We start from the raw sequence: 72089 nt of genomic DNA on the forward strand, positions 1-72089 counted from the left end.
AATGGATAACTGCCAGTATTGATATGAATGGATAACTGCCAGTATTGATATGAATGGATAACTGCCAGTATTGATATGAATGGATAACTGCCAGTATTGATATGGATGGATAACTGCCAGTATTGAGATGAATGGATAACTGCCCGTATTGATATGAATGGATAACTGCCAGTATTGATATGAATGGATAACTGCCAGTATTGATATGGATGGATAACTGCTAGTATTGATATGAATGGATAACTGCTAGTATTGATATGAATGGATAACTGCCAGTATTGATATGAATGGATAACTGCCAGTATTGATATGAATGGATAACTGCCAGTATTGATATGAATGGATATCTGCCAGTATTGATATGAATGGATAACTACCAGTATTGATATGAATGGATAACTGCTACTATTGAGATGAATGGATAACTGCTAGTATTGATATGAATGGATAACTGCCAGTATTGATATGGATGGATAACTGCCAGTATTGATATGAATGGATAACTGCCCGTATTGATATGAATGGATAACTGCCAGTATTGATATGAATGGATAACTGCTAGTATTGATATGAATGGATAACTGCTAGTATTTGCAGGCATTGCAGTGTTTCTATGTCTCTTCTCTAAACACTGACCACCAAAGCATAGAACAGCATGAACCACTAGCAGGATCTATTTTGACAAAATACGGCAACAACACAACTCGCTTCTCCCATAAAGTTCACGATCCTAGTCCCCCCCCCCCCCCACACACACACACACAAATATAAATGTTTATGTGGCCAATAGAACTGCCTTGGCTCCAGGGGCTCTCAGAGGCAGGATTGTCCTGTTTACCAGGTGTGAATCGTCACCTGATACTCAAGCAGAGAAAGCAACAAACCAACGGAGAGATAACGAACGGGTAAAGGTGGATAAAATCAGACTTGTTCACAAACTGGAGACTAAACTTACAATGATTAAAAACCTTTAACAGATTTATATTTAGAATTCTAAAACTTATTTAATTCCTTTAATATCCCTTATCACACAGCCACAGAAGGATCTGTTTGATATAGTTTGATATGATGGATCAGCATCATGTTGATATAGTTTGATATCACAGGAGAAAACCTTTCTTCTCCCTTGTTGTTCTACCTCACTTGAGTAGCTAGCTACACTGTATGTGAATAAGTAAGGTCTTGCTGTGAAGCAACATGATTGACTTCAGTCCTTCATCTATTCTGAGTAAAGTCAATCATATCAGGTATGTCTGTGTGAAATCAAGAAACTGTGAATCAGCTGAAACGTAAAAGCAGAACCTCAACCCAACTCTAAGGTCCAGACTCAAAAACATCACGAGCAGAACCTCAGCCCATCTCTAAGGTCCAGTCTCAAAAACATCACGAGCAGAACCTCAGCCCATCTCTAAGGTCCAGACTCAAAAACATCACGAGCAGAACCTCAGCCCATCTCTAAGGTCCAGACTCAAAAACATCACTAGCAGAACCTCAGCCCATCTCTAAGATCCAGTCTCAAAAACATCACGAGCAGAACCTCAGCCCATCTCTAAGGTCCAGACTCAAAAACATCACGAGCAGAACCTCAGCCCATCTCTAAGGTCCAGACTCAAAAACATCACTAACAGAACCTCAGCCCATCTCTAAGGTCCAGACTCAAAAACATCACGAGCAGAACCTCAGCCCATCTCTAAGGGTCCAGACTCAAAACATCACTAGCAGAACCTCAACCCATCTCTAAGGTCCAGACTAAAAAACATCACTAGCAGAACCTCAACCCATCTCTAAGGTCCAGACTCAAAAACTTCACTAGCAGAACCTCGGCCCATCTCTAAGGTCCAGACTGCATGGCAAGAAGAACTCCACCCTTGGCAGGCTATCACATGGGTTGCTTCCCAAATGGCACCCTATTTCCTATACTTTTGACCGGATACACAGGGCTCTGGTCAAAAGAAGTGCACTGTATAGGGAGTAGTGGTGTGGGACTGGGAGACGGAGCTATTGAAGGGGCTTAAGGAGCTATTGAAGGGGCTTAAGGAATGTCAATGTGGATTTCTGAGGTTGATTAGCAGCTAGGTCATTGTTTTGTTTTCTCTAAGGCTTACTTGAGGTGGGAACATTTCCCAGCCTGATTCTTCCTTAAGGTGGGAACATTTCCCAGCCTGATTCTTCCTTAAGGTGGGAACATTTCCCAGCCTGATTCTTCCTTAAGGTGGGAACATTTCCCAGCCTGATTCTTCCTTAAGGTGGGAACATTTCCCAGCCTGATTCTTACTTAAGGTGGGAACATTTCCCAGCCTGATTCTTCCTTAATTAAAGGTGGGAACATTTCCCAGCCTGATTCTTACTTAAGGTGGGAACATTTCACAGCCTGATTCTTCCTTAATTAAGGTGGGAACATTTCCCAGCCTGATTCTTACTTAAGGTGGGAACATTTCACAGCCTGATTCTTCCTTAATTAAGGTGGGAACATTTCCCAGCCTGATTCTTACTTAAGGTGGGAACATTTCCCAGCCTGATTCTTCCTTAAGGTGGGAACATTTCCCAGCCTGATTCTTCCTTAAGGTGGGAACATTTCCCAGCCTGATTCTTCCTTAAAGTGGGAACATTTCCCAGCCTGATTCTTCCTTAAGGTGGGAACATTTCCCAGCCTGATTCTTCCTTAAGGTGGGAACATTTCCCAGCCTGATTCTTACTTAAGGTGGGAACATTTCCCAGCCTGATTCTTACTTAAGGTGGGAACATTTCACAGCCTGATTCTTCCTTAATTAAGGTGGGAACATTTCCCAGCCTGATTCTTACTTAAGGTGGGAACATTTCACAGCCTGATTCTTCCTTAATTAAGGTGGGAACATTTCCCAGCCTGATTCTTACTTAAGGTGGGAACATTTCCCAGCCTGATTCTTCCTTAAGGTGGGAACATTTCCCAGCCTGATTCTTCCTTAAGGTGGGAACATTTCCCAGCCTGATTCTTCCTTAAAGTGGGAACATTTCCCAGCCTGATTCTCCCTTAAGGTGGGAACATTTCCCAGCCTGATTCTTCCTTAAGGTGGGAACATTTCCCAGCCTGATTCTTCCTTAAGGTGGGAACATTTCCCAACCTGATTCTTCCTTAATTAAGGTGGGAACATTTCCCAGCCTGATTCTTACTTACGGTGGGAACATTTCCCAGCCTGATTCTTCCTTAAGGTGGGAACATTTCCCAGCCTGATTCTTCCTTGAGGTGGGAACATTTCCCAGCCTGATTCTTCCTTAAAGTGGGAACATATCCCAGCCTGATTCTTCCTTAAGGTGGGAACATTTCCCAGCCTGATTCTTCCTTAATTAAGGTGGGAACATTTCCCAGCCTGATTCTTCCTTAAGGTGGGAACATTTCCCAGCCTGATTCTTCCTTCCTTAAGGTGGGAACATTTCCCAGCCTGATTCTTCCTTCCTTAAGGTGGGAACATTTCCCAGCCTGATTCTTCCTTAATTAAGGTGGGAACATTTCCCAGCCTGATTTTTCCTTAAGGTGGGAACATTTCCCAGCCTGATTATTCCTTAAGGTGGGAACATTTCCCAGCCTGATTCTTCCTTAAGGTGGGAACATTTCCCAGCCTGATTCTTCCTTGAGGTGGGAACATTTCCCAGCCTGATTCGTTTCATGACTAGAGGTCAAGGTCCCTCTGTCCAGATCAAGTGTGGGGGGTTTGAACTTGCAACCTTCCGATTACTAGTCCAACACTCTAACCACTAGGCTACCCTGCCGCCCCGGTCATGGGCCCCGGTCAGATGTAGTGCACTACATAGGGAATAGGGCCCTGGTCAGATGGAGTGCACTACATAGGGAATAGGACCCTGGTCAGATGGAGTGCACTACATAAAGAATAGGGCCCTGGTCAGATGGAGTGCACTACATAGGGAATAGGGCCCTGGTCAGATGGAGTGCACTACATAAAGAATAGGGCCCTGGTCAGATGGAGTACACTACATAGGGAATAGGGCCCTGGCCAGATGGAGTGAACTACATAGGGAATAGGGCCCTGGTCAGATGGAGTGCACTACATAGGGAATAGGGCCCTGGTCAGATGGAGTGCACTACATAGGGAATAGGGCCCTGGTCAGATGGAGTACACTACATAGGGAATAGGGCCCTGGTCAGATGGAGTACACTACATAGGGAATAGGGCCCTGGTCAGATGGAGTGCACTACATAGGGAATAGGGCCCTGGTCAGATGGAGTGCACTACATAAGGAATAGGGTCCTGGTCAGATGGAGTACACTACATAGGGAATAGGGCCCTGGTCAGATGGAGTGCACTACATAGGGAATAGGGCCCTGGTCAGATGGAGTGCACTACATAGGGAATAGGGCCCTGGTCTAAAGTAGTGCACTACATAGGGAATAATGCAGATTGATTGATTCAAGTCAAGCGAAGGTGCATATATGTTCCCTTCATACAGCCTTAGATGTTCCCTTCATACTGCCTTAGATGTTCCCTTCATACAGCCTTAGATGTTCCCTTCATACTGCCTTAGATGTTCCCTTCATACTGCCTTAGATGTTCCCTTCATACTGCCTTAGATGTTCCCTTCATACAGCCTTACATGTTCCCTTCACACATCATTACATGATCCCTTCATACTGCCTTAGATGTTCCCTTCACACAGCCTTAGATGTTCCCTTCACACAGCCTTAGATGTTCCCTTCACACAGCCTTAGATGTTCCCTTCACACAGCCTTAGATGTTCCCTTCATACTGCCTTAGATGTTCCCTTTGTACAGCCTTAGATGTTCCCTTCATACAGCCTTACATGTTCCCTTCATAATGCCTTACATGTTCCCTTCACACAGCATTAGATGTTCCCTTCATACTGCCTTAGATGTTCCCTTCACACAGCCTTAGATGTTCCCTTCATACTGCCTTAGATGTTCCCTTCACACAGCATTAGATGTTCCCTTCACACAGCCTTAGATGTTCCCTTCACACAGCCTTATATGTTCCCTTCATACTGCCTTAGATGTTCCCTTCATACAGCCTTAGATGTTCCCTTCATACTGCCTTAGATGTTCCCTTCATACTGCCTTAGATGTTCCCTTCACACAGCCTTAGATGTTCCCTTCATACTGCCTTAGATGTTCCCTTCATACAGCCTTAGATGTTCCCTTCATACTGCCTTAGATGTTCCCTTCATACTGCCTTAGATGTTCCCTTCACACAGCATTAGATGTTCCCTTCATACTGCCTTAGATGTTCCCTTCATACTGCCTTAGATGTTCCCTTCACACAGCCTTAGATGTTCCCTTCATACTGCCTTAGATGTTCCCTTCACACAGCCTTAGATGTTCCCTTCATACAGCCTTTGATTTTCCCTTCATACTGCCTTAGATGTTCCCTTCACACAGCCTTAGATGTTCCCTTCATACTGCCTTGTTGTATTTGGCAGAGAAACACAGAGACAGTCTCTGAATGGTGTATTAGTCTCGGAGCAGCTGGACAGAGCGTGAATCAGGCCCTTCCTTCTTTAACAGTCTTTACAGAGGGTATCTTTGTTGAGTTTTAGGGGTCACCTTTTGTAGTCTGACAGCTGAAAAGATGGCAGTGATTAATGACCAAGGAACCTCAATACCAGGACCTCCACAACTACCACCATTCACACACACACACACACACCACACACACACACACACACACACACACACACACACGCACACGCACACAGACACACACACATTCTGAAGTTTGAAGAGACGTTCTGTGAGTCTGTAATGTTTTATTTCCAAAGGGCTAGTTGGTTTCAATGGGCTGGTTGGTGGTTTCAATGGGCTGGTTGGTGGTTTCAATGGGCTGGTTGGTGGGTTCAATGGGCTGGTTGGTGGTTTCAATGGGCTGGTTGGTGGGTTCAATGGGCTGGTTGGTGGGTTCAATGGGATGGTTGGTGGTTTCAATAGGCTGGTTGGTTTCAATGGGCTGGTTGGTTTCAATGGGCTTGTTGGTTTCAAAGGGCTGGTTGGTTTCAAAGGGCTGGTTGGTATCAATGGGCTGGTTGGTTTCAATGGGCTGGTTGGTTTCAATGGGCTTGTTGGTTTCAAAGGGCTGGTTGGTTTCAATGGGCTGGTTGGTATCAATGGGCTGGTTGGTTTCAATGGGCTGGTTGGTTTCAATGGGCTGGTTGGTTTCAAAGGGCTGGTTGGTTTCAATGGGCTGGTTGGTTTCAATGGGCTGGTTAGTTTCAAAGGGCTGCTTGACCCAGCCACGTTGACCCTGCAGCCATCACGTCTCTTTTGCATATTCTGTTCCTGTTCATTCTGAATGGGCTGGTACGCTGTGAGGTGCACCATGGGAGAGACAAGGCTCCCTTTCACTGGAGCAGGAGGCCATATAACCACTATGAGCACGTCCCAAACAGCACCCTATTCCCCTACATAGTGCACTACTAACCTATGGGCCTTGCTCAAAAGTAGTGTCCTGTGTAGGGAATAGGGTGCCATTTTGGGACATATTCAATAGGTCTTGGAGGGAACATGGCCAGATCAAATACAGCTGCCTGAACTGCAGTTAAAAATCATAATACTGTTTTTCCCTTTTCTTTTTGCATGATCTATATTCACAGTCAGAGATAGTTTTGTTCTCTCTCTTCCTGTCTAACTCCCCATAGAGGACAACCCCCCCAAAAAAACAAAGAGCAGTAGCGTTGTTGTGTTATTTGACCGGTGAAGGACCTGCAGGACACAGAGATGACATAACATCTTATGTATGATCCACATGGCACCCTATTCCCTATACAGAGCCCTATGGGCATGGGTCAAAAGTAGTGCACTACGTAGGGAATAGGGTGCCATTTGGGACGTAGTCCCTTCATTTCTCTGCCACCGTACTATAAGGAGATCACAGTCAGTCAGAGGCAGGTGGCTTTGACTTCCACCTAGAAACAGGATTGAATTATATTTGGTATTAGAGGATTTGTCAAAAAACATTGGCAGGTTTCTAACCCTGAAACTCCAGAACCAAGAAAAAGGTAATTCTCCAATGTCATATTAGCCCATAGAAACTCATAGAGTTGGTAACTCATATTAGCCCATAGAAACTCATAGAGTTGGTAACTCATATTAGCCCATAGAAACTCATAGAGTTGGTAACTCATATTAGCCCATAGAAACTCATAGAGTTGGTAACTCATATTAGCCCATAGAAACTCATAGAGTTGGTAACTCATATTAGCCCATAGAAACTCATAGAGTTGGTAACTCATATTAGCCCATAGAAACTCATAGAGTTGGTAACTCATATTAGCCCATAGAAACTCATAGAGTTGGTAACTTATATTAGCCCATAGAAACTCATAGAGTTGGTAACTCATACATCACAATCAAGACCTTTGATAGAGAATTGTGTTATTGATCTAAAAGACATTTATGAAAATAACTTGACTTTCTACTCTAAGCCAATGGAGGGACTATGCCATGGGGAACCATAAGGACTGAGGAACGGGTTGAAAAGGTTGAACACATCAAGACTCCATTAGAACTGCTCTTTACAAAGGGAGATGAGAAATGACTATCGATGGTCTGAAAATCTAAAGAATAAAGATATGAATCGCTTGCTATTGTTTCACAAAGACAAAGCTTCAAGCTGCAGAGCTGTGAATTCAGCTGTTGCTGAGCTCTGCACACAAAGGGCCAGAGAGAGATAGAGAGAGACAGAGAGAGAGAAAAAGAAAGATAAAGAGAGACAAAGAAAGAGAGAGGATAGAAAGGTGGAGAGAGAGAAGAGAGAGAGAGGAGAGAGAGAGAGAGAGGAGAGAGAGAGAGAGAAGAGAGAAGAGAGAAGAGAGAACGAAAAAGAGAGACAAAGAGAGAGCGAGAAATAGAGAGAGAGAGAAACAGAGAGAAAGACAGAGAGAATAAAGCCCTTAAATTGAATTGAGAGAGAGGGAGAGAGAGAGAGAGCGAGAGAGAGCAGTACAGAGAAAGAGATCCAGAGAGAGATCCAGAGAGAGAAGCTAACGGCATACTCTATCTAGCAATGATACAAAATCGATTGAAGTTTCAATAGACAAAAGACCATCAACGATTGGTCTGTTCTATTTTCTACTTTCAACACATTTGTGAAGACTATATCCCCCCAGAAAGAGAAAGATCAGTTAAATACTGGTTCTCACTGGGCACCAATAAGAGTTAACAAAACAACAGTCTGAATGTATTAGACAGCACAGCTAGTTATTAAAGGACCCCCCTGGAAAACAGAGGCAACGTGTTACTGAATGGACTATCCCTGGCGAAATAAATACACTGACATCAAAGGAAAGCTGTAGGGTTCCTGTTTTTTATTTTTATTTTTTTTATTTCACCTTTATTTAACCAGGTAGGCAAGTTGAGAACAAGTTCTCATTTACAATTGCGACCTGGCCAAGATAAAGCAAAGCAGTTCGACACATACAACGACACAGAGTTACACATGGAGTAAAACAAACATACAGTCAATAATACAGTAAAGAAAAACAAGTCTATATACAATGTGAGCAAATTAGGTGAGAAGGGAGGTAAAGGCAAAAAAGGCCATGGTGGCAAAGTAAATACAATATAGCAAGTAAAACACTGGAATGGTAGTATTGCAATGGAAGAATGTGCAAAGTAGAAATAAAAATAATGGGGTGCAAAGGAGCAAAATAAATAAATAAATTAAATACAGTTGGGAAAGAGGTAGTTGTTTGGGCTAAATTATAGGTGGGCTATGTACAGGTGCAGTAATCTGTAAGATGCTCTGACAGTTGTAGTAGCTACATGTAGTAGCTACATGTCTGCCCTTTGAACAGAGCAGGTTGTAGTAGTCTATAGTGAGGTTGAACGGAGCAGGTTGTAGTGGTAGTCTACAGTGAGGTTGAACGGAGCAGGTTGTAGTGGTCTATAGTGAGGTTGAACGGAGCAGGTTGTAGTGGTCTATAGTGAGGTTGAACGGAGCAGGTTGTAGTGGTCTATAGTGAGGTTGAACAGAGCAGGTTGTAGTGGTCTATAGTGAGGTTGAACAGAGCAGGTTGTAGTGGTAGTCTATAGTGAGGTTGAACGGAGCAGGTTGTAGTGGTCTATAGTGAGGTTGAACAGAGCAGGTTGTAGTGGTCTATAGTGAGGTTGAACAGAGCAGGTTGTAGTGGTCTATAGTGAGGTTGAACGGAGCAGGTTGTAGTGGTCTATAGTGAGGTTGAACAGAGCAGGTTGTAGTGGTCTATAGTGAGGTTGAACGGAGCAGGTTGTAGTGGTCTATAGTGAGGTTGAACAGAGCAGGTTGTAGTGGTCTATAGTGAGGTTGAACAGAGCAGGTTGTAGTGGTAGTCTATAATGAGGTTGAACGGAGCAGGTTATAGTGGTTGTACTAGTATATAGTGAGGTTGAACGGAGCAGGTTGTAGTGGTAGTCTATAGTGAGGTTGAACGGAGCAGGTTGTAGTGGTCTATAGTGAGGTTGAACAGAGCAGGTTGTAGTGGTCTATAGTGAGGTTGAACAGAGCAGGTTGTAGTGGTCTATAGTGAGGTTGAACGGAGCAGGTTGTAGTGGTCTATAGTGAGGTTGAACAGAGCAGGTTGTAGTGGTCTATAGTGAGGTTGAACGGAGCAGGTTGTAGTGGTCTATAGTGAGGTTGAACAGAGCAGGTTGTAGTGGTCTATAGTGAGGTTGAACAGAGCAGGTTGTAGTGGTAGTCTATAATGAGGTTGAACGGAGCAGGTTATAGTGGTTGTACTAGTATATAGTGAGGTTGAACGGAGCAGGTTGTAGTGGTAGTCTATAGTGAGGTTGAACAGAGCAGGTTGTAGTGGTCTATAGTGAGGTTGAACAGAGCAGGTTGTAGTGGTCTATAGTGAGGTTGAACAGAGCAGGTTGTAGTGGTCTATAGTGAGGTTGAATGGAGCAGGTTGTAGTGGTCTATAGTGAGGTTGAACAGAGCAGGTTGTAGTGGTCTATAGTGAGGTTGAACGGAGCAGGTTGTAGTGGTCTATAGTGAGGTTGAACAGAGCAGGTTGTAGTGGTCTATAGTGAGGTTGAACAGAGCAGGTTGTAGTGGTAGTCTATAATGAGGTTGAACGGAGCAGGTTATAGTGGTTGTACTAGTATATAGTGAGGTTGAACGGAGCAGGTTGTAGTGGTAGTCTATAGTGAGGTTGAACGGAGCAGGTTGTAGTGGTAGTAGTAGTATATAGTGAGGTTGAACAGAGCAGGTTGTAGTGGTCTATAGTGAGGTTGAACAGAGCAGGTTGTAGTGGTAGTAGTATCCTGGGAGGATATTGACCTCATCCAGTCAGTAGAGGATGCCTGGTTGTTCTTTAAAAGTAATTTCCTCACCATCTTAAATAAGCATGCCCCTTTCAAAAAATGTAGAACTAAAAACAGATATAGCCCTTGGTTCACTCCAGACCTGACTGCCCTCGGGCAGCACAACAACATCCTGTGGTGTACTGCACTAGCATTGAATAGTCCCTGTGATATGCAACTGTTCAGGGAAGTCAGGAACCAATAGACACAGTCAGTTAGGAAAGCAAAAGGCTAGCTTTTTCAAACAGAAATTTGCTTCCTGTAGCTCTAACTCCAAAAAGTTTTGGGACACTGTAAAGTTTATGGAGAATAAGAGCACCTCCTCCCAGCTGCCCACTGCACTGAGACTAGGAAACACTGTCACCACCGATAAATCCACGATAATCTAGAATTTCAATAAGCATTTCTCTACGGCTGGCCATGCTTTCCTCCTGTCTACCACAACCCCGGCTAACAGATCCACACCCCCCGCAGCTACTTGCCCAAGCCTCCCCAGCTTCTCCTTCACCCAAATCCAGATAGCAGATGTTCTGAAAGAGCTGCAAAACTTGGACCCCTACAAATCAGCTGGGCTAGACAATCTGGACCCTCTCTTTCTAAAAATGATTAGCCGAAATTGTTGCAACCCCTATTACTAGCCTGTTCAACCTCTTTCGTAGCGTCCGAGACTACTAAAGATTGGAAAGATGCCGCGGTCACCCCCCTCTTCAAAGGGGGTGACACTCTAGACCCAAATATCTGTTACAGATATATATATATATATATATATATCCATCCTGCCCTGCCTTTCTAAAGTCTTCGAAAGCCAAGTGGACAAACAGATCACTGACCATTTCGAATCCCACCGTACCTTCTCCGCTGTGCAATCCGGTTTCCGAGCTGGTCACGGGTGCACCTCAGCCACGCTCAAGGTACTAAACGATATCATAACCTCCATCGATAAAAGACAGTACTGTGCAGCCGTCTTCATCGACCTGGCCAAGGCTTTCGACTCTGTCAATCACCACATTCTTATCGGCAGACTCAACAGCCTTGGTTTCTCAAATGATTGCCTCGCCTGGTTCACCAACTACTTCTCAGAGTTCAGTGTGTCAAATCGGAGGGCCTGTTGTCCGGACCTCTGGCAGTCTCTATGGGGATACCACAGGGTTTGATTCTCGGGCCGACTCTTTTCTCTGTATATATCAATGATGTCACTCCTAATGCTGGTGATTCCTTGATCGCCCCTCTACACCATTCTGTATACTTCTGGCCCTTCTTTGGACACTGTGTTAACAAACCTCCAAACGAGCTTCAATGCCATACAACACTCCTTCCGTGAACTCCAACTGCTCTTAAACGCCTGTAAAACTAAATGCATGCTCTTTAACCGATTGCTGCCCGCTCCTGCCCGCCCGACTAGCATCACTACTCTGGACGGTTCTGACCTAGAATATGTGGACAACTACAAATACCTAGGTGTCTGGTTAAACTGTAAACTCTTCTTCCAGACTCACATTAAGCATCTCCAATCATAAATTAAATCTAGAATCGGCATCATATTTCACAACAAAGGCCCTTTCACTCACGCTGCCAAACATACCCTCATAAAACTGACTATCCTACCGATCCTCGACTTCGGTGATGTCATTTACAAAATAGGCTCCAACACTCAACTCAGCTAATTGGATGTAGTCTATCACGGTGCCATCCGTTTTGTCACCATAGCCTCATATACTACCCACCACTGCGACCTGTATGCTCTCGTTGGCTGGCCCTCGCTTCATATTCTTCTCCAAACCCACTGGCTCCAGGTCATCTATAAGTCTTTGCTAGGTAAAGCTCCGCCTTGTCTCAGCTCACTGGTCACCATAGCAACACCCACCCACTCCAGCAGGTATATCTCACTGGTCATCCCCAAAGCCAACACCTCGTTCTCTGCTGCCAATGACTGGAACGAAATGCAAAAATCACTGAAGCTGGAGACTTATATCTCCCTCACTAACTTTAAACATCATCTATCTGAGCAGCTTAAACATCATCTATCTGTAAATAGTATATAATAAATCCTCACTCCCATATTGTTTTAATTTACTTCTTTTTTTCTCTTTTGAACACCAGTATATCAAATCAAATCAAATCAAATGTATTTATATAGCCCTTCGTACATCAGCTGATATCTCAAAGTGCTGTACAGAAACCCAGCCTAAAACCCCAAACAGCAAGCAATGCAGGTGTAGAAGCACGGTGGCTAGGAAAAACTCCCTAGAAAGGCCAAAAACCTAGGAAGAAACCTAGAGAGGAACCAGGCTATGTGGGGTGGCCTGTCCTCTTCTGGCTGTGCCGGGTGGAGATTATAACAGAACATGGCCAAGATGTTCAAATGTTCATAAAATACCAGCATGGTCGTATAATAATAAGGCAGAACAGTTGAAACTGGAGCATCTCTACTTGCACATCATCATCTGCACATCACTCCAGTGTTAATTTGCTAAATTGTAATTACTTTGCTACTATGGCCTATTTATTGCCTTACCTCCTCACGCCATTTGCTCACACTGTATATAGACCTTCTTTTCTGTTGTGTTATTGACTGTATGTTTGTTTATTACATGTGTAACTCTGTTGTTGTTGTTTGTCGAGCTGCTTTGCTTTATCAGGTCACAGTTGTAAATGAGAACTTGTTCTAGTTGTAGTCTATAGCGAGGTGGTTTAGACACGTTTACTGAACAAAAATATAATCCAACAATTTGACTTGAGACATCTGTGGCATTGTGTTGTGTGACAAAACTGCACATGTTAGAGTGGCCTTCTGTTGTCCCCAGCACAAGGTGCACCTGTGTGATGATCACGCTGTTTAATCAGCTTCTTGATACGCCACACCTGTCAGGTGGATGGTTTATCTTGACAAAGGATAAATGCTCACTAACAGGACTGTAAAAAAAAAATTTACGTACAAAATTTGAAAGAAATAAGCTTTTTGTGCGTCTGGAAAATGTCTGTGATCTTTTATTTCATCTCATGACCAAAGCTCATGACAAAAACCAAAACATTGTATTTATATTTTTGTTCAGCATAGTAACATAGCTACTGGAGCAACTGGGGGGCAGGTTACCTAGCAGTTAGAGCGTTGGGCCAGTAACCAAAAGGTTGCTAGTTCGAATCCCTGAGCTGAAAAAGTGAAAAATCCATCGATGTGCCCTTGAGCAAGGCGCTTAACCCTAATTGCTCCAGGGTCGCAGTTTATGTGCTCCCACTCTCCGTTGATAATGGTGACCCTGGCCGTGACCCCACTCTCCGTTGATAATGGTGACCCTGGCTCTGACCCCACTCTCCGTTGATAATGGTGACCCTGGCTCTGACCCCACTCTCCGTTGATAATGGTGACCCTGGCTGTGACCCCACTCTCCGTTGATAATGGTGACCCTGGCCGTGACCCCACTCTCTGTTGATAATGGTGACCCTGGCCGTGACCCCACTCTCCGTTGATAATGGTGACCCTGGCCGTGACCCCACTCTCCGTTGATAATGGTGACCCTGGCCGTGACCCCACTCTCCCTTGATAATGGTGACCCTGGCTCTGACCCCACTCTCCGTTGATAATGGTGACCCTGGCGCTGACCCCACTCTCCGTTGATAATGGTGACCCTGGCTCTGACCCCACTCTCCGTTTATAATGGTGACCCTGGCCGTGACCCCACTCTCCCTTGATAATGGTGACCCTGGCTCTGACCCCACACTCCGTTGATAATGGTGACCCTGGCTCTGACCCCACTCTCCATTTATAATGGTGACCCTGGCTCTGACCCCACTCTCCGTTGATAATGGTGACCCTGGCCGTGACCCCACTCTCTGTTGATAATGGTGACCCTGGCCGTGACCCCACTCTCCGTTGATAATGGTGACCCTGGCCGTGACCCCACTCTCCGTTGATAATGGTGACCCTGGCCGTGACCCCACTCTCCCTTGATAATGGTGACCCTGGCTCTGACCCCACTCTCCGTTGATAATGGTGACCCTGGCGCTGACCCCACTCTCCGTTGATAATGGTGACCCTGGCTCTGACCCCACTCTCCGTTTATAATGGTGACCCTGGCCGTGACCCCACTCTCCCTTGATAATGGTGACCCTGGCTCTGACCCCACACTCCGTTGATAATGGTGACCCTGGCTCTGACCCCACTCTCCATTTATAATGGTGACCCTGGCTCTGACCCCACTCTCCGTTGATAATGGTGACCCTGGCCGTGACCCCACTCTCCCTTAATAATGGTGACCCTGGCTCTGACCCCACTCTCCGTTGATAATGGTGACCCTGGCCGTGACCCCACTCTCCGTTGATAATGGTGACCCTGGCTCTGACCCCACTCTCCGTTTATAATGGTGACCCTGGCCGTGACCCCACTCTCCGTTGATAATGGTGACCCTGGCTCTGACCCCACTCTCCATTTATAATGGTGACCCTGGCTCTGACCCCACTCTCCGTTGATAATGGTGACCCTGGCTCTGACCCCACTCTCCGTTGATAATGGTGACCCTGGCCGTGACCCCACTCTCCCTTAATAATGGTGACCCTGGCTCTGACCCCACTCTCCGTTGATAATGGTGACCCTGGCGCTGACCCCACTCTCCGTTGATAATGGTGACCCTGCCTGTGACCCCACTCTCCGTTGATAATGGTGACCCTGGCTCTGACCCCACTCTCCGTTTTATAATGGTGACCCTGGCTCTGACCCCACTCTCCGTTGATAATGGTGACCCTGGCTGTGACCCCACTCTCCGTTGATAATGGTGACCCTGTCTCTGACCCCACTCTCCGTTTTATAATGGTGACCCTGGCTCTGACCCCACTCTCCGTTGATAATGGTGACCCTGGCTGTGACCCCACTCTCCGTTGATAATGGTGACCCTGGCCGTGACCCCACTCTCCCTTGATAATGGTGACCCTGGCTCTGACCCCACTCTCCGTTGATAATGGTGACCCTGGCTGTGACCCTACTCTCCGTTGATAATGGCGACCCTGGCCGTGACCCCACTCTCCGTTGATAATGGTGACCCTGGCTCTGACACCACTCTCCGTTGATAATGGTGACCCTGGCTCTGACCCCACTCTCCGTTGATAATGGTGACCCTGGCGCTGACCCCACTCTCCGTTGATAATGGTGACCCTGGCTCTGACCCCACTCTCCGTTTATAATGGTGACCCTGGCCGTGACCCCACTCTCCGTTGATAATGGTGACCCTGGCTCTGACACCACTCTCCGTTGATAATGGTGACCCTGGCTCTGACCCCACTCTCCGTTGATAATGGTGACCCTGGCCGTGACCCCACTCTCCGTTGATAATGGTGACCCTGGCTCTGACCCCACTCTCCGTTGATAATGGTGACCCTGGCTGTGACCCTACTCTCCGTTGATAATGGCGACCCTGGCCGTGACCCCACTCTCCGTTGATAATGGTGACCCCGGCTGTGACCAACCTCTCGGGGGGAGTCGGGATACGCAAAAAACACATTTGACATGTGTAAAATAGGACAAATATGAGAACGACCACATTACAATGACATATCTGGGAGGAGGTAGAGAGAGGTGCCTGGGAGGAGGTAGAGAGAGGTGCCTGGGAGGAGAGATGTGTAATATATATGCTAATCATCTGCTATTTTCTTCAAACAATTAGCAGTGCTGGTGTTGAGTGTTGCTATTCAAGACCATAGCACATCAATTTACCCAGCGAAGTCTGCAACAACGCCCACCCAATCCCCCACCCATTCCTACAGCCATTCAACAGATTCAACAGAAAGGTGTGTTTTCAATAGAGGAGAAAAGAGTAGGAGGGAAGAAGAGAGGAGGAGGAGGAGGATAAATGGCCTGGCTTACCACCAGATCCACATTCAGCTGTCTTAATGCAGGATGCGTGTGTTTGTGTGTGTGTGCGTGTGTGTGTGTGTTGGGGGGAAAGGTGTGGGGGGGGGGGGGGGGCTTAAAATGCATAAAAGCCTTAACGTAAACAAAAGTAGCCTGGAACCAGTGGACTGGCCAGCCTTCCCCCTGCCCCCTGCCCCCTTTCTCTCTCTCTCACTTAAATTTCAGTTCAAGGGCTTTATTGTCATGGGGGAAACATATGTTAACGTTGCCAAAGCAAGTGAAATAGATAATAAACAAAAGTGAAATAAACAATACAAATTAACAGTAAACATTACACTCACTGAAGTCTCACAAGAATAAAGACAATTCAAATGTCATATTATGTCTATATACAATGTTGTAACGATGTACAAATAGTTAAAGTACAAAAGGGAAAATAAACAAACATAAATATGGGTTGTATTTACAACGGTGTTCGTTCTTCACTGGTTGCTCTTTTCTTGCTGCTGTGATGTCACACTGTGGTATTTCACCCAGTAGATATGGGAGTTTATCAAAATCTGCTTTGTTTTCTAATTCTTTGTGGATCTGTGTAATCTGAGGGAAATATGTGTCTCTAATATGGTCATAGATTTGGCAGGAGGTTAGGAAGTGCAGCTCAGTTTCCACCTCATTTTGTGGGCAGTGAGCACATAGCCTGTTTTCTCTTGAGAGCCATGTCTGCCTACGGCGGCCTTTCTCAATAGCAAGGCTATGCTCACTGAGTCTGTACATAGTCAAAGCTTTCCTTAAGTTTGGGTCAGTCACAGTGGTCAGGTATTCTGCCACTGTGTACTCTCTGTTTAGGGTCAAAGAGCATTCTAGTTTACTCTGTGTTTTTGTTAATTCTTTCCAATGTGTCAAGTAATTATCTTTTTGTTTTCTCATGATTTGGTTGGGTCTAATTGTGCTGCTGCTCTGTGGGGTGTGTTTGTGTTTGTGAACAGAGCCCCAGGACCAGCTTGCTTCGATGGCTCTTCTCCAGGTTCATCTCTCTGTAGGTGATGGCTTTTGTTATGGAAGGTTTGGGAATCGCTTCCTTTTAGGTGGTTGTAGAATTTAAAGGCTCTTTTCTGGATTTTGATCAATAGCAGGAATTGGCCTAATTCTACTCTGTTTTACATTGTACACAGAGGATATTTTCAATTTGGTGTTTGTCCCATTTTGTGAATTCTTGGTTGGTGAGCAGACCCCAGACCTCGTACACCCAATGCTGTCGGGGTACACCTAATGCTGTCGGGGTACACCTAATGCTGTCGGGGTACACCTAATGCTGTCGGGGGTACACCTAATGCTGTCGGGGTACACCTAATGCTGTCGGGGTACACCTAATGCTGTCGGGGTACACCTAATACTGTCGGGGTACACCTAATGCTGTCGAGGGTACACCTAATGCTGTCGGGGTACACCTAATGCTGTCGGGGGTACACCTAATGCTGTCGGGGGTACACCTAATGCTGTCGGGGTACACCTAATGCTGTCGGGGTACACCTAATACTGTCGGGGTACACCTAATGCTGTCGAGGGTACACCTAATGCTGTCGGGGTACACCTAATGCTGTCGGGGGTACACCTAATGCTGTCGGGGGTACACCTAATGCTGTCGGGGTACACCTAATGCTGTCGGGGTACACCTAATGCTGTCGGGGGTACACCTAATGCTGTCGGGGGTACACCTAATGCTGTCGAGGGAACGCCCAATAAAAATGTGATTCACATTTTCAAACAGTCCATTTAGATTTTATACATTTGGGTGATGTGTTTTTCTCTCGCCTGAGTAGCCTTGTTTCCAAAAAATACAATTCAACCATCTAGTGTTCAGAAAAATAAAATGAAACCATCTAGTGATCAGCGAAATAACAACACAATGTCAAATACAGGTAGCCTAGTCAAATAATGAACATCCAATCACATGAACCAGGTAGCCTAGTCAAATAATGAACATCCAATCACATTAACCAGGTATCCTAGTCAAATAATGAACATCCAATCACATTAACCAGGTAGCCTAGTCAAATAATGAACATCCAATCACATGAACCAGGTAGCCTAGTCAAATAATGAACATCCAATCACATGAACCAGGTAGCCTAGTCAAATAATGAACATCCAATCACATGAACCAGGTAGCCTAGTCAAATAATGAACATCCAATCACATTAACCAGGTAGCCTAGTCAAATAATGAACATCCAATCACATTAACCAGGTAGCCTAGTCAAATAATGAACATCCAATCACATTAACCAGGTAGCCTAGTCAAATAATGAACATCCAATCACATTAACCAGGTAGCCTAGTCAAATAATGAACATCCAATCACATTAACCAGGTAGCCTAGTCAAATAATGAACATCCAATCACATGAACCAGGTAGCCTAGTCAAATAATGAACATCCAATCACATGAACCAGGTAGCCTAGTCAAATAATGAACATCCAGTCACATGAACCAGGTAGCCTAGTCAAATAATGAACATCCAATCACATTAACCAGGTAGCCTAGTCAAATAATGAACATCCAATCACATTAACCAGGTAGCCTAGTCAAATAATGAACATCCAATCACATTAACCAGGTAGCCTAGTCAAATAATGAACATCCAATCACATGAACCAGGTAGCTTAGTCAAATAATGAACATCCAATCACATGAACCAGGTAGCCTAGTCAAATAATGAACATCCAATCACATGAACCAGGTAGCCTAGTCAAATAATGAACATCCAATCACATGAACCAGGTAGCCTAGTCAAATAATGAACATCCAATCACATGAACCAGGTAGCTTAGTCAAATAATGAACATCCAATCACATTAACCAGGTAGCCTAGTCAAATAATGAACATCCAATCACATTAACCGTTACTCTTCACTGTTGTGCAGACATTTAGAAACTAAACATGACCATTTGAAAAATAAGCCACAGGAGTTTTTTTGAGCGAGAATAAAGAGGACTTTTGAGTAGTAAGACATGTATAAAAGCAACAGACACCATAAATAAGAAGGGACTAGAAGAGTCTTATATGGTGAGCTACCGAGTGGCTGGGACAGGGAATCCCCATACTATTGTGGAGGACTTCATTCTTCCTGCTGTCGCAGATATGGCTGCCCAGCATTGAATTAAGGCCCCAAAAACTATACAGACAAATAACACTGTTTCACGACACATCAGTGACATGGCAGGAGATGTTTTGAAACAATTAGTGCTTCGCAATACAAGCCAGTGAATTATATGCGTTACAGATGAGTCAACAGACGTGGCGGGCCTGGTACAGCTCCTGGTATATGTCCGTTACGTTTACGGGGGGGTCAATTAAGGAAGACATCCTCTTCTGCAAACGACTGGAAACCAGGACAACGTGAATGATCTGAATCTAGGATTACAGGGACTCTTCACAACTATATTCAATGTGCGGGACAAAATTGAGGCTATGATTAAGAAGTGTGAGCTCTTCTCTGTCTGCATTAACAAGGACAACACACAGGTTGGAGCTCTACTCTGTCTGCATTAACAAGGACAACACACAGGTTGGAGCTCTACTCTGTCTGCATTAACAAGGACAACACACAGGTTGGAGCTCTTCTCTGTCTGCATTAACAAGGACGACGCACAGGTTGGAGCTCTTCTCTGTCTACATTAACAAGGACAACACACAGGTTGGAGCTCTTCTCTGTCTGCATTAACAAGGACAACACACAGGTTGGAGCTCTTCTCTGTCTGCATTAACAAGGACAACACACAGGTTGGAGCTCTTCTCTGTCTGCATTAACAAGGACAACACACAGGTTGGAGCTCTTCTCTCTGCATTAACAAGGACAACACACAGGTTGGAGCACACAGGTTGGAGCTCTTCTCTGTCTGCATTAACAAGGACAACACACAGGTTGGAGCTCTTCTCTGTCTGCATTAACAAGGACAACACACAGGTTGGAGCTCTTCTCTGTCTGCATTAACAAGGACAACAAGGACAAACACAGGTTGGAGCTCTTCTCTGTCTGCATTAACAAGGACAACACACAGGTTGGAGCTCTTCTCTCATTAACAAGGACTCAGGTTGGAGCTCTTCTCTGCATTAACAAGGACAACACACAGGTTGGAGCTCTTCTCTGTCTCATTAACAAGGACTCAGGTTGTCTGTCTGCATTAACAAGGACAACACACAGGTTGGAGCTCTTCTCTGTCTGCTTCACAGGTTGGAGCTCTTCTGTCTGCATTAACAAGGACAACACACAGGTTGGAGCTCTTCTCTGTCTGCATTAACAAGGACAACACACAGGTTGGAGCTCTTCTCTGTCTGCATTAACAAGGACAACACACAGGTTGGAGCTCTTCTCTGTCTGCATTAACAAGGACAACACACAGGTTGGAGCTCTTCTCTGTCTGCATTAACAAGGACAACACACAGGTTGGAGCTCTTCTCTGTCTGCATTAACAAGGACAACACACAGGTTGGAGCTCTTCTCTGTCTGCATTAACAAGGACAACACACAGGTTGGAGCTCTTCTCTGTCTGCATTGCACAGGTTGGAGCTCTTCTCTGTCTGCATTAACAAGGACGACACACAAGCTCTTCTCTGTCTGCATTAACAAGGACAACACACAGGTTGGAGCTCTTCTCTGTCTGCATTAACAAGGACAACACACAGGTTGGAGCTCTTCTCTGTCTGCATTAACAAGGACAACACACAGGTTGGAGCTCTTCTCTGTCTGCATTAACAAGGACAACACACAGGTTGGAGCTCTTCTCTGTCTGCATTAACAAGGACAACACACAGGTTGGAGCTCTTCTCTGTCTGCATTAACAAGGACGACGCACAGGTTGGAGCTCTTCTCTGTCTGCATTAACAAGGACAACACACAGGTCTCTCCATCATTGTATGACTTCTGTGTGCAAATTAAGGACAATGTCAAATGTGATATAGGGAATCACCTGAGTGAGTTGGGTGCGCAATTACCCAGTTACTTTCCCGAAACGGACGACACAAACAACTGGATTCGTTATCCCTTTCATGCCCTGCCTCCAGTCCACTTACTGATATCTGAACAAGAGAGACTCATTGAAATTGCAACAAGCTGTTCTGTGAAAATATAATTGAATCAGAATCCAGATTTCTGGATAGGGCTGCGCTCAGAGTATCCTGCCTTGGTAAATCGCACTGTTAAAACACTGATGCCCTCTGCAACCAGTACCTATGTGAGAGTGGATTCTCGGGGTACAGCTGACCCTGGTGCTATAGAGGGGGTACAGCTGACCCTGGTGCTATAGAGGGGGTACAGCTGACCCTGGTGCTATAGAGGGGGTACAGCTGACCCTGGTGCTATAGAGGGGGTACAGCTGACCCTGGTGCTAGAGGGGGTACAGCTGACCCTGGTGCTAGAGGGGGTACAGCTGACCCTGGTGCTAGAGGGGGTACAGCTGACCCTGGTGCTAGAGGGGGTACAGATGACCCTGGTGCTAGAGGGGGTACAGCTGACCCTGATGCTAGAGGGGGTACAGCTGACCCTGGTGCTAGAGGGGGTACAGCTGACCCTGGTGCTAGAGGGGGTACAGTTGACCCTGGTGCTAGATGGGGTACAGCTGGAGGTTGAATGTTTGAAGGGGTACGGGACTATAAAAAGTTTGGGAACCACTGACCTAGGTCAACAGTGTCTTCATGGAATTTGTATTTGTTGTCCTGGCAACTGGACTTTTTTTGGAACATCATTATTTTAGTCTTACTGAGATTTACTGTCAGGGCCCAGGTCTGTCAGGGCCCAGGTCTGTCAGGGCCCAGGTCTGACAGGGCCCAGGTCTGACAGGGCCCAGGTCTGTCAGGGCCCAGGTCTGTCAGGGCCCAGGTCTGTCGGGGCCCAGGTCTGACAGAATCTGTGCAGAAGATCTAGGTGCTGCTGTAGGCCCTCCTTGGTTGGGGACAGAAGCACCAAATCATCAGCAAACAGTAGACATTTGACTTCAGATTCTAGTAGGGTGAGGCCGGGTGCTGCAGACTGTTCTAGTGCCTGCGCCAATTCGTTGATATATATGTTGAAGAGGGTGGGACTTAAGCTGCATCCCTGTCTCACCCCACGGCTCTGTGGAAATAAATGTGTGTTGTTTGTAACCACACACTTGTTGTTTGTGTACATGTATTTTATAATGTCGTATGTTTTTCCCCCAACATTGCTTTCCATAAATTTCAATCTCCCTCCTCTCTCTTGTCGCTCCCTCTTTGTCTGTATCCATTCTACCTCTCCACTCTCTATCTCCACTCTCTCTCTCTCTCTCTCTCTCTCTCCACTCTCTCTCTCTCTCCCCCTCCGCCCCCTCGTCACTCTCCACTCTCCAGCTCTCTGTCTGTATCCAATCTACCTCTCCCTCCTCTCCCTTGTCAAACTCCACTCTCTCTCTCTTTCTCTATATCTACTCTACCTCCCTCTCTCCTCTACTTTTCCTCCTGCGATACCTGCTGCTCTCTTTCTCCACTCTCCCTTCCTGCTACTAACCCCCATCTCATTTCTCCTCTCTCCACTCTCCCTTCCTGCTACTAACCACCATCTCATTTCTCCTCTCTCCACTCTCCCTTCCTGCTACTAACCACCATCTCATTTCTCCTCTCTCCACTCTCCCTTCCTGCTACTAACCACCATCTCATTTCTCCTCTCTCCACTCTCCCTTCCTGCTACTAACCACCATCTCATTTCTCCTCTCTCCACTCTCTGTCCTGTAACTAACCACCATCTCATTTCTCCTCTCTCCACTCTCCTGTAACTAACCACCATCTCCTCTCTCCACTCTCCTGTAACTAACCACCGTCTCCTCTCTCCACTCTCCTGTAACTAACCACCGTCTCCTCTCTCCACTCTCCTGTAACTAACCACCATCTCCTCTCTCCTCTCTCCACTCTCCTGTAACTAACCACCGTCTCTCCTCTCTCCACTCTCCTGTAACTAACCACCGTCTCCTCTCTCCACTCTCCTGTAACTAACCACCGTCTCCTCTCTCCACTCTCTGTAACTAACCACCATCTCCTCTCTCCTCTCTCCACTCTCCTGTAACTAACCACCATCTCCTCTCTCCTCTCTCCACTCTCCTGTAACTAACCACCGTCTCCTCTCTCCTCTCTCCACTCTCTGTCCTGTAACTAACCACCGTCTCCTCTCTCCACTCTCTGTCCTGTAACTAACCACCCTCTCCTCTCTCCACTCTCCTGTAACTAACCACCGTCTCCTCTCTCCACTCTCCTGTAACTAACCACCATCTCCTCTCTCCACTCTCCTGTAACTAACCACCGTCTCCTCGTTCCACTCTCTGTCCTGTAACTAACCACCGTCTCCTCGTTCCACTCTCTGTCCTGTAACTAACCACCATCTCCTCTCTCCTCTCTCCACTCTCTGTCCTGTAACTAACCACCGTCTCCTCTCTCCACTCTCTGTCCTGTAACTAACCACCATCTCCTCTCTCCACTCTCTGTCCTGTAACTAACCACCGTCTCCTCGTTCCACTCTCTGTCCTGTAACTAACCACCATCTCCTCTCTCCTCTCTCCACTCTCTGTCCTGTAACTAACCACCGTCTCCTCTCTCCACTCTCTGTCCTGTAACTAACCACCGTCTCCTCTCTCCACTCTCCTGTAACTAACCACCGTCTCCTCTCTCCACTCTCCTGTAACTAACCACCGTCTCCTCTCTCCACTCTCTGTCCTGTAACTAACCACCATCTCCTCTCTCCACTCTCCACTCTCTGTCCTGTAACTAACCACCATCTAATTTCTCCTCTCTCCACTCTCTGTCCTGTAACTAACCACCGTCTCCTCTCTCCACTCTCTGTCCTGTAACTAACCACCGTCTCCTCTCTCCTCTCTCCACTCTCTGTCCTGTAACTAACCACCGTCTCCTCTCTCCACTCTCTGTCCTGTAACTAACCACCGTCTCCTCTCTCCTCTCTCCACTCTCTGTCCTGTAACTAACCACCGTCTCCTCTCTCCTCTCTCCACACTCCTGTAACTAACCACCATCTCCTCTCTCCTCTCTCCTCTCTCCACTCTCCTGTAACTAACCACCGTCTCCTCTCTCCACTCTCCTGTAACTAACCACCATCTCCTCTCTCCACACTCTGTAACTAACCACCGTCTCCTCTCTCCACTCTCCTGTAACTAACCACCGTCTCTCCTCTCTCCACTCTCTGTCCTGTAACTAACCACCGTCTCTCCTCTCTCCACTCTCCTGCAACTAACCACCATCTCCTCTCTCCTCTCTCCACTCTCCTGTAACTAACCACCATCTCCTCTCTCCACTCTCTGTCCTGTAACTAACCACCGTCTCTCCTCTCTCCACTCTCCTGTAACTAACCACCATCTCCTCTCTCCTCTCTCCTGTAACTAACCACCGTCTCCTCTCTCCACTCTCCTGTAACTAACCACCATCTCCTCTCTCCTCTCTCCACTCTCCTGTAACTAACCACCGTCTCTCCTCTCTCCACTCTCCTGTAACTAACCACCGTCTCCTCTCTCCACTCTCCTGTAACTAACCACCATCTCCTCTCTCCTCTCTCCACTCTCCTGTAACTAACCACCATCTCCTCTCTCCTCTCTCCACTCTCCTGTAACTAACCACCGTCTCTCCTCTCTCCACTCTCCTGTAACTAACCACCGTCTCCTCTCTCCTCTCTCCTGTAACTAACCACCGTCTCCTCTCTCCACTCTCCTGTAACTAACCACCATCTCCTCTCTCCTCTCTCCACTCTCCTGTAACTAACCACCATCTCCTCTCTCCTCTCTCCACTCTCCTGTAACTAACCACCGTCTCTCCTCTCTCCACTCTCCTGTAACTAACCACCATCTCCTCTCTCCTCTCTCCACTCTCCTGTAACTAACCACCATCTCCTCTCTCCTCTCTCCACTCTCCTGTAACTAACCACCATCTCCTCTCTCCACTCTCTGTCCTGTAACTAACCACCGTCTCCTCTCTCCTCTCTCCACTCTCCTGTAACTAACCACCATCTCCTCTCTCCTCTAACTAACCACCGTCTCCTCTTTCCACTCTCCTGTAACTAACCACCATCTCCTCTCTCCTCTCTCCACTCTCCTGTAACTAACCACCATCTCCTCTCTCCTCTCTCCACTCTCCTGTAACTAACCACCGTCTCTCCTCTCTCCACTCTCCTGTAACTAACCACCGTCTCCTCTCTCCACTCTCCTGTAACTAACCACCGTCTCCTCTCTCCTCTCTCCTGTAACTAACCACCGTCTCTCCTCTCTCCACTCTCCTGTAACTAACCACCGTCTCCTCTCTCCTCTCTCCAATCTCCTGTAACTAACCACCGTCTCCTCTCTCCTCTCTCCACTCTCCTGTAACTAACCACCATCTCCTCTCTCCACTCTCCTGTAACTAACCACCGTCTCCTCTCTCTCCACTCTCCTGTAACTAACCACCGTCTCCTCTCTCCACTCTCCTGTAACTAACCACCATCTCCTCTCTCCACTCTCCTGTAACTAACCACCGTCTCCTCTCTCCTCTCTCCACTCTCCTGTAACTAACCACCATCTCCTCTCTCCTCTCTCCACTCTCCTGTAACTAACCACCATCTCCTCTCTCCTCTCTCCACTCTCCTGTAACTAACCACCGTCTCTCCTCTCTCCACTCTCCTGTAACTAACCATCGTCTCCTCTCTCCTCTCTCCTGTAACTAACCACCGTCTCCTCTCTCCACTCTCCTGTAACTAACCACCATCTCCTCTCTCCTCTCTCCACTCTCCTGTAACTAACCACCATCTCCTCTCTCTCTCTCCACTCTCCTGTAACTAACCACCGTCTCTCCTCTCTCCACTCTCCTGTAACTAACCACCGTCTCCTCTCTCCACTCTCCTGTAACTAACCACCATCTCCTCTCTCCTCTCTCCACTCTCCTGTAACTAACCACCATCTCCTCTCTCCACTCTCATGTAACTAACCACCGTCTCCTCTCTCCACTCTCCTGTAACTAACCACCATCTCCTCTCTCCTCTCTCCACTCTCCTGTAACTAACCACCATCTCCTCTCTCCACTCTCCTGTAACTAACCACCATCTCCTCTCTCCTCTCTCCACTCTCCTGTAACTAACCACCATCTCCTCTCTCCACTCTCCTGTAACTAACCACCATCTCCTCTCTCCACTCTCCTGTAACTAACCACCGTCTCCTCTCTCCTCTCTCCACTCTCCTGTAACTAACCACCATCTCCTCTCTCCACTCTCTGTAACTACCCACCATCTCCTCTCTCCACTCTCTGTAACTACCCACCATCTCCTCTCTCCACTCTCTGTAACTAACCACCGTCTCCTCTCTCCACTCTCCTGTAACTAACCACCGTCTCCTCTCTCCACTCTCCTGTAACTAACCACCGTCTCTCCTCTCTCCACTCTCCTGTAACTAACCACCATCTCCTCTCTCCTCTCTCCTGTAACTAACCACCGTCTCCTCTCTCCACTCTCCTGTAACTAACCACCATCTCCTCTCCTCTCTCCACTCTCCTGTAACTAACCACCGTCTCTCCTCTCTCCACTCTCCTGTAACTAACCACCGTCTCCTCTCTCCACTCTCCTGTAACTAACCACCATCTCCTCTCTCCTCTCTCCACTCTCCTGTAACTAACCACCATCTCCTCTCTCTCTCTCTCCACTCTCCTGTAACTAACCACCGTCTCTCCTCTCTCCACTCTCCTGTAACTAACCACCGTCTCCTCTCTCCTCTCTCCTGTAACTAACCACCGTCTCCTCTCTCCACTCTCCTGTAACTAACCACCATCTCCTCTCTCCTCTCTCCACTCTCCTGTAACTAACCACCATCTCCTCTCTCCTCTCTCCACTCTCCTGTAACTAACCACCGTCTCTCCTCTCTCCACTCTCCTGTAACTAACCACCATCTCCTCTCTCTCCTCTCTCCACTCTCCTGTAACTAACCACCATCTCCTCTCTCCTCTCTCCACTCTCCTGTAACTAACCACCATCTCCTCTCTCCACTCTCTGTCCTGTAACTAACCACCGTCTCCTCTCTCCTCTCTCCACTCTCCTGTAACTAACCACCATCTCCTCTCTCCTCTAACTAACCACCGTCTCCTCTTTCCACTCTCCTGTAACTAACCACCATCTCCTCTCTCCTCTCTCCACTCTCCTGTAACTAACCACCATCTCCTCTCTCCTCTCTCCACTCTCCTGTAACTAACCACCGTCTCTCCTCTCTCCACTCTCCTGTAACTAACCACCGTCTCCTCTCTCCACTCTCCTGTAACTAACCACCGTCTCCTCTCTCCTCTCTCCTGTAACTAACCACCGTCTCTCCTCTCTCCACTCTCCTGTAACTAACCACCGTCTCCTCTCTCCTCTCTCCAATCTCCTGTAACTAACCACCGTCTCCTCTCTCCTCTCTCCACTCTCCTGTAACTAACCACCATCTCCTCTCTCCACTCTCCTGTAACTAACCACCGTCTCCTCTCTCCACTCTCCTGTAACTAACCACCGTCTCCTCTCTCCACTCTCCTGTAACTAACCACCATCTCCTCTCTCCACTCTCCTGTAACTAACCACCGTCTCCTCTCTCCTCTCTCCACTCTCCTGTAACTAACCACCATCTCCTCTCTCCTCTCTCCACTCTCCTGTAACTAACCACCATCTCCTCTCTCCTCTCTCCACTCTCCTGTAACTAACCACCGTCTCTCCTCTCTCCACTCTCCTGTAACTAACCATCGTCTCCTCTCTCCTCTCTCCTGTAACTAACCACCGTCTCCTCTCTCCACTCTCCTGTAACTAACCACCATCTCCTCTCTCCTCTCTCCACTCTCCTGTAACTAACCACCATCTCCTCTCTCCTCTCTCCACTCTCCTGTAACTAACCACCGTCTCTCCTCTCTCCACTCTCCTGTAACTAACCACCGTCTCCTCTCTCCACTCTCCTGTAACTAACCACCATCTCCTCTCTCCTCTCTCCACTCTCCTGTAACTAACCACCATCTCCTCTCTCCACTCTCATGTAACTAACCACCGTCTCCTCTCTCCACTCTCCTGTAACTAACCACCATCTCCTCTCTCCTCTCTCCACTCTCCTGTAACTAACCACCATCTCCTCTCTCCACTCTCCTGTAACTAACCACCATCTCCTCTCTCCTCTCTCCACTCTCCTGTAACTAACCACCATCTCCTCTCTCCACTCTCCTGTAACTAACCACCATCTCCTCTCTCCACTCTCCTGTAACTAACCACCGTCTCCTCTCTCCTCTCTCCACTCTCCTGTAACTAACCACCATCTCCTCTCTCCACTCTCTGTAACTACCCACCATCTCCTCTCTCCACTCTCTGTAACTACCCACCATCTCCTCTCTCCACTCTCTGTAACTAACCACCGTCTCCTCTCTCCACTCTCCTGTAACTAACCACCGTCTCCTCTCTCCACTCTCCTGTAACTAACCACCATCTCCTCTCTCCACTCTCCTGTAACTAACCACCATCTCCTCTCTCCACTCTCCTGTAACTAACCACCGTCTCCTCTCTCCTCTCTCCACTCTCCTGTAACTAACCACCATCTCCTCTCTCCACTCTCTGTAACTACCCACCATCTCCTCTCTCCACTCTCTGTAACTACCCACCATCTCCTCTCTCCACTCTCCTGTAACTAACCACCGTCTCCTCTCTCCACTCTCCTGTAACTAACCACCGTCTCCTCTCTCCACTCTCCTGTAACTAACCAGCATCTCCTCTCTCCACTCTCCTGTAACTAACCACCGTCTCCTCTCTCCTCTCTCCACTCTCCTGTAACTAACCACCATCTCCTCTCTCCTCTCTCCACTCTCCTGTAACTAACCACCATCTCCTCTCTCCTCTCTCCACTCTCCTGTAACTAACCACCGTCTCTCCTCTCTCCACTCTCCTGTAACTAACCACCGTCTCCTCTCTCCTCTCTCCTGTAACTAACCACCGTCTCCCCTCTCCACTCTCCTGTAACTAACCACCGTCTCCTCTCTCCACTCTCCACTCTCCTGTAACTAACCACCGTCTCCTCTCTCCACTCTCCTGTAACTAACCACCGTCTCCTCTCTCCACTCCTGTAACTAACCACCGTCTCCCCTCTCCTCTCTCCACTCTCTCTCCTGTAACTAACCACCGTCTCCTCTCTCCACTCTCCTGTAACTAACCACCGTCTCTCCTCTCTCCACTCTCCTGTAACTAACCACCGTCTCCTCTCTCCACTCTCTCTCCTGTAACTAACCACCGTCTCCTCTCTCCACTCTCTCTCCTGTAACTAACCACCGTCTCCTCTCTCCACTCCTGTAACTAACCACCGTCTCCCCTCTCCACTCTCCTGTAACTAACCACCGTCTCCTCTCTCCACTCTCCACTCTCCTGTAACTAACCACCGTCTCCTCTCTCCACTCTCCTGTAACTAACCACCGTCTCCTCTCTCCACTCCTGTAACTAACCACCGTCTCCCCTCTCCTCTCTCCACTCTCTCTCCTGTAACTAACCACCGTCTCCTCTCTCCACTCTCCTGTAACTAACCACCGTCTCTCCTCTCTCCACTCTCCTGTAACTAACCACCGTCTCCTCTCTCCACTCTCCTGTAACTAACCACCCTCTCCTCTCTCCACTCTCCTGTAACTAACCACCGTCTCCTCTCTCCACTCTCCTGTAACTAACCACCATCTCCTCTCTCCACTCTCCTGTAACTAACCACCGTCTCCTCTCTCCTCTCTCCACTCTCCTGTAACTAACCACCATCTCCTCTCTCCTCTCTCCACTCTCCTGTAACTAACCACCGTCTCCTCTCTCCACTCTCTGTCCTGTAACTAACCACCGTCTCCTCTCTCCACTCTATCTCCTGTAACTAACCACCGTCTCCTCTCTCCACTCTCCTGTAACTAACCACCGTCTCCTCTCTCCTCTCTCCACTCTCCTGTAACTAACCACCATCTCCTCTCTCCTCTCTCCACTCTCCTGTAACTAACCACCATCTCCTCTCTCCTCTCTCCACTCTCCTGTAACTAACCACCGTCTCCTCTCTCCTCTCTCCACTCTCTGTCCTGTAACTAACCACCGTCTCCTCTCTCCACTCTCTCTCCTGTAACTAACCACCGTCTCCTCTCTCCACTCTCCTGTAACTAACCACCGTCTCCTCTCTCCTCTCTCCACTCTCCTGTAACTAACCACCGTCTCCTCTCTCCTCTCTCCACTCTCCTGTAACTAACCACCATCTCCTCTCTCCTCTCTCCACTCTCCTGTAACTAACCACCGTCTCCTCTCTCCTCTCTCCACTCTCTGTCCTGTAACTAACCACCGTCTCCTCTCTCCTCTCTCCACTCTCCTGTAACTAACCACCGTCTCCTCTCTCCTCTCTCCACTCTCTGTCCTGTAACTAACCACCGTCTCCTCTCTCCACTCTCCTGTAACTAACCACCGTCTCCTCTCTCCACTCTCCTGTAACTAACCACCGTCTCCTCTCTCCACTCTCTCTCCTGTAACTAACCACCGTCTCCTCTCTCCACTCTCTCTCCTGTAACTAACCACCGTCTCCTCTCTCCACTCCTGTAACTAACCACCGTCTCCCCTCTCCACTCTCCTGTAACTAACCACCGTCTCCTCTCTCCACTCTCCTGTAACTAACCACCGTCTCCTCTCTCCACTCTCTCTCCTGTAACTAACCACCGTCTCCTCTCTCCACTCTCTCTCCTGTAACTAACCACCGTCTCCTCTCTCCACTCCTGTAACTAACCACCGTCTCCCCTCTCCTCTCTCCACTCTCTCTCCTGTAACTAACCACCGTCTCCTCTCTCCACTCTCCTGTAACTAACCACCGTCTCTCCTCTCTCCACTCTCCTGTAACTAACCACCGTCTCCTCTCTCCACTCTCCTGTAACTAACCACCCTCTCCTCTCTCCACTCTCCTGTAACTAACCACCGTCTCCTCTCTCCACTCTCCTGTAACTAACCACCATCTCCTCTCTCCACTCTCCTGTAACTAACCACCGTCTCCTCTCTCCACTCTCTCTCCTGTAACTAACCACCGTCTCCTCTCTCCACTCTCTCTCCTGTAACTAACCACCGTCTCCTCTCTCCACTCTCTCTCCTGTAACTAACCACCGTCTCCTCTCTCCACTCCTGTAACTAACCACCGTCTCCTCTCTCCACTCCTGTAACTAACCACCGTCTCCCCTCTCCACTCTCCTGTAACTAACCACCGTCTCCTCTCTCCACTCTCCACTCTCCTGTAACTAACCACCGTCTCCTCTCTCCACTCTCTCTCCTGTAACTAACCACCGTCTCCTCTCTCCACTCTCTCTCCTGTAACTAACCACCGTCTCCTCTCTCCACTCCTGTAACTAACCACCGTCTCCCCTCTCCTCTCTCCACTCTCTCTCCTGTAACTAACCACCGTCTCCTCTCTCCACTCTCCTGTAACTAACCACCGTCTCTCCTCTCTCCACTCTCCTGTAACTAACCACCGTCTCCTCTCTCCACTCTCCTGTAACTAACCACCCTCTCCTCTCTCCACTCTCCTGTAACTAACCACCGTCTCCTCTCTCCACTCTCCTGTAACTAACCACCATCTCCTCTCTCCACTCTCCTGTAACTAACCACCGTCTCCTCTCTCCTCTCTCCACTCTCCTGTAACTAACCACCATCTCCTCTCTCCTCTCTCCACTCTCCTGTAACTAACCACCGTCTCCTCTCTCCACTCTCTGTCCTGTAACTAACCACCGTCTCCTCTCTCCACTCTCTCTCCTGTAACTAACCACCGTCTCCTCTCTCCACTCTCCTGTAACTAACCACCGTCTCCTCTCTCCTCTCTCCACTCTCCTGTAACTAACCACCATCTCCTCTCTCCTCTCTCCACTCTCCTGTAACTAACCACCGTCTCCTCTCTCCTCTCTCCACTCTCTGTCCTGTAACTAACCACCGTCTCCTCTCTCCACTCTCTCTCCTGTAACTAACCACCGTCTCCTCTCTCCACTCTCCTGTAACTAACCACCGTCTCCTCTCTCCTCTCTCCTGTAACTAACCACCGTCTCCTCTCTCCTCTCTCCACTCTCCTGTAACTAACCACCATCTCCTCTCTCCTCTCTCCACTCTCCTGTAACTAACCACCGTCTCCTCTCTCCTCTCTCCACTCTCTGTCCTGTAACTAACCACCGTCTCCTCTCTCCTCTCTCCACTCTCCTGTAACTAACCACCGTCTCCTCTCTCCTCTCTCCACTCTCTGTCCTGTAACTAACCACCGTCTCTCCTCTCTCCACTCTCCTGTAACTAACCACCGTCTCCTCTCTCCACTCTCCTGTAACTAACCACCGTCTCCTCTCTCCACTCTCCTGTAACTAACCACCGTCTCCTCTCTCCACTCTCTCTCCTGTAACTAACCACTGTCTCCTCTCTCCACTCTCTCTCTCCTGTAACTAACCACCGTCTCCTCTCTCCTCTCTCTCCTGTAACTAACCACCGTCTCCTCTCTCCACTCCTGTAACTAACCACCGTCTCCCCTCTCCACTCTCCTGTAACTAACCACCGTCTCCTCTCTCCACTCTCCACTCTCCTGTAACTAACCACCGTCTCCTCTCTCCACTCTCCTGTAACTAACCACCGTCTCCTCTCTCCACTCCTGTAACTAACCACCGTCTCCCTCTCCTCTCTCCACTCTCTCTCCTGTAACTAACCACCGTCTCCTCTCTCCACTCTCCTGTAACTAACCACCGTCTCTCCTCTCTCCACTCTCCTGTAACTAACCACCGTCTCCTCTCTCCACTCTCTCCTGTAACTAACCACCGTCTCCTCTCTCCACTCTCTCCTGTAACTAACCACCGTCTCCTCTCTCCACTCCTGTAACTAACCACCGTCTCCTCTCTCCACTCTCCTGTAACTAACCACCGTCTCCTCTCTCCACTCTCCTGTAACTAACCACCGTCTCCTCTCTCCACTCTCCACTCTCCTGTAACTAACCACCGTCTCCTCTCTCCACTCTCCTGTAACTAACCACCGTCTCCTCTCTCCACTCTCCTGTAACTAACCACCGTCTCTCCTCTCTCCACTCTCCTGTAACTAACCACCGTCTCCTCTCTCCACTCTCATGTAACTAACCACCATCTCCTCTCTCCACTCTCCTGTAACTAACCACCGTCTCCTCTCTCCTCTCTCCACTCTCCTGTAACTAACCACCATCTCCTCTCTCCACTCTCTGTAACTACCCACCATCTCCTCTCTCCACTCTCTGTAACTACCCACCATCTCCTCTCTCCACTCTCCTGTAACTAACCACCGTCTCCTCTCTCCACTCTCCTGTAACTAACCACCGTCTCTCCTCTCTCCACTCTCCTGTAACTAACCACCGTCTCCTCTCTCCACTCTCTCTCCTGTAACTAACCACCGTCTCCTCTCTCCACTCCTGTAACTAACCACCGTCTCCCCTCTCCACTCTCCTGTAACTAACCACCGTCTCCTCTCTCCACTCTCCACTCTCCTGTAACTAACCACCGTCTCCTCTCTCCACTCTCCTGTAACTAACCACCGTCTCCTCTCTCCACTCCTGTAACTAACCACCGTCTCCCCTCTCCTCTCTCCACTCTCTCTCCTGTAACTAACCACTGTCTCCTCTCTCCACTCTCCTGTAACTAACCACCGTCTCTCCTCTCTCCACTCTCCTGTAACTAACCACCGTCTCCTCTCTCCACTCTCCTGTAACTAACCACCCTCTCCTCTCTCCACTCTCCTGTAACTAACCACCGTCTCCTCTCTCCACTCTCCTGTAACTAACCACCATCTCCTCTCTCCACTCTCCTGTAACTAACCACCGTCTCCTCTCTCCTCTCTCCACTCTCCTGTAACTAACCACCATCTCCTCTCTCCTCTCTCCACTCTCCTGTAACTAACCACCGTCTCCTCTCTCCACTCTCTGTCCTGTAACTAACCACCGTCTCCTCTCTCCACTCTCTCTCCTGTAACTAACCACCGTCTCCTCTCTCCACTCTCCTGTAACTAACCACCGTCTCCTCTCTCCTCTCTCCACTCTCCTGTAACTAACCACCATCTCCTCTCTCCTCTCTCCACTCTCCTGTAACTAACCACCATCTCCTCTTCTCCTCTCTCCACTCTCCTGTAACTAACCACCGTCTCCTCTCTCCACTCTCTGTCCTGTAACTAACCACCGTCTCCTCTCTCCACTCTCTCTCCTGTAACTAACCACCGTCTCCTCTCTCCACTCTCCTGTAACTAACCACCGTCTCCTCTCTCCACTCTCCTGTAACTAACCACCGTCTCCTCTCTCCTCTCTCCACTCTCCTGTAACTAACCACCATCTCCTCTCTCCTCTCTCCACTCTCCTGTAACTAACCACCGTCTCCTCTCTCCTCTCTCCACTCTCTGTCCTGTAACTAACCACCGTCTCCTCTCTCCTCTCTCCACTCTCCTGTAACTAACCACCGTCTCCTCTCTCCTCTCTCCACTCTCTGTCCTGTAACTAACCACCGTCTCCTCTCTCCACTCTCCTGTAACTAACCACCGTCTCCTCTCTCCACTCTCCTGTAACTAACCACCGTCTCCTCTCTCCACTCTCTCTCCTGTAACTAACCACCGTCTCCTCTCTCCACTCTCTCTCCTGTAACTAACCACCGTCTCCTCTCTCCACTCTCTCTCCTGTAACTAACCACCGTCTCCTCTCTCCACTCCTGTAACTAACCACCGTCTCCCCTCTCCACTCTCCTGTAACTAATCACCGTCTCCTCTCTCCAATCTCCACTCTCCTGTAACTAACCACCGTCTCCTCTCTCCACTCTCTCTCCTGTAACTAACCACCGTCTCCTCTCTCCACTCTCTCTCCTGTAACTAACCACCGTCTCCTCTCTCCACTCCTGTAACTAACCACCGTCTCCCCTCTCCTCTCTCCACTCTCTCTCCTGTAACTAACCACCGTCTCCTCTCTCCACTCTCCTGTAACTAACCACCGTCTCTCCTCTCTCCACTCTCCTGTAACTAACCACCGTCTCCTCTCTCCACTCTCCTGTAACTAACCACCCTCTCCTCTCTCCACTCTCCTGTAACTAACCACCGTCTCCTCTCTCCACTCTCCTGTAACTAACCACCATCTCCTCTCTCCACTCTCCTGTAACTAACCACCGTCTCCTCTCTCCTCTCTCCACTCTCCTGTAACTAACCACCATCTCCTCTCTCCACTCTCCTGTAACTAACCACCGTCTCCTCTCTCCACTCTCTGTCCTGTAACTAACCACCGTCTCCTCTCTCCACTCTCTCTCCTGTAACTAACCACCGTCTCCTCTCTCCACTCTCCTGTAACTAACCACCGTCTCTCCTCTCTCCACTCTCCTGTAACTAACCACCGTCTCCTCTCTCCACTCTCTCTCCTGTAACTAACCACCGTCTCCTCTCTCCACTCTCTCTCCTGTAACTAACCACCGTCTCCTCTCTCCACCCCTCTAACTAACCACCGTCTCCCCTCTCCACTCTCCTGTAACTAACCACCGTCTCCTCTCTCCACTCTCCACTCTCCTGTAACTAACCACCGTCTCCTCTCTCCACTCTCCTGTAACTAACCACCGTCTCCTCTCTCCACTCCTGTAACTAACCACCGTCTCCCCTCTCCTCTCTCCACTCTCTCTCCTGTAACTAACCACCGTCTCCTCTCTCCACTCTCCTGTAACTAACCACCGTCTCTCCTCTCTCCACTCTCCTGTAACTAACCACCGTCTCCTCTCTCCACTCTCTCTCCTGTAACTAACCACCGTCTCCTCTCTCCACTCTCTCTCCTGTAACTAACCACCGTCTCCTCTCTCCACTCCTGTAACTAACCACCGTCTCCTCTCTCCACTCTCCACTCTCCTGTAACTAACCACCGTCTCCTCTCTCCACTCTCCTGTAACTAACCACCGTCTCCTCTCTCCACTCTCCTGTAACTAACCACCGTCTCTCCTCTCTCCACTCTCCTGTAACTAACCACCGTCTCCTCTCTCCACTCTCCTGTAACTAACCACCGTTTCCTCTCTCCACTCTCCTGTAACTAACCACCGTCTCCTCTCTCCACTCTCCTGTAACTAACCACCGTCTCCTCTCTCCACTCTCCTGTAACTAACCACCATCTCCTCTCTCCACTCTCCTGTAACTAACCACCATCTCCTCTCTCCACTCTCCTGTAACTAACCACCGTCTCCTCTCTCCACTCTCCTGTAACTAACCACCATCTCCTCTCTCCACTCTCCTGTAACTAACCACCATCTCCTCTCTCCACTCTCCTGTAACTAACCACCGTCTCCTCTCTCCACTCTCCTGTAACTAACCACCGTCTCCTCTCTCCACTCTCCTGTAACTAACCACCATCTCCTCTCTCCACTCTCCTGTAACTAACCACCGTCTCCTCTCTCCACTCTCCTGTAACTAACCACCATCTCCTCTCTCCACTCTCCTGTAACTAACTACCGTCTCCTCTCTCCACTCTCCACTCTCCTGTAACTAACCACCGTCTCCTCTCTCCACTCTCCTGTAACTAACCACCATCTCCTCTCTCCACTCTCCTGTAACTAACCACCATCTCCTCTCTCCACTCTCCTGTAACTAACCACCATCTCCTCTCTCCACTCTCCTGTAACTAACCACCGTCTCCTCTCTCCACTCTCCTGTAACTAACCACCATCTCCTCTCTCCACTCTCCTGTAACTAACCACCATCTCCTCTCTCCACTCTCCTGTAACTAACCACCGTCTCCTCTCTCCACTCTCCTGTAACTAACCACCGTCTCCTCTCTCCTCTTTCTGTAACTGTGAGCAGGGAAGGAGAAGGGAGTAATCCATTCAGTAAATAACAGACAAGTCAGAGCATTTATTCACTTTCTGCTACATTGATGTACGTTCCCGACCTTGACCGAGTCCGCATCCCAAATGGATCCCTATTCCCTATATAGTACACTACTAATGTCCAGCCCTATGGAACCCTATTCCCTATATAGTGCACTACTTTAGACCAGGACCCTATGGCACCCTATTCCATATATAGTGCACTACTTTAGACCAGAGCCCTATGGAACCCTATTCCCTATATAGTGCACTACTTTAGACCAGAGCCCTATGGAACCCTATTCCCTATATAGTGCACTACTTATGACCAGCCCTATGGGCCCTGGTCTAAAGTAGTGCACTAAATAGGGAACCTGGTGTCATTTGAGATGCAGTCCAAGCCTCTGTTAACAGTGCCATGGCAGGGTGATCTCCGATATGTTCACTTATCCCTTAACAACATGGCAACAGAAGATACATCCTGAGGGGGGTTTGCCTGCCTGAATGCCGACCACTGGAGAGCAGTAACACCAGTGGGAGAGAGGGGTGAACAGCGGGATGGAGGGAGGGATGTTCTGAGGGATGTTCACAACTATATATCACCTCTTCAACCGAAGGAAAAACAGAATCCAGATAGACTCCTAGGGAGCGTATGAGAAGACCTAAACAGCCTCCACTCTTCTGGGAATTGGACCCCCTTTGCTGCTATAACAGCCTCTACTCTTCTGGGAAGGCTTTCCACTAGATGTTGGAACATTGCTGCTATAACAGCCTCCACTCTTCTGGGAAGGCTTTCCACTAGATGTTGGAACATTGCTGCTATAACAGCCTCCACTCTTCTGGGAAGGCTTTCCACTAGATGTTGGAACATTGCTGCTATAACAGCCTCCACTCTTCTGGGAAGGCTTTCCACTAGATGTTGGAACATTGCTGATATAACAGCCCCCACTCTTCTGGGAAGGCTTTCCACTAGATGTTGGAACATTGCTGCGGGGACTTGCTTCCATTCAGCCACAAGATCATTAGTGAGGTCGGGCACTGATGTTTGGCTTTCCAATTCATCCCAAAGGAATTTGTGCATGTTCTTCCACAGCGTTCTCGACAAACCATTTCTGTATGGACCTCCTTTGTGCACAGGGGCATTGTCATGCTGAAACAGGAAAGGGCCTTCCCCAAACTGTTGCCACAAAGCACATAATTGTCTAGAATGTCATTGTATGCTGAAGCGTTAAGATTTCCCTTCACTGGAACTAAGGGGCCTATCCCAAACCATGAAACACAGTCCCAGACCATTATTCCTCATCCACCAAACTTTACAGTTGGCACAATGCATTGGGGAAGGTAGAGTTCGCATGGCATCAGCCAAACCCAGATTAGTCCGTCAGACTGCCAGATGGTGAAGTGTGATTCATCACTCCAGAGAACACGTTTCCACAGCTCCAGAGTCCAATGGCGGTGAGCTTTACACCACTCCAGCCAACGCTTGGCATTGGACATGGTGATCTTTGGCTTGTGTGCAGCAGCTCGGCCACGGAAACCCATTTCATGAAACGCCAGACGAACAGTTCTTGTGCTGACGTTGCTTCCAGAGGCAGTTTGGAACTCGGTAGTGAGTGATGCAACTGAGGACAGGCGATTTTTTTTATGTGCTTCAGCACTCAGTGGTCCCGTTCTGTGAGCTTGTGTGGCCTACCACTTCACGGCTGAGCCGTTGTTGCTCCTAGATGTTTCTACTTCACAATAACAGCACTTACAGTTGATCGGGGCAGCTCTAGCAGGGCAGAAATTTGACAAACTGACTTGTTGGAAAGATGGCACCCTATGACGGTGCCACGTTGAAAGTCACTGAGCTCTTCAGTAAGGCCATTCTACTGCCAATGTTTGTCTATAGAGATTGCATGGCTGGGCGCTCAATTTTATACACCTGTCAGCAATGTGGCTGAATTAGCAGAATCCACTCATTTGAAGGGTTATCCACAGACTTTTGTATATACAGTTCGGAAAGTATTCAGACACCTTGTTTTTTTCCACATTTTGTTTGGTACAGCCTTAAAACTATGTTTTTAAATGTCCCTCATCAATCTACTCACAATATCACATAATGGCAAAGCGAAAACTAGGTTTTTAGAAATGTTTGCAAATATATTTAAAAAACAGACATACCTTATTTACATAAGTATTCAGATCCTTTGCTATGAGACTCGATAATTGATCTCGGGTGCATCCTGTTTCCATTGATCATTGTTGAGATGTTTCTACAACTTGATTGGAGTCCACCTGTAAATTCATTTGATTGGACAGGCACACACCTGTCTATATAAGGTCCCACTGTTTACAGTGCATGTCGCTCTCTCTGTCTCTCTCTCTCTCTCTCATCTACATTTGTGAATATGGAATAAAAAAAGGTACTGCACCTCTCTTGAAGAATCACACTCCTGTACAATGTGTCCTCTCTCAAGCAGAAGAGAAGAATAACATGGTAGGAGGTGCTAATTCACACTCCATGTATTAGTTAGACAGCGGGAGAACACCTAACACACCTCCTTCCTTTAACACACCTCGCACACCTTTTCGAAACACAGCATCCTGCAACCCAGAATGCTTATTCCCTTCCTTCTTCCTCTCTCTCTCTCTGTCTCTCTCTCTCTCTTGCTCCCTCTCTCTCTCTCTCTCTCTCTCTTACTCTCTCTCTCGCTCCCTCTCTCTCTCTCTTACTCTCTCTCTCTCTCTCTCTCTCTCTCCCTCTCTCTCTCTCTCTCTCTTACTCTCTCTCTCGCTCCCTCTCTCTCTCTCTTACTCTCTCTCTCTCCTCTCTCTCTCTCTCTCTCTCTCTCTCTCTCTCTCTCAATCTGCTCCTCTCTCTCTCTCTTACTCTCTCTCTCTCTCTCTCTCTCTCCTCTCTCTCTCTCTCTCTCTCTCTCTCTCTCTCTCTCTCTCTCTCAATCTGTGTATAGCCGTAGAAGAGGCATTAAAACACATGATGTCATACGGTGTTAATGTCTCTTCTCCATGCAGTATGGCATTGTGTTTTATCTAAAGCTGTTATTTCCACTGCTCATAAATGTTTTCATTTTATTACTCTCCAATTGTTAAAGTCATGCCCTCCTCCGTCCTCGACTTTCACTTAAAATCAGCCTATATAACACACCGTGCTTCTACACCTGCATTGCTTGCTGTTTGGGGTTTTAGGCTGGGTTTCTGTACAGCACTTTGAGATATCAGCTGATGTACGAAGGGCTATATAGATACATTTGATTTGATTTGACTGTCATTGTTAGAATCTTAAAATCAGCCTATATAACACACTGTCATTGTTAGAATCTTAAAAATCACAAACAAAACTGGAGTCAGAACCAGTTGTAGGAGGGCATGTCATTATTTGAATGCCCCCCCCACCTACTGTAGGGAGAATGAGGGGCAACGGGGGGGGGGGGGTTGGTGACCAAGGAGACGCGAACTACGCATAGTTAATTATCCCCCGTTGTGAATAGATAACATATTCTAATTATGATCTCTGTACCCTATAATCAGTCCACCACAATCCAAGCAGTTTTATCAGGCTACATGGAGTAATTTACAATGGCAAGACCAAGACGAATGGAAGCATATTTTTGACAGGGAAGACATTGAGACCCAGGTCTCTTTTCCAACTGCTCCTGTATAAAATACACATATACATACGCATACAGTTGAACTCACTTGTTTACATACACTTAGGTTGGAGTCATTAAAACTAGTTTACATACACTTAGGTTGGAGTCATTAAAACTAGTTTACATCCACTTAGGTTGGAGTCATTAAAACTAGTTTACATCCACTTAGGTTGGAGTCATTAAAACTAGTTTACATACACTTAGGTTGGAGTCATTAAAACTAGTTTACATACACTTAGGTTGGGAGTCATTAAAACTAGTTTACATACACTTAGGTTGGAGTCATTAAAACTAGTTTACATACACTTAGGTTGGAGTCATTAAAACTAGTTTACATACACTTAGGTTGGAGTCATTAAAACTAGTTTACATACACTTAGGTTGGGAGTCATTAAAACTAGTTTACATACACTTAGGTTAGGAGTCATTAAAACTAGTTTACATACACTTAGGTTGGAGTCATTAAAACTAGTTTACATACACTTAGGTTGGAGTCATTAAAACTAGTTTACATACACTTAGGTTGGGAGTCATTAAAACTAGTTTACATACACTTAGGTTGGAGTCATTAAAACTCGTTTTCTGCCACTCCACACATTTCTAATTCACTGTGTCACAATTCCAGTGGGTCAGAAGTTTACATACACACTAAGTTGACTGTGCCTTTAAACCGCTTGAAAAATTCCAGAAAATGATGTCATGGCTTTAGAAGCTTCTGATAGGCTAATTGACATCATTTGAATCAATTAGAGGTGAACCTGTGGATGTATTTCAAGGCCTACCTTCAAAATCAGTGCCTCTTCCCTTGACGTCATGGGAAAATCAAAAGAAATCAGCCAAGTCCTCAGAAAACAAACGCCAAACGCCTGAAGGTACCATGTTCACCTGTACAAACAATAGTACGCAAGTATAAACACCATGAGACCATGCAGTCGTCATACCTCTCAGGAAGGAGACGCGTTCTGTCTCCTAGAGATGAACATACTTTGGTGCGAAAAGTGCAAATCGATCCCAGAACAACAGCAAAGGACCTTGTGAAGATGCTGGAGGAAACAGTTACAAAAGTATCTATATACACAGTAAAACGAGTCCTATATCGACAAAACCTGAAAGGCCGCTCAGCAATGAAGAAGCCACTGCTCTGGAGAAATGTCCTCTGGTCTGATGAAACAAAACTGGAACTGTTTGGCCATAATGACCATCGTTATGTTTGGAGGAAAAAGGGGGAGGCTTGCAAGCCGAGGAACACCACCTTAACCATGAAGCAGGGGGTGGCAGCATCATGTTGTGGGGGTGCTTTGCTGCAGGAGGGGCTGGTGCACTTCACAAAATAGATGGCTTCATGAGGTAGGAAAATTATGTGGATATATTGAAGCAACATCTCAAGACATCAGTCAGGAAGTTAAAGCTTGGTCACAAATGGGTCTTCCAAATGGACAATGACCCCAAGCATACTTCCAAAGTTGGACAACAAAGTCAAGGTGTTGGAGTGGCCATCACAAAGCCCTGACCTCAATCTTATAGAAAATGTGTGGGTAGAACTGAAAAAAGCTTGTGTGAGCCAGGAGGCCTAAAAACCTGACAAACCTGACTCAGTTACACTGCTACCCGAAACGTTTGACCCAAGTTAAACAATTTAAAGGCAACGCTACCCAATACTAATTGAGTGTATGTAAACTTCTGACCCACTGGGAATGTGATGAAGGCAATAAACATTAGAGAAGCTTCCATTAAAGAAAACCCTTTAGATAGATAGCTCTGAATCCACAATATGGCTGAAAATCAATAACACATAAGATTTCTCAACAACAGGTCAATAATATAATAATATCTAATAATATCTAATAATAATAATCAAAAGACTGCACTGAAATCTAACAGAAAACAAATCACAAATCTTCTTATTATGAATATATTTAATCAAATCAAATTGTATTAGTCACATGCGCCGAATACAACAGTGAAATCACGAGCTGCTGGTAGTTTAATCTTAGGTCATCAACTTTTCTTTCTCCAAAGATTGCACGTTTGCTAGCTGAATGGAAGGAAGTGGGGGGGTTTATTTGATCGCCTACGAATTCTCAGAAGGCAGCCCGCCCTCCGGCCCCTTTTTCTCCGCCTCCTCTTCACGCAAAAGACGGGGATTTGGGCCTGTTCCCGGGAAAGCAGTATATCATTCACGTCAGGCTCGTCAGACTCGTTAAAAGGGAAAAAAAGGATTCTGCCAGTCCATGGTGAGTAATCGCAGTTCTGATGTCCAGAATATATTTTCAGTTATAAGAGACAGTAGCAACAAACAACACAAAGAAACAAACAAAAAAAAACACAATTGGTTAAGAATTAAACGTTAAACGTTAAACGCCTTGTTCTCCTGCACATCTTGCAATCATTTTATTTTCAATTTATTTCAACCAATCATCTGTGATTTGTGTCAAGTACATGTTGAGTGCCCTTCTCTATAAGCATGCTGAAAGTCTGCTGTTCATTTGTTTACAGAGAAATAGTATTGTATTTGGTCAAACACCATTTTCTCCAACAGTATGTTCAGAGCTGGCAGCAAGCTGATTGGTCTGCTGTTAGAGCCAGTAAAGGCCTCTTTTACCACTCTTGGGTAGCAGAATGACTTTGGCTTCCCTCCAGGCCTGAGAACAAAGACTTTCCTCTAGACTCAGATTAAAGACATGACAGATAGGAGTGACTATAGAGTCAGCTACCACCCTCAGTAGGAGTGGCTATAGAGTCAGCTACCATCCTCAGTAGGAGTGGCTATAGAGTCAGATACCATCCTCAGTAGGAGTGACTATAGAGTCAGCTACCATCCTCAGTAGGAGTGACTATAGAGTCAGCTACCATCCTCAGTAGGAGTGGCTATAGAGTCAGATACCATAAAGTGACTATAGAGTACCATCCAGTAGGAGTGGCTATAGAGTCAGCTACCATCCTCAGTAGGAGTGACTATAGAGTCAGATACCATCCTCAGTAGGAGTGGCTATAGAGTCAGATACCATCCTCAGTAGCTTTCCATCTAAGTTGTCAATGCAAGGAGGTTTCTCATTATTGATCGATAACCATCATTTTCCCACACTAACTTTACAAAATTCAAACTTTGATTTTCTTTATATTTTTTATTTCACCTTTACTGAACCAGGTAGGCCAGGTAGACCAGGTAGGCCAGGTAGACCAGGTAGGCCAGGTAGACCAGGTAGGCCAGGTAGGCCAGGTAGGCCATGTAAACCAGGTAGGCCAGGTAGGCCAGGTAGGCCATGTAGACCAGGTAGGCCAGGTAGGCCAGGTAGGCCAACTTGCTTTCTTTGTTTTTTTTATACATAAGTACAGTGCCTTGCAAAAGTATTCATCCACCATGACGTTTTTTCCTATTTTGTTGCATTACAACCTGCAATTTAAATGGATTTTTACTTGGATTTCATGTAATGGACATACACAAAAATTGGCCAAATTGGTGAAGTGAAATGAAAAATGAAAAAAAATATTTGTTTCAAAAAATTATTTTAAAAAACAACAACAGAAAAGTTGTCCATGCATATTTATTATCCCCCTTTGCTATGAAGCCCCTAAATAAGATCTGGTGCAACCAATTACCTTCAGAAGTCACACCTGTGTGCAATCTAAGTGTCACATGATCTGTCACATGATCTCAGTATATATCCACCTGTTCTGAAAGACCCCAGAGTGCAACACCACTCAGCAAGGGGTACCACCAAGTAAGCGGCACCATGAAGACCAAGGACTTCTCCAAACAGGTCAGGGACAAAGTTGTGGAGAGGTACAGATCAGGGTTGGGTTATAAAAAAATATCAGAAACTTTGAACATCCCACAGAGCACCATTAAATCCATTATAAAAAATGGAAAGAATATGGCACCACCACAAACCTGACAAGAGAGGGCCGCCCACCAAAACTCACGGACCAGGCAAGGAGGGCATTAATCAGAGAGACAACAAAGAGACCAAAGATAACCCTGAAGGAGCTGCAAAGGTCCACTGCGGAGATTGGAGTATCTGTCCATAGGACAACTTTAAGAAGTAGACTCGACAGAGCTGTGCTATACGGAAGAATGTCCAGAAAAAAAGCCATTACTTAAAGAAGAAAATAAGCAAACACATTTGGTGTTCGCCAAAACCATGTGGGAGACTCCCCAAAAATATGGAAGAAGGTACTCTGGTCAGATGAGACAAAAATGTAGCTTTTTGGCCATCAAGGAAAATACTATGTCTGGTGAAAACCCAACACCTCTCATCACCCCAAGAACCCTATCCCCACAGTGAAGCATGGTGGTGGCAGCATCAAACTGACTGACTGGCTGACTGACTGACTGGCTAACTGACTGACTGACTGACTGACTGACTGACTGACTGGCTGGCTAACTGACTGACTGACTGGCTGACTGACTGGCTAACTGACTGGTTAACTCACTAGCTGGCTAACTGACTGACTGGTTAAATGACTGACTGGCTGACTGACTGGTTAACTGACTGACTGACTGACTGGCTGGCTAACTGACTGGCTGGTTAACGGACTGGCTGGCTAACTGACTGACTGGCTGGCTAACTGGCTGGCTGACTGGCTGGCTGGTTGACTGGCTGGCTGACTGACTGGCTAACTGACTGACTGACTGGCTGGCTGGTTAACTGGCTCACTGACTGGTTAGCTGACAGGCTGATTGACTGGCTGGCTGGCTGATTGACTGGCTGGCTAACTGACTAGCTGGCTAACTGACTGGCTGGTTAACTGACTGACTGACTGGCTGGCTGGCTGGCTGGCTGGCTGACTGACTGACTGACTGGCTAACTGACTGACTGGCTGGCTGATTAACTGGCTCACTGACTAGCTAGCTGACAGGCTGACTGACTGACTGGCTGGCTGATTGACTGGCTCTAACTGACTGGCTGGCTAACTGACTGGTTGATTGACTGACTGGCTGGCTGATTGGCTGGCTGGCTAACTGACTGGCTGGCTGACTGACTGACTGGCTGGCTGACTGACTGGCTGGCTGGCTGGCTGGCTAACTGACTGGCTGGACTGACTGACTGGCTGGCTAACTGGCTGGCTGGCTGGCTGGTTAACTGGCTCACTGACTGGCTAGCTGACAGGTTGATTGACTGGCTGGCTGGCTGATTGACTGGCTGGCTAATTGATTGGCTGGCTAACTGACTGGCTGGTTAACTGGCTCACTGACTGGCTAGCTGACAGGCTGATTGGCTGGCTGGCTGGCTGATTGACTGGCTGGCTAACTGACTGGCTGGCTAACTGACTGACTGGCTGGCTGGTTAACTGGCTCACTGACTGGCTAGCTGACAGGCTGATTGACTGGCTGGCTGGCTGATTGACTGGCTGGTTAATTGATTGGCGTTAAGTGAGACTTAGAAGACATTCAATAATACAAGACAGTCTTTTTTTTTACAATCAGATCAGTGATTGACTAAATGGTTGGCTAACTGGCTGACTGACTGGCTGGCTGATTGACTGGCTGGCTGACTGGCTGATTGACTGGCTGGCTAATTGACTGGCTGGCTGACTGGCTGATTGACTGACTGGCTGATTGACTGGCTGGCTGACTGGCTGGCTGGCTGACTGGCTGGCTAACTTACTGGCTGACTGGCTGGCTGATTGACTGGCTGGCTGACTGGCTGATTGACTGACTGACTGACTGACTGGCTGGCTGGCTGACTGGCTGGCTAATTGACCGGTCTTAAGTGAGGCTCAGAGGACGTTCAATAATATAAGACACAGTCTTGGTGTTTTTTACAATCAGATCAGTGGAGAGAGACCCTTAAAATACCCTCAGATATGGGTCAGGTAAGTGTTTCTACATATGATAAGTGTTTATATATAGGATAAGTGTTTCTACATAGGATAAGTGTTTATATATAGGATAAGTGTTTATATATAGGATAAGCAGTCTTATCCAGAGCTTTAAACGGGCAGTCTTATCCAGAGCTTTAAACGGGCAGTCTTATCCAGAGCTTTAAACGGGCAGTCTTATCCAGAGCTTTAAACGGGCAGTCTTATCCAAAGCTTTAAACGGGCAGTCTTATCCAGAGCTTTAAACGGGCAGTCTTATCCAGAGCTTTAAACGGGCAGCCTTATCCAGAGCTTTAAACGGGCAGTCTTATCCAGAGCTTTAAACGGGCAGTCTTATCCAAAGCTTTAAACGGGCAGTCTTATCCAGAGCTTTAAACGGGCAGTCTTATCAGAGCTTTAAAGAGCTTATCCAAGCTTTAAACGGGCAGTCTTATCCAGAGCTTTAAACGGGCAGTCTTATCCAGAGCTTTAAACGGGCAGTCTTATCCAGAGCTTTAAACGGGCAGTCTTATCCAGAGCTTTAAACGGGCAGTCTTATCCAAAGCTTTAAACGGGCAGTCTTATCCAGAGCTTTAAACGGGCAGTCTTATCCAAAGCTTTAAACGGGCAGTCTTATCCAGAGCTTTAAACGGGCAGTCTTATCCAAAGCTTTAAACGGGCAGTCTTATCCAAAGCTTTATACGGGCAGTCTTATCCAGAGCTTTAAACGGGCAGTCTTATCCAGAGCTTTAAACGGGCAGCCTTATCCAGAGCTTTAAACGGGCAGTCTTATCCAGAGCTTTAAACGGGCAGTCTTATCCAGAGCTTTAAACGGGCAGTCTAATCCAAAGCTTTAAACGGGCAGTCTTATCCAGAGCTTTAAACGGGCAGTCTTATCCAGAGCTTTAAACGGGCAGTCTTATCCAGAGATTTAAACGGGCAGTCTTATCCAGAGCAGCCAACTAAGGTAGTAAACACTTGTTAAAGGAAAGATTCACTCATTCCTTTCATTTACAGTGTTAAAATAACATGAATATGTGAGAACAATATTTACTTGTGAACAAATGTTTAATTTTGGCATTATAATAAGGTTGGTAGCAACATGGAAAAGGAGGTTATCGTCCCAACAGATTATTAATCCCATCAGTCATAACGTAACCGTGACTGAGACTGACAGAACCACAGAGGAGATCATCGTCCCAACAGAATATTAATCCCATCAGTCATAACGTAACTGCTGCTGAGACTGACAGAACCACAGAGGAGATCATCGTCCCAACAGAATATTAATCCCATCAGTCATAACGTAACTGCTGCTGAGACTGACAGAACCACAGAGGAGATCATCGTCCCAACAGAATATTAATCCCATCAGTCATAACGTAACTGCTGCTGAGACTGACAGAACCAGAGCTAGCAGCTCAAAATAAATCACATTTTGTCCCTGTACAAACACAACTAAATCCACCAAACCACATAGTAGCTGAACTCTCACGATGACATCCTGAATAAACATATGATTGCCGTGGTAGAGAAATTGAAATCTGTGAAACCATGTGAATAAACATCTCTCTTGGCAGGCTGCTATCCGTTTAAAGGTCAGACGGATCAAACATCAAATCCGCTAACCCAAACTCACCCACTCTCTCTCCCTGCAGGCTTTTCAACACCAAGAGATGTACAATGTTTATGGCAGTGGAATCCCAATAGAATTCACATACTGTTCAGTAGAAACGACTCTATTCTGTTCAGTAGAAACGACTCTATTCGGTTCAGTAGAAACGACTCTATTCGGTTCAGTAGAAACGACTCTATTCTGTTCAGTAGAAACGACTCTATTCGGTTCAGTAGAAACGACTCTATACTGTTCAGTAGAAACGACTCTATTCTGTTCAGTAGAAACGACTCTATTCTGTTCAGTAGAAACGACTCTATTCGGTATAGTAGAAACGACTCTATTCTGTTCAGTAGAAACAAATCTATTCGGTTCAGTGGAAACCACTCTATTCTGTTCAGTAGAAACGACTCTATTCTGTTCAGTAGAAACAACTCTATTTGGTTCAGTAGAAACGACTCTATTCTGTTCAGTAGAAACTACTCTATTCTGTTCAGTAGAAACCACTATATTCTGTCACTAGACTGTCCAGTAGAAACCACTATATTCTGTCACTAGACTGTCCAGTAGAAACCACTATTTTCTGTCACTAGACTGTCCAGTAGAAACCACTATATTCTGTCACTAGACTGTCCAGTAGAAACCACTATATTCTGTCACTAGACTGTCCAGTAGAAACCACTATTTTCTGTCACTAGACTGTCCAGTAGAAACCACTATATTATGTCACTAGACTGTCCAGTAGAAACCACTATATTATGTTACTAGACTGTCCAGTAGAAACCACTATATTCTGTCACTAGACTGTCCAGTAGAAACCACTATTTTCTGTCACTAGACTGTCCAGTAGAAACCACTATATTCTGTCACTAGACTGTCCAGTAGAAACCACTATATTCTGTCACTAGACTGTCCAGTAGAAACCACTGTATTCTGTCACTAGACTGTCCAGTAGAAACCACTGTATTCTGTCACTAGACTGTCCAGTAGAAACCACTATATTCTGTCACTAGACTGTCCAGTAGAAACCACTGTATTCTGTCACTAGACTGTCCAGTAGAAACCACTGTATTCTGTCACTAGACTGTCCAGTAGAAACCACTGTATTCTGTCACTAGACTGTCCAGTAGAAACCAGTAGTCAAACCACTATATTCTGTCACTAGACTGTCCAGTAGAAACCACTGTATTCTGTCACTAGACTGTCCAGTAGAAACCACTGTATTCTGTCACTAGACTGTCCAGTAGAAACCACTGTATTCTGTCACTAGACTGTCCAGTAGAAACCACTGTATTCTGTCACTAGACTGTCCAGTAGAAACCACTGTATTCTGTCACTAGACTGTCCAGTGACTGTATTCTGTCACTAGACTGTCCAGTAGAAACCACTATTTTCTGTCACTAGACTGTCCAGTAGAAACCACTGTATTCTGTCACTAGACTGTCCAGTGACTGTATTCTGTCACTAGACTGTCCAGTAGAAACCACTATTTTCTGTCACTAGACTGTCCAGTAGAAACCACTATATTCTGTCACTAGACTGTCCAGTAGAAACCACTATATTCTGTCACTAGACTGTCCAGTAGAAACCACTGTATTCTGTCACTAGACTGTCCAGTAGAAACCACTATATTCTGTCACTAGACTGTCCAGTAGAAACCACTATATTCTGTCACTAGACTGTCCAGTAGAAACCACTATATTCTGTCACTAGACTGTCCAGTGACTGTATTCTGTCACTAGACTAGGGCTGGGCGATATGACGATACATATTGTGTGACGATAGAAAAGCGTCTATCGTTTCACATTGTGCTCTATTGTTTAGTTCGTTGCGTCGCAAATCACACTCTTGTCAATTTGACGTCGGCTTTGCGTTCAAAAAAATGCAAACAAACATGGAGGAGAACGTGACACGAAGCCCGTACCTATAAGAGGAGCTACTTCGGTCACATGGACGTTGTTTGGGTATGAAAAGACACAGACCAGAAAACCGTCCTCGGCAAAATATACCGCAGGCCGGTCCTGACAACAGGCTCAAACACCACTAACCTCTTTTACCACCTAAGCAAGAATCATGTGAAACAGTACGGAGAGAGTCTACGGATGAGACACAAAAAAAGTACAGTCGAGTGCTCAAAACAAACGCCCGACTCAGATGTTTACAAGAGGCTTTTGCCCGTGGCACACCATATGGCGAAGAATCACGAAGATGGAAGGAGATAACAGCTGCCGTTACAACTAACATCTGCAAAGGCATGGCCCTAATTTACACGGTGGAGAATCTGGGATTTAGTGAGTTGAAGCAAACACTCGAACCAAAGTACCAAATGCAAATTCCTTTTATTTGTTGAGTAAAATTCAAAATGTAATAAGAAATAGGCCTTTACATGTGGTCATTTTATATAAATGATTTATTCATTGAATTTACAGAAAATGTGTATATCGTAATACGTATCGTTATCGGGATATGAAATGGCCTATATTGGGATATGATACGCTAGACTGTCCAGTAGAAACCTACACTATCCTCCAGTAGAAACCTACACTATCCTCCAGTAGAAACCTACACTATCCTCCAGTAGAAACCTACACTATCCTCCAGTAGAAACCTACACTAACCTCCAGTAGAAACCTACACTATCCTCCAGTAGAAACCTACACTATCCTCCAATAGAAACCTACACTATCCTCCAGTAGAAACCTACACTATCCTCTAGTAGAAACCTACACTATCCTCCAGTAGAAACCTACACTAACCTCCAGTAGAAACCTACATTATCCTCCAGTAGAAACCTACACTAACCTCCAGTAGAAACCTACATTATCCTCCAGTAGAAACCTACACTATCCTCCAGTAGAAACCTACACTATCCTCCAGTAGAAACCTACATTATCCTCCAGTAGAAACCTACACTATCCCAGTCCAGTAAGAAACCTACAGACAACCTACACTATCCTCCAGTAGAAACCTACACCATATCCTCCAGTAGAAACCTACACTATCCTCCAGTAGAAACCTACACTATCCTCCAGTAGAAACCTACACTATCCTCCAGTAGAAACCTACACTATCCTCCAGTAGAAACCTACATTATCCTCCAGTAGAAACCTACACTATCCTCCAGTAGAAACCTACACTATCCTCCAGTAGAAACCTACACTATCCTCCAGTAGAAACCTACACTATCCTCCAGTAGAAACCTACACTACCCTAAATGACTGTCCAGTAGAAACCTACACTATCCTCCAGTAGAAACCTACACTATCCTCCAGTAGAAACCTACACTATCCTCCAGTAGAAACCTACACTATCACTATCCTCCAGTAGAAACCTACACTATCCTCCAGTAGAAACCTACACTATCCTTCAGTAGAAACCTACACTATCCTCCAGTAGAAACCTACAATATCCTCCAGTAGAAACCTAGAAACACATCCTCCAGTAGAAACCTACACTATCCTCCAGTAGAAACCTACACTATCCTCCAGTAGAAACCTACACTATCCTCCAGTAGAAACCTACACTATCCTCCAGTAGAAACCTACACTATCCTCCAGTAGAAACCTACACTATCCTCCATAGAAACCTACACTCCAGTAGAAACCTACACTATCCTCCAGTAGAAACCTACACTAACCTCCAGTAGAAACCTACACTATCCTCCAGTAGAAACCTACACTACACTAAATGACCTCCAGTAGAAACCTACACTATCCTCCAGTAGAAACCTACACTATCCTTCAGTAGAAACCTACACTATCCTCCAGTAGAAACCTACAATATCCTCCAGTAGAAACCTACACTATCCTCCAGTAGAAACCTACACTAACCTCCAGTAGAAACCTACACTAACCTCCAGTAGAAACCTACACTATCCTCCAGTAGAAACCTACACTAACCTCCAGTAGAAACCTACACTATCCTCCAGTAGAAACCTACACTATCCTCCAGTAGAAACCTACACTAACCTCCAGTAGAAACCTACACTATCCTCCAGTAGAAACCTACACTAACCTCCAGTAGAAACCTACACTATCCTCCAGTAGAAAACACTATCCTAAATCCTCCAGTAGAAACCTACACTATCCTCCAGTAGAAACCTACACTATCCTCCAGTAGAAACCTACACTATCCTCTAGTAGAAACCTACACTATCCTCTAGTAGAAACCTACACTATCCTCCAGTATAAACCTACACTAACCTCCAGTAGAAACCTACACTAACCTCCAGTAGAAACCTACACTATCCTCCGGTAGAAACCTACACTATCCTCCGGTAGAAACCTACACTATCCTCCAGTAGAAACCTACACTATCCTCCAGTAGAAACCTACACTATCCTCCAGTAGAAACCTACACTATCCTAAATGACTGTCCAGTAGAAACCACTATATTATGTTACTAGACTGTCCAGTAGAAACCAATATATATGCTACCAGACTAGCCAAGTTGAAAGCACTGTATTCTGCCTCACCCTACTAGAATTCAAATGTCTGCTGATGATCTGGTTCTTCTGTCACCAACCAAGGAGGGCCTACAGCAGCACCTAGATATTCTGCACAGATTCTGTCAGACCTGATTCTGTCAGACCTGGGCCCTGACAGACCTGGGCCCTGACAGACCTGGGCCCTGACAGACCTGGGCCCTGACAGTAAATCTCAGTAAGACTAAAATAATGGTTTTCCAAAAAAGGTCCAGTTGCCAGGACAACAAATACAAATTCCAACTAGACACCGTTGCCCTAGAGCACACAAATACCTTGGCCTAAACATCAGCACAACAGGTAACTTCCACAAAGCAGTGAACGATCTGAGAGACAAGGCAAGAAGGGCCTTTTATGCCATCAAAGGGAATGCATAATTTGACATCCCCAATTAGGATCTGGATACAAATATTTGAATCAGTTATAGAACCCATTGCCCTTTATGGTTGTGAGGTCTGGGTCCGCTCACCAACCGAGAATTCACAAAATGGGACAAACACTAAGTTGAGAGACTGCACGCAGAATTCTGCAAAAACATCCTCGGTGAAAAACACAAAATAATGCATGCAGAGCAGAATTAGGACGATATCCACTAATGATCAAAATCCAAAAAAGAGCTGTTAAATTCAACAACCACCTAAAAGGAACGATTCCCAAACCTTCCATAACAAAGCCATCACCTACAGAGAGATGAACCTGGAGAAGAGCCCCCTAAGCAAGCTGGTCCTGGGGCTCTGTTCACAAACACAAACAGAATACCTGACCACTGTGACTGACCCACACTTAAGGAAAGTGTTGACTATGTACAGACTTAGTGAGCATAGCCTTGCTATTGAGAAAGGCCGCCGTAGGCAGACATGGCTCTCAAGAGAAAACAGGCTATGTGCTCACTGCCCAACAAAATGAGTTGGAAACTGAGCTGCACTTCCTAACCTCCTGTCAAATGTATGACCATATTAGAGACACATATTTCCCTCAGATTACACAGACCCACAAAGAATTTGAAAACAAATCTAATTTTGATGAGAGAGAGAGAGAGAGAGAGAGAGAGAGAGAGAGAGAGAGAGAGAGAGAGAGAGAGAGAGAGAGAGAGAGAGAAAACTTCTCAACTCCATCTTGACAAGCATCCTAACGCAGGGAATAGTGTTCCATCTGGGACACAGCAGCAGCCTCAGATGTGTTCTGGTAGAGAATCCTGACAGGACAGCGAGCGATGGTTCCATAGATACTGTATGTCTGCATGCTACCGTACATTTGTGATATAATCCATAAATACCAGGATGTACTGAACATACAGTCAGTGCTTTCTACACATTGTTTACTGCCACAGTAAAACAGCTCAAGAACACATCTCCTCGGTTGAGTCCCAAATGGTATTACATTTCCCATATATATTTGGGAATAGGATTTGGCTTGCCAAGATAAATGTACCACGGCAAGATGTGTTATTCAAAGATTTAAAACATGGTGTTTATAGAGACAATTTGACAATCAGTACACAGGTCCACCAGAACCACACCTCTGCAGAGAGGACTGCTCAGGTCCACCAGAACCACACCTCTGCAGAGAGGACTGCTCAGGTCCACCAGAATCACACCTCTGCAGAGAGGACTGCTCAGGTCCACCAGAACCACACCTCTGCAGGGAGGACTGCTCAGGTCCACCAGAACCACACCTCTGCAGGGAGGACTGCTCAGGTCCACCAGAACCACACCTCTGCAGAGAGGACTGCTCACCTCTGCAGAGAGGACTGCTCAGGTCCACCAGAACCACACCTCTGCAGAGAGGACTGCTCAGGTCCACCAGAACCACACATCTGCAGAGAGGACTGCTCAGGTCCACCAGAATCACACCTCTGCAGAGAGGACTGCTCAGGTCCACCAGAACCACACCTCTGCAGAGAGGACTGCTCAGGTCCACCATCACAGCCTTGCAGGGAGGACTGCTCAGGTCCACCAGAACCACACATCTGCAGAGAGGACTGCTCAGGTCCACCAGAACCACACCTCTGCAGAGAGGACTGCTCAGGTCCACCAGAATCACACCTCTGCAGAGAGGACTGCTCAGGTCCACCAGAACCACACCTCTGCAGAGAGGACTGCTCACCTCTGCAGAGAGGACTGCTCAGGTCCACCAGAACCACACCTCTGCAGAGAGGACTGCTCAGGTCCACCAGAATCACACCTCTGCAGAGAGGACTGCTCAGGTCCACCAGAACCACACCTCTGCAGAGAGGACTGCTCAGGTCCACCATCACAGCCTTGCAGGGAGGACTGCTCAGGTCCACCAGAATCACAGCTCTGCAGGGAGGACTGCTCAGGTCCACCAGAATCACACCTCTGCAGAGAGGACTGCTCAGGTCCACCAGAACCACACCTCTGCAGAGAGGACTGCTCAGGTCCACCAGAACCACACCTCTGCAGAGAGGACTGCTCTGGTCCACCAGAACCACACCTCTGCAGAGAGGACTGCTCAGGTCCACCAGAACCACACCTCTGCAGAGAGGACTGCTCAGGTCCACCAGAATCACACCTCTGCAGAGAGGACTGCTCAGGTCCACCAGAACCACACCTCTGCAGAGAGGACTGCTCACCTCTGCAGAGAGGACTGCTCAGGTCCACCAGAACCACACCTCTGCAGAGAGGACTGCTCAGGTCCACCAGAATCACACCTCTGCAGAGAGGACTGCTCAGGTCCACCAGAACCACAGCTCTGCAGAGAGGACTGCTCAGGTCCACCAGAATCACACCTCTGCAGAGAGGACTGCTCAGGTCCACCAGAACCACACCTCTGCAGAGAGGACTGCTCAGGTCCACCAGAACCACAGCTCTGCAGGGAGAGTTTAAGGTTCTGGTGGAAGCTCAGTTCATGATTCATTATTCAGATATTCTGTTCTGTTCTGTTAAGAAAGAATGTGCGTGTGTCTGCATCATTATTTCTTTGAGATCCTTGATGTAGATTTACTCTTATATATCAGTAACACTTGGTACATGGCAATGACATCATTCTACTGGCTAGTAGTATTTCTGGTATAAGGCTTATGTAATATTACACAGTATATTCGCTTAGCTAGTGTGGGCTATACTGATGTCCTGAACTGATAATGGCTTGGACGTCTGACGGGAGGCTTGACAGGTCTTCTTTGAGCTCCATCCAACCCCCAAGGCATCCCATGGTGCACTCTGATCCCACTGGCTAAACATGAGAGAGAGAGAGAACTACAGCCTCCACCTCTCTGCCCAAGATATTTTCCCTATCAGTCTGACGCTATCCTCAGAGAGACGACCTCTCTTCCTGTTGGCTCATAAAATGGATAGAAAAGTAAGAATGCCTGGTCGTGAATATGGTCCTATCAGCTGTCAGGTCAACCCGGTGCATCTTTTATGAAGTCATCTGTTACAATCTACAGGAGGGTAGCTCTCCGGGAACAGGGTTGGAGTTAAAACTCTTGTCAATCACCGTATTCTTATCGGCAGACTCAACAGCCTTGGTTTCTCAAATGCCTGGTTCACCAACTACCTCTCAGACAGAGTTCAGTGTGTCAAATCGGAGGGCCTGTTGTCCAGACCTCGGGCAGTCTCTATGGGGGTACCACATGGTTCGATTCTCAGGCCGACTCTTTTCTCTGTATATATCAATGATATTGCTCTTGCTGCTGGTGATTCTCTGATCCACCTCTACGCAGACGACACCATTCTATATACTTCTGGCCCTTCTTTGGACACTGTGTTAACAAACTTCCAAACGAGCTTCAATGCCATACAACACTCCTTCCGTGGCCTCCAACTGCTCTTAAACGTTAGTAAAACTAAATGCTAAAACTAAATGTTCGCTTCCCGCACCCGCCCGCCGACTAGCATCACTACTCTGGACTAGAGGTCGGCCGATTAATTAGGGCCGATTTCATGTTTTCATAACAATCGGAAATCGGTATTTTTGGCAAGTCAGTTAAACATGTTATTTTCAATGACGGCCTAGGGAACGGTGGTTTAACTACCTCGTTCAGGGGCAGAATGACAGATTAGGCAGCTAGCTAGTGGCCATAACACAGGGGGAAGATGTGATTAGGCAGCTAGTGGCCATAACACAGGGGGGAGATGTGATTAGGCAGCTAGTGGTCATAACACAGGGGGAGATGTGATTAGGCAGCTAGCTAGTGGCCATAACACAGGGGGAGATGTGATTAGGCAGCTAGCTAGTGGCCATAACACAGGGGGAGATGTGATTAGGCAGCTAGTGGCCATAACACAGGGGAGATGTGATTAGGCAGCTAGCTAGTGGCCATAACACAGGGGAGATGTGATTAGGCAGCTAGCTAGTGGCCATAACACAGGGGAGATGTGATTAGGCAGCTAGTGGCTAGTGGTCATAACACAGGGGAGATGTGATTAGGCAGCTAGCTAGTGGTCATAACACAGGGGGAGATGTGATTAGGCAGCTAGCTAGTGGCCATAACACAGGAGGAGATGTGATTAGGCAGCTAGCTAGTGGCCATAACACAGGGGGAGATGTGATTAGGCAGCTAGTGGCCATAACACAGGGGATGATGTGATTAGGCAGCTAGTGGATTCATAACATAACAGGGGAGATGTGATTAGGCAGCTAGCTAGTGGCCATAACACAGTGGGGGATGATGTGATTAGGCAGCTAGCTAGTGGTGGCCATAACACAGGGGAGATGTGATTAGGCAGCTAGCTAGTGGCCATAACACAGGAGGGGAGATGTGATTAGGGCAGCAGGGGAGATGTGATTAGCTAGTGGCCATAACACAGGGGAGATGTGATTAGGCAGCTAGTGGTCATAACACAGGGGAGATGTGATTAGGCAGCTAGTGGTCATAACACAGGGGGAGATGTGATTAGGCAGCTAGTGGCCATAACACAGGGGAGATGTGATTAGGCAGCTAGTGGCCATAACACAGGGGAGATGTGATTAGGCAGCTAGTGGTCATAACACAGGGGAGATGTGATTAGGCAGCTAGCTAGTGGTCATAACACAGGGGAGATGTGATTAGGCAGCTAGCTAGTGGCCATAACACAGGGGAGATGTGATTAGGCAGCTAGTGGCCATAACACAGGGGGAGATGTGATTAGGCAGCTATCTAGTGGCCATAACACAGGGGGAGATGTGATTAGGCAGCTAGCTAGTGGTCATAACACAGTGGGGGAGATGTGATTAGGCAGCTAGCTAGTGGCCATAACACAGGGGAGATGTGATTAACACAGGGGAGATGTGATTAGGCAGCTAGCTAGTGGCCATAACACAGGGGGAGATGTGATTAGGCAGCTAGTGGCCATAACACAGGGGAGATGTGATTAGGCAGCAGCTAGTGGTCATAACACAGGGGAGATGTGATTAGGCAGCTAGTGGCAGGGGAGATGTGATTAGCTAGTGACCATAACACAGGGGAGATGTGATTAGGCAGCTAGTGGCCATAACACAGGGGAGATGTGATTAGCAGCTAGTGGTCATAACACAGGGGGGAGATGTGATTAGGCAGCTAGCTAGTGGCCATAACACAGGGGGAAGATGTGATTAGGCAGCTAGTGGCCATAACACAGGGGAGATGTGATTAGGCAGCTAGTGGTCATAACACAGGGGTGGCCATAACACAGGGGAGATGTGATTAGGCAGCTAGTGGTCATAACACAGGGGAGATGTGATTAGGCAGCTAGTGGCCATAACACAGGGGAGATGTGATTAGGCAGCTAGCTAGTGGCCATAACACAGGGGAGATGTGATTAGGCAGCTAGTGGCCATAACACAGGGGAGATGTGATTAGGCAGCTAGCTAGTGGTCATAACACAGGGGAGGGGGAGATGTGATTAGGCAGATGTGATTAGGCAGCTAGTGGCCATAACACAGGGGAGATGTGATTAGGCAGCTAGCTAGTGGTCATAACACAGGGGAGATGTGATTAGGCAGCTAGCTAGTGGCCATAACACAGGGGAGATGTGATTAGGCAGCTAGGCAGCTAGTGGCCATAACACAGGGGGAGATGTGATTAGGCAGCTAGCTAGTGGCCATAACACAGGGGGAAGATGTGATTAGGCAGCTAGCTAGTGGCCATAACACAGGGGAGATGTGATTAGGCAGCTAGTGGTCATAACACAGGGGGGGAGATGTGATTAGGGGAGGCAGCAGCTAGTGGCCATAACAGGGGGGGGAAGATGTGATTAGGCAGCTAGTGGTCATAACACAGGGGAGATGTGATTAGGCAGCTAGCTAGTGGCCATAACACAGGGGGAGATGTGATTAGGCAGCTAGCTAGTGGCGCCATAACACAGGGGAGGGGAGATGTGATTAGGCAGCTAGTGGCCATAACACAGGGGAGATGTGATTAGGCAGCTGGCTAGTGGCCATAACACAGGGGAGATGTGATTAGGCAGCTAGTGGCCATAACACAGGGGGAGATGTGATTAGGCAGCTATCTAGTGGCCATAACACAGGGGGAGATGTGATTAGGCAGCTAGCTAGTGGTCATAACACAGGGGGGAGATGTGATTAGGCAGCTAGCTAGTGGCCATAACACAGGGGGAGATGTGATTAGGCAGCTAGTGGCCATAACACAGGGGGAAGATGTGATTAGGCAGCTAGTGGCCATAACACAGGGGAGATGTGATTAGGCAGCTAGTGGTCATAACACAGGGGGAGATGTGATTAGGCAGCTAGCTAGTGGCCATAACACAGGGGGGAGATGTGATTAGGCAGCTAGTGGCCATAACACAGGGGGAGATGTGATTAGGCAGCTAGTGGTCATAACACAGGGGGAGATGTGATTAGGCAGCTAGCTAGTGGCCATAACACAGGGGGAGATGTGATTAGGCAGCTAGTGGCCATAACACAGGGGGAGATGTGATTAGGCAGCTAGCTAGTGGCCATAACACAGGGGGAGATGTGATTAGGCAGCTAGTGGTCATAACACAGGGGAGATGTGATTAGGCAGCTAGTGGCCATAACACAGGGGGAGATGTGATTAGGCAGCTAGCTAGTGGCCATAACACAGGGGAGATGTGATTAGGCAGCTAGTGGCCATAACACAGGGGGAGATGTGATTAGGCAGCTAGCTAGTGGTCATAACACAGGGGGGAGATGTGATTAGGCAGCTAGCTAGTGGCCATAACACAGGGGGAGATGTGATTAGGCAGCAGCTGATTAGGCAGCTAGTGGTCATAACACAGGGAGATGTGATTAGGCAGCTAGCTAGTGGCCATAACACAGGGGGAGATGTGATTAGGCAGCTACCTAGTGGCCATAACACAGGGGGAGATGTGATTAGGCAGCTAGCTAGTGGCCATAACACAGGGGGAAGATGTGATTAGCAGGGGGAGATGTGATTAGCAGCTAGCTAACACAGGGGATGTGTGGCCATAACACAGGGGAGGGGGAGATGTGATTAGGCAGCTAGTGGTCATAACACAGGGGGAGATGTGATTAGGCAGCATAACACAGGGGAGATGTGATTAGCTAGTGGCCATAACACAGGGGAAGATGTGATTAGGCAGCTAGTGGTCATAACACAGGGGAGATGTGATTAGGCAGCTAGCTAGTGGCCATAACACAGGGGAGATGTGATTAGGCAGCTAGCTAGTGGCCATAACACAGGGGATATGTGATTAGGCAGCTAGTGGCCATAACACAGGGGAGATGTGATTAGGCAGCTGGCTAGTGGCCATAACACAGGGGGAGATGTGATTAGGCAGCTAGTGGCCATAACACAGGGGAGATGTGATTAGGCAGCTAGCTAGTGGTCATAACACAGGGGAGATGTGATTAGGCAGCTAGCTAGTGGCCATAACACAGGGGAGATGTGATTAGGCAGCTAGTGGCCATAACACAGGGGAGATGTGATTAGGCAGCTAGCTAGTGGCCATAACACAGGGGAGATGTGATTAGGCAGCTAGTGGTCATAACACAGGGGAGATGTGATTAGGGCAGCTAGTGGCCATAACACAGGGGGAGATGTGATTAGGCAGCTAGTGGTCATAACACAGGGGAGATGTGATTAGGCAGTGGCTGATTAGGCAGCTAGTGGCCATAACACAGGGGAAGATGTGATTAGGCAGCTAGTGGTCATAACACAGGGGAGATGTGATTAGGCAGCTAGCCATAACACAGGGGGAGATGTGATTGCAGCTAGTGGCCATAACACAGGGGGAGATGTGATTAGGCAGCTAGCTAGTGGCCATAACACAGGGGAGATGTGATTAGGCAGCTAGTGGTCATAACACAGGGGAGATGTGATTAGGCAGCTAGTGGTCATAACACAGGGGGAGATGTGATTAGGCAGCTAGCTAGTGGCCATAACACAGGGGGAGATGTGATTAGGCAGCTAGTGGCCATAACACAGGGGGGAGATGTGATTAGGCAGCTAGTGGTCATAACACAGGGGGAGATGTGATTAGGCAGCTAGCTACAGGGGAGATGTGATTAGGCATAACACAGGGGAGATGTGATTAGGGCAGCTAGCTAGATGTGATTAGGCATAACACAGGGGGAGATGTGATTAGGCAGCTAGTGGCCATAACACAGGGGAGATGTGATTAGGCAGCTAGCTAGTGGCCATAACACAGGGGAGATGTGATTAGGCAGCTAGTAGCTAGTGGCCATAACACAGGGGAGATGTGATTAGGCAGCTAGCTAGTGGTCATAACACAGGGGAGATGTGATTAGGCAGCTAGTGGCCATAACACAGGGGGAGATGTGATTAGGCAGCTAGTGTGGTCATAACACAGGGGAGATGTGATTAGGCAGCTAGCTAGTGGCCATAACACAGGGGAGATGTGATTAGGCAGCTAGTGGCCATAACAGATGGGGAGATGTGATTAGGCAGCTAGTGGTCATAACACAGGGGAGATGTGATTAGGCAGCTAGCTAGTGGCCATAACACAGGGGAGATGTGATTAGGCAGCTAGTGGCCATAACACAGGGGGAGATGTGATTAGGCAGCTAGTGGTCATAACACAGGGGGAGATGTGATTAGGCAGCTAGTGGCCATAACACAGGGGAGATGTGATTAGGCAGCTAACACAGGGGAGATGTGTGGCCATAACACAGGGGAGATGTGATTAGCAGCAGCTAGTGGCCATAACACAGGGGAGATGTGATTAGGCAGCTAGTGGTCATAACACAGGGGAGAGATTGTGATTAGGCAGCTAGCTAGTGGCCATAACACAGGGGAGATGTGATTAGGCAGCTAGCTAGTGGCCATAACACAGGGGGAGATGTGATTAGGCAGCTAGTGGTCATAACACAGGGGGAAGATGTGATTAGGCAGCTAGTGGCCATAACACAGGGGAAGATGTGATTAGGCAGCTAGCTAGTGGTCATAACACAGGGGGAGATGTGATTAGGCAGTTAGCTAGTGGCCATAACACAGGGGGAGATGTGACTAGGCAGCTAGCTAGTGGCCATAACACAGGGGGAGATGTGATTAGGCAGCTAGCTAGTGGTCATAACACAGGGGGAAGATGTGATTAGGCAGCTAGCTAGTGGCCATAACACAGGGGGAGATGTGATTAGGCAGCTAGTGGTCATAACACAGGGGAGATGTGATTAGGCAGCTAGCTAGTGGCCATAACACAGGGGGAAGATGTGATTAGGCAGCTAGTGGTCATAACACAGGGGGAGATGTGATTAGGCAGCTAGCTAGTGGCCATAACACAGGGGGGAGATGTGATAACACAGGGGAGCAGATTAGGCAGCTAGTGGCCATAACACAGGGGGAGATGTGATTAGGCAGCTAGTGGCCATAACACAGGGGAGATGGGGAGATGTGATTAGGCAGGAGATTAGGCAGCTAGTGGCCATAACACAGGGAGATGTGATTAGGCAGCTAGTGGTCATAACACAGGGGGAGATGTGATTAGGCAGCTAGTGGCCATAACACAGGGGAGATGTGATTAGGCAGCTAGCTAGTGGTCATAACACAGGGGAGATGTGATTAGTCAGATTAGCTAGTGGCCATAACACAGGGGAGATGTGATTAGGCAGCTAGTGGCCATAACACAGGGGAGATGTGAACACAGTGGGGGAGATGTGATTAGGCAGCTAGCTAGTGGCCATAACACAGGGGGAGATGTGATTAGGCAGCTAGTGGTCATAACACAGGGGGAGATGTGATTAGGCAGCTAGTGGCCATAACACAGGGGGGAGATGTGATTAGGCAGCTAGTGGTCATAACACAGGGGATGATTGATTAGGCAGCTAGCTAGTGGTAACACAGGGGGAGATGTGATTACACAGTGGCCATAACACAGGGGAGATGTGATTAGGCAGCTAGCTAGTGGCCATAACACAGGGGGAGATGTGATTAGGCAGCTAGTGGTCATAACACAGGGGAGATGTGATTAGGCAGCTAGTGGCCATAACACAGGGGGAGATGGGGAGATGTGATTAGGCAGCTAGCTAGTGGTCATAACACAGGGGGAGATGTGATTAGGCAGCTAGCTAGTGGTCATAACACAGGGGGAGATGTGATTAGGCAGCTAGTGGTCATAACACAGGGGAGATGTGATTAGGCAGCTAGTGGTCATAACACAGGGGAGATGTGATTAGGCAGCTAGCAGGGGAGAGTGGCCATAACACAGGGGAGATGTGATTAGGCAGCTAGTGGTCATGAACACAGGGGAAGATGTGATTAGCAGCAGCTAGTGGTCATAACACAGGGGGAAGATGTGATTAGGCAGCTAGTGGCCATAACACAGGGGGGAGATGTGATTAGGCAGCTAGTGGTCATAACACAGGGGGAGATGTGATTAGGCAGCTAGTGGCCATAACACAGGGGGAGATGTGATTAGGCAGCTAGTGGCCATAACACAGGGGAGATGTGATTAGGCTAGCTAGTGGCCATAACACAGGGGAGATGTGATTAGGCAGCTAGCTAGTGGTCATAACACAGGGGAGATGTGATTAGGCAGCTAGTGGTCATAACACAGGGGGAGATGTGATTAGGCAGCTACTGGCCATAACACAGGGGGAGATGTGATTAGGCAGCTAGCTAGTGGCCATAACACAGGGGAGATGTGATTAGGCAGCTAGTGGCCAGGGGAGATAACACAGTGGGGGAGATGTGATTAGGCAGCTAGTGGCCATAACACAGGGGGAGATGTGATTAGGCAGCTAGCTAGTGGCCATAACACAGGGGAGATGTGATTAGGCAGCTAGCTAGTGGCCATAACACAGGAGGAGATGTGATTAGGCAGCTAGTGGCCAGGGGGAGATAACACAGGGGGAGATGTGATTAGGCAGCTAGTGGCCATAACACAGGGGAGATGTGATTAGGCAGCTAGTGGCCATAACACAGGGGAGATGTGATTAGGCAGCTAGTGGCCAGGGGAGATGTGAACACAGGGGGAGATGTGATTAGGCAGCTAGTGGCCATAACACAGGGGGAGATGTGATTAGCAGCAGCTAGTGGCCATAACACAGGGGAGATGTGATTAGGCCATAACACAGGGGAAGATGTGATTAGGCAGCTAGTGGCCATAACACAGGGGAGATGTGATTAGGCAGCTAGCTAACACAGGGGAGATGTGATTGGCCTATAACACAGGGGAGATGTGATTAGGCAGCTAGTGGTCATAACACAGGGGAGATGTGATTAGGCAGCTAGTGGTCATAACACAGGGGAGATGTGATTAGGCAGCTAGCTAGTGGCAATGAACAGCTAGGGGGAAGATGTGATTAGGCAGCTAGTGGCCATAACACAGGGAAGATGTGATTAGGCAGCTAGTGGCCATAACACAGGGGAGATGTGATTAGCAGCAGCTAGTGGTCATAACACTAGTGGCCATAACACAGGGGGAGATGTGGGCACAGGGGGAGATGTGATTAGCTAGTGGCCATAACACAGGGGAGATGTGATTAGGCAGCTAGCTAGTGGCCATAACACAGGGGAGATGTGATTAGGCAGCTAGCTAGTGGCCATAACACAGGAAGATGTGATTAGGCAGCAGCTAGTGGCCATAACACAGGGGGAGATGTGATTAGGCAGCTAGTGGCCATAACACAGGGGGAGATGTGATTAGGCAGCTAGCTAGTGGCCATAACACAGGGGGGAGATGTGATTAGGCAGCTAGCTAGTGGCCATAACACAGGGGGAGATGTGATTAGGCAGCTAGCTAGTGGCCATAACACAGGGGGAGATGTGATTAGGCAGCTAGTGGCCATAACACAGGGGGAGATGTGATTAGGCAGCTAGCTAGTGGCCATAACACAGGGGAAGATGTGATTAGGCAGCTAGTGGCCATAACACAGGGGAGATGTGATTAGGCAGCTAGTGGTCATAACACAGGGGAAGATGTGATTAGGCAGCTAGCTAGTGGCCATAACACAGGGGAGATGTGATTAGGCAGCTAGTGGTCATAACACAGGGGGAGATGTGATTAGGCAGCTAGTGGCCATAACACAGGGGGAGATGTGATTAGGCAGCTAGCTAGTGGTCATAACACAGGGGGGAGATGTGATTAGGCAGCTAGTGGTCATAACACAGGGGGGAGATGTGATTAGGCAGCTAGTGGCCATAACACAGGGGGGAGATGTGATTAGGCAGCTAGTGGCCATAACACAGGGGGAGATGTGATTAGGCAGCTAGCTAGTGGCCATAACACAGGGGAGATGTGATTAGGCAGCTAGTGGCCATAACACAGGGGAGGTGTGATTAGGCAGCTAGTGGTCATCATAACACAGGGGAGATGTGATTAGGCAGCTAGTGGCCATAACACAGGGGGAGATGTGATTAGGCAGCTAGCTAGTGGCCATAACACAGGGGGAGATGTGATTAGGCAGCTAGCTAGTGGCCATAACACAGGGGGAGATGTGATTAGGCAGCTAGCTAGTGGTAGGCCATAACAGCATAACACAGGGGAGATGTGATTAGGCAGCTAGTGGTCATAACACAGGGGGGAGATGTGATTAGGCAGCTAGTGGCCATAACACAGGGGGAGATGTGATTAGGCAGCTAGTGGTCATAACACAGGGGGAGATGTGATTAGGCAGCTAGTGGCCATAACACAGGGGGGAGATGTGATTAGGCAGCTAGCTAGTGGTCATAACACAGGGGGAAGATGTGATTAGGCAGCTAGTGGCCATAACACAGGGGGATGTGTGATTAGGTTCTCACTCTCCACAGGTGTGCTTTCAGTCTCCTGCCTGTTAAAGCTGTCAGTCTGTGTATGTGTGTCCTGTCCTCACCATTGTTTTCCTGCAGTACCCGGGGGCTTTACATCACACTTGTATCAACCACCGTGAGCAGAACAAGAGCTGAAGGGCGTCACCGTTACCACTAAGGTAGCCAGGCGATGGTGGTGACCCCACAAGGCTGGCTGTGTGTGTGTGATCCCTATGAGACAGATCTGTCAGGGGCTCCCTCCCTCCCTCCCCCTGTCGCGCCCTCCTTTCTCCTGTCCGCCACCCAGCCAGGGTAATAAATTACCCAGAATTAACGTCATGCTCAGCCACAACTCTCTCTCTCTCTCTCTCTCTCTCTCTCTCTCTCTCTCTCTCTCTCTCTCTCTCTCTCTCTCTCAATCTTTCTCTCTTCCTCTCTCTCTCCATTCTCTCTCTCCCTTCTCTCTGTCTGTCTCGCTCTCTCTTTCACTCTCTCTCTCTATCCTCTCTCCTCTCTTGTTCTCTCTCTCCATGCCGCTTAATGGGCCTATTAACCAAATGGATTCAGGGGTAAACTGCTCTCAGAGCTAAAATTCCCGTTTGCTAAAACTGTACGGAAGGAAGGGAGGGAGGAATGGGAGGATGGAGGGAGGAAAAGGGAGAAGGAGAGGAGGGAGGGATAGAGGGATAGAGGGAGAAGCAGAGGAGGGAGGGAGGGATAGAGGGATAGAGGGAGAAGCAGAGGAGGGAGGGAGGGATAGAGGGAGAAGCAGAGGAGGGAGGGATAGAGGGAGAGGAGGGAGGGAAGGATAGAGGGAGAAGCAGAGGAGGGAGGGATAGAGGGAGAAGCAGAGGAGGGAGGGAAGGAGGAATAAAGGGATGGGAGGATGGAGGGAGGAAAAGGGAGAAGGAGAGGAGGGAGGGATAGAGGAAAAGAGGGAGAGGAGGAAAGGAGGGAGGTTATAGGAGATGTGCTGACTGCACTATTTGTTGTTGTGTCTATGTCTGACTGAAAGCTGATGTACTGGCAAAATGACAGGAAATGGAAATTATCATCAAAAATCTCTGTCTAGAACCTAAAAGGGTTCTTTAGCTGTCCCCATAGGAGAACCATTTGAAGAACCCCTTTAGGTTCCAGGTAGAACCATTTTGGTTCCAGGTAGAACCCTTTTGGTTCCATGTAGAACCCTTTCCACATAAGGTTCTACATGGGACCAAAAACAGTTATACCCGGAACCAAAAAGGGTTCTCCTATGGGGATAGCCACAGAACCTTTTAGGAACCCGTTGTATTCTAAGATTGTAAGGAAAGAGGGAGAGGAGGACAGATACACAGTCTGTTACTTCTGGAACACTCTTCTACACTTCCTGGTTCATGATAATAGAAACCACTAAGTGAACAAGGCATGTTTTAGCTAAGGTATGTGCCAGGTTTGATTAACATAAATTACGGTAATCCATACCTGCTGCTGTTAAGGTTTATCACAAGGTAAAGGTAACCATGGTAATTACCACTAAATGTTCCTCACATCCTGCAGTAGTGATGTCTCAGCAGACCACAGGGACGGGGGGGTATATCTCCACAAACACCAACATAAAACGAGAGATAAAGCTGCTAGAGCAACACCTGGTTGGTTATAGTGCCTTCAGAAAGTGTCGACTTTTACCACATTCTGCCTGAATTTAAAATGGATTCAAATGAGATCGTGTGTCACTGGCCGACAAAGTGGAATCATGTTTTCACAAATGTTTACAAATTAATAAGAAAAGCTAAAATGTTTTTGTTATGGCAAGCTTAAATAAATTCAGGAGTTTGCTTACCAAGTCATATAATAAGTTGCATGGACTCACTCTGTGTGCAATAATAGTGTTTAACATGATTTTTGTCATGACTACCTCATCTCTGTACCCCCACACATACAATTATCTGTCAGGTCCCTCATCTCTGTACCCCCACAGACAATTATCTGTCAGGTCCCTCATCTCTGTACCCCCACAGACAATTATCTGTCCCCACAGACAATTATCTGTCAGGTCCTCATCTCTCTGTATCTGTCCCCACAGACAATTATCTGTCAGGTCCCTCATCTCTGTACCCCACACAGACAATTATCTGTCAGGTCCCTCATCTCTGTACCCCCACAGACAATTATCTGTCAGGTCCCTCATCTCTGTACCCCCACAGACAATTATCTGTCAGGTCCCTCATCTCTGTACCCCCACAGACAATTATCTGTCAGGTCCTCATCTCCCACAGACAATTATCTGTCAACCCCACAGACAATTATCTGTCAGGTCCCTCATCTCTGTACCCCCACAGACAATTATCTGTCAGGTCCCTCATCTCTGTACCCCCACAGACAATTATCTGTCAGGTCCCTCATCTCTGTACCCCCACAGACAATTATCTGTCAGGTCCCTCATCTCTGTACCCCCACAGACAATTATCTGTCAGGTCCCTCATCTCTGTACCCCCACAGACAATTATCTGTCAGGTCCCCCAGTCAAGCAGTGGATTTCAAACACAGATTCAACCACAAAGACCAGGGAGGTTTTCCAATGACTCAAAGAAGAAGGGCACCTATTGGTAGATGGGTAAAAAGGTTTTAAAAAACAACAACAATAAACAGCAGATATTGAATATCCCTTTGAACATGGTGAAGTTATTAATTATCTATATTAACTATGGATGTAATCACTAATTACACTATGGATGTAATCACTAATTACACTATGGATGTAATCACTAATTATACTATGGATGTAATCACTAATTACACTATGGATGTAATCACTAATTACACTATGGATGTAATCACTAATTACACTATGGATGTAATCACTAATTACACTATGGATGTAATCACTAATTATACTATGGATGTAATCACTAATTACACTATGGATGTAATCACTAATTACACTATGGATGTAATCACTAATTAATTACACTATGGATGTAATCACTAATTACACTATGGATGTAATCACTAATTATACTATGGATGTAATCACTAATTACACTATGGATGTAATCACTAATTACACTATGGATGTAATCACTAATGGATGTAATCACTAATTACACTATGGATGTAATCACTAATTACACTATGGATGTAATCACTAATTATACTATGGATGTAATCACTAATTAATTACACTATGGATGTAATCACTAATTACACTATGGATGTAATCACTAATTAATTACACTATGGATGTAATCACTAATTACACTATGGATGTAATCACTAATTAATTAAACTATGGATGTAATCACTAATTAATTACACTATGGATGTAATCACTAATTACACTATGGATGTAATCACTAATTACACTATGGATGTAATCACTAATTACACTATGGATGTAATCACTAATTACACTATGGATGTAATCACTAATTACACTATGGATGTAATCACTAATTAATTACACTATGGATGTAATCACTAATTATACTATGGATGTAATCACTAATTACACTATGGATGTAATCACTAATTATACTATGGATGTAATCACTAATTACACTATGGATGTAATCACTAATTACACTATGGATGTAATCACTAATTACACTATGGATGTAATCACTAATTACACTATGGATGTAATCACTAATTATACTATGGATGTAATCACTAATTAATTACACTATGGATGTAATCACTAATTACACTATGGATGTAATCACTAATTAATTACACTATGGATGTAATCACTAATTACACTATGGATGTAATCACTAATTAATTACACTATGGATGTAATCACTAATTACACTATGGATGTAATCACTAATTATACTTTGGATGTAATCACTAATTACACTATGGATGTAATCACTAATTATACTATGGATGTAATCACTAATTACACTATGGATGTAATCACTAATTAATTACACTATGGATGTAATCACTAATTACACTATGGATGTAATCACTAATGGATGTAATCACTAATTACACTATGGATGTAATCACTAATTACACTATGGATGTAATCACTAATTATACTATGGATGTAATCACTAATGGATGTAATCACTAATTACACTATGGATGTAATCACTAATTACACTATGGATGTAATCACTAATTAATTACACTATGGATGTAATCACTAATTAATTACACTATGGATGTAATCACTAATTACACTATGGATGTAATCACTAATTAATTACACTATGGATGTAATCACTAATTACACTATGGATGTAATCACTAATTAATTACACTATGGATGTAATCACTAATTACACTATGGATGTAATCACTAATTAATTACACTATGGATGTAATCACTAATTACACTATGGATGTAATCACTAATTATACTTTGGATGTAATCACTAATTACACTATGGATGTAATCACTAATTATACTATGGATGTAATCACTAATTACACTATGGATGTAATCACTAATTAATTACACTATGGATGTAATCACTAATTACACTATGGATGTAATCACTAATTATACTTTGGATGTAATCACTAATTATACTATGGATGTAATCACTAATTACACTATGGATGTAATCACTAATTACACTATGGATGTAATCACTAATTACACTATGGATGTAATCACTAATTATACTATGGATGTAATCACTAATTAATTACACTATGGATGTAATCACTAATTACACTATGGATGTAATCACTAATGGATGTAATCACTAATTACACTATGGATGTAATCACTAATTATACTATGGATGTAATCACTAATTACACTATGGATGTAATCACTAATTACACTATGGATGTAATCACTAATTATACTATGGATGTAATCACTAATTACACTATGGATGTAATCACTAATTATACTATGGATGTAATCACTAATTACACTATGGATGTAATCACTAATTACACTATGGATGTAATCACTAATTATACTATGGATGTAATCACTAATTACACTATGGATGTAATCACTAATTAATTACACTATGGATGTAATCACTAATCACTAATTACACTATGGATGTAATCACTAATTACACTATGGATGTAATCACTAATTACACTATGGATGTAATCACTAATTACACTATGGATGTAATCACTACAAACATACCGAACTCAGTTGCCGGAGAGGAAGGAAACCACTCAGGGATTTCCCCATGAGGCCTTTGGTCACTTTAAAGAGTGTAATGGCTGTGATAGGAGAAAACTGAGGATGGGATCAACAACATTGTAGTTACTCCACAATACTAACCTAAATGACAGAGTTTAATGGCTGTGATAGGAGAACACTGAGGATGGATCAACAACATTGTAGTTACTCCACAATATTAACTCTATGACAGAGTGAAAAGAAGGAAGTCTGTACAGAATAAAAAAATAAGCATCCCGTTTGCAATAAGGCACTAAAGTAAAACTGCAAATAATTAAATAAATAAATTAACTTTATGTCCTGAATACAAAGTGTTATGTTTGGGGCAAATCCAACACAACACATCACTGAGTACCACAAGCATGGTGGTGGCTGCATCATGTTATGGGTATGCTTGTGATCGACAAGGAATAGGGAGTTTTTTAGGATGAAAATAAACGGAATAGAGTTAAGCACAGGCATTATCCTAGAGGAAAACCTGGTTCAGTCTGCTTTCAACAGGACAATAACCTAAAACACAAGGCCAAATATACACTGGAGTTGCTTACCAAGACAACACTGAATGTTCACTGAATGTTCCTGAATGTTCCTCAGTGGTTACAGTTTTGACTTAAATCTATTTGAAAATCTATGGCAAGACTTGAAAATGGCTGTCTTAGCAATGATCAACAACCAAATTGACAGCTTGAAGATTTAAAAAATATATATTTTACAATCCAGGTGTGCAAAGCTCTTAGCTCTTAGAGACTTATCCAGAAAGACTCACAGCTGTAATCATGTATTAACTCTGGGCTGTGAATACTTATGTAAATTAGATATATATTCTGTATTTAATTTTCAATACATTTGCAACAAATTCAAAACACATTTTCACTTTGTCATTATGGAGTATTGTGATGTCATTATGGAGTATTGTGATGTCATTATGGAGTATTGTGATGTCATTGTGGAGTATTGTGATGTCATTATGGAGTATTGTGATGTCATTATGGAGTATTGTGATGTCATTATGGAGTATTGTGATGTCATTATGGAGTATTGTGATGTCATTATGGAGTATTGTGATGTCATTATGGAGTATTGTGGTGTCTTTATGGAGTATTGTGATGTCATTATGGAGTATTGTGATGTCATTGTGGAGTATTGTGATGACATTATGGAGTATTGTGGTGTCATTATGGACATTATGGAGTATTGTGGTGTCATTATGGAGTATTGTGATGTCATTATGGAGTATTGTGATGTCATTATGGAGTATTGTGATGTCATTATGGATGTCATTATGGAGTATTGTGGATGTCATTATTATGGATGTATGATGACATTATGATTGTGGTGTCATTA

This window comes from Oncorhynchus nerka, linkage group LG11, assembly GCF_034236695.1.
Source record: "Oncorhynchus nerka isolate Pitt River linkage group LG11, Oner_Uvic_2.0, whole genome shotgun sequence".
NCBI classification, from domain to species: Eukaryota; Metazoa; Chordata; class Actinopteri; order Salmoniformes; family Salmonidae; genus Oncorhynchus; species Oncorhynchus nerka.